We start from the raw sequence: 72,089 nt of genomic DNA, 5'->3' as shown, positions 1-72,089 counted from the left end.
ATTGCAATTTTTTAAAATTACAATCATTTTCGATAAATAATTTATAATCAATCAATTTTTCACCATAAAAATTATTTGTGCGGAATTGTAACAAATTCGTTCATATTAAAAATTTTGGCGATACTTGGATCTCCTTAAACTACTGAATGACTATTTCACGGATTTTCGCGCGAAATGTGACATGCAATTATCAACCAGCCTGAAATACCGTTTTAATGACTGATCACGACTGACACTACAGCCTCCCCTAACATTCGCCCGTTGTTAGTGCGTAAAGGCTGCCCCGACAAGCATTCTCCGGAAACTAACTCCATTTGCCCTCCCCCTTTCCACCATTGTCCGAACCGTTGATACTACAATGCAGCGAATTAGGTCTCTTGTATGTATCAACAATCCCCCATGCTCCCACGTACCTCTCACCGTTAATTTATGATTCGATTCCCGATGCCGAAATTCATGTACATTGGATTTGCACCCTGAAATATTCGAAATTACGAAAATTCTCCTCTCGCAAATATGAATATTTAACTTCGGCCGAAAATTCCCACGAGCTATCATTATTTTCGAGGTGATTTACTGATATTAACTGTCAATGATAACGGCTACCACCGCCGGATGTAAAAAGTGCATCAATAATTTCTGAGAGTTTCAATCTGATTGCGGAATGCACCTTTGTCATATTTATCTGAGCCTCGTATGCATAGAAGAGGAACTGAAATTAAAAAAAAAACTTGCATACGAATCGAACGAGCAGCACTGGCCAATTGGAGGTCAAATGGTAATTGTGCATTTCACCCGGAAAAATAATTCATTTGAGACAAATAAAAATGTGAACAATTTATTCCCAGATAGCAAAATTTTTATTAATACCTTTTTTGGAGCCCTCGATTCGCCCTATAGAAAAGGTTACTACAAAAATTTCGTTATGTTCTTTAGATTCGGAGATATTCCTCAAAAACTCAGCTGAGGCCTAAATCGACTCAAGAATTTATTCTTTTCAAATAAAACGTTTATTAATAATAAAAAACATTGATTCAATATAAACAGAATCTCTAATAGAGATAAAAAACTTTTATATCAAAAACTTTATTTAGAACTATTTGAATAAACTTCTTTATTTGATTCAAATGAATTATTTTTCTGGGTGAGGTAAATAAAATGGGAACAATTAGTCCCAGGATTATTTACGATGTCACCAGCTATGCGTTCTTTTACACTCCCCCATGCGACTAAAAGTGCATACACATCTGCAAGAAACTATTATTACCTCTTGCGTGTCCACCGCATTTCGTGGATTCTCAGGAGATACACTCGCATAAATCATGAGTGTAACTAGCTGTACTTGGTTTTCTGGGCGGTAACTGGAAAACGTGATAATAAGGAGGAGAAGGAGGGGAGTAATGGAGATAATCAAGATGACTAGTGATGTTGCTGTTGAGAATATTTTATTCGGAGTCCTTCGGATGAAATTCATTTTCTAAACATTACGTTATTTTAAATTTTTTTCGTGCAATAAATCATGCTTAAGTGAGTCGACTTCAGCCTTTTTTTTGGTGAAATACATTTTCGGAACTGTAGTGGAGCGTATGCAATGATTTTATACAGTTTGGAAATTTCAAAGGAATTGAAAGTTTGATTTTTGAAAAAAAAATCATGAAGTAGTTTAAAAATTACATTTTCGTCTACATCGCAAAGGTCTATTTATTTTATATAAAATAAAAAAGTTTAAATTGTATTATGACCAAATAATCGATTAGTAATAAATTAAGCGGTTGAATAGAATTGAAAATGTAATAATTGAACTGCAATTGACAGTTTCCATTCATTTTTTATCAAATTTGCACTTTCAGTGCACGAATGTGCACAAAACAAAACTGAATAGATCACAAACACCTAATACTCTATACATATTCCCAAAAGCTTCTAAAATCCCATAAAAATCCCTAAAACCGTAATTATTGTTAACGCATTCGATCCCACACTAAAATCACTTCTGCCAAAAAATTATGTTCCCCTGGAGAGATCTTTTGTCGTGTTGAATTAATTTCCTTGTGGACAAAAAAGAAAGTTTCCACCAAAACATGATCATTTTCGTAGTAGTAATTGCTCTCGTGAGACATTTATATGTCTTGTGTATATCTTTGTCCAATAAACACTTATAATTTCCATGGACCAAATGATAATTTCAAGATGAAACTACAATTTTCTTGCCGATAACTGTGTTATTGGCAAAACTAAATAATTTCGAGGGGACAATTTTTTTTGAGAAAACAATATGATTCCCTCGTCAATGTTTTTTTTCTATGGTATAAACCTGTGGAGTTCTCTCAGATCAAATGATTGTCGTACAATAGATTATATTTTTTCCTACCAACAGTTGGAATTCTTCTAGGGATATTTCTGATGATCACGAAAAAAGTTTAATTTTTGTGAAAGATATGAAATTTCCTTCTGTCAAGTTGGTTAATTTTCCTCAAGTAAGTCTGGTCCACCCCATCAAATATTCTCACGTGGAACATATAACTTTTTCCTCCCCCTCGAGCCCTCGGAAAAAGATTATAATAACCCCGAGATTCGCCATATGAATTCCCGAGAATGGCTATTGAGGTCATGCGTATCTCCCCGAAGAAAGGGGCGACGATACCATCATCAACCCCGAGAAAACTCAAGGGCAAAAGACCATAAACTCTCTTTGTGCGACATCCGACAGTGTGACGCCAGCCGGTATTGGCGAATATTCGGTTGAACGCATGCGCTCGGCCCTGGACCGCGCTGGAATTTTGGAATGTTGTCAACAAAAGTTCCACACCAACAACGCGTGTCCCTCCTCAAGTAGAATCCAAGAAATCCCCGGCATAAGCAGACACGAATAAGATCTCTCCGTGAAGTAGAGTCGAACATCTGTCTGATACAAAGTCACTCAAATATTCAGTACAGTGTCTGACTATTGCACGTTTAAATCACTGGAGCCAAACGGAATGGATAATCAAAGTGCCTGTGACACTGTCACCGGAGAAGGGTAAAGTATTCTCTCCTTTTTTCAACATAAAATGCCACTAATTTTTGTCGTTAATGATGATGGGGGCCTCTTTCAGCATTGGCTTGCAACTGTTCGAAGTAATTTTAGATAAAACTCAGCACGTTTATTACGCCGGTCAAGTTATCTCTGGAAAAGTTCAACTCCAACTGAATTCACCGATTAGCGGAATGGGTATGTGTTCGGTTCGATATATAACTGGGTAGTTGAAGCGATCTTCGTTGCTGAATTAGTATTCCCTATTGAGCAATAGGGGAAATATTTTGTCTATTAAAAAATAGGGGAAATATTTGCAAGCTGGACTTGGGAATTTTTCAAGTGTCTCGAGTTTAATTCTTGAAAAATATTTATTTGAAAAATGAATGGACAATTGCTTTTCTCTTCATACAGCATAAATATTTCTAATGATAAATTATAAATATGCTTCCGAATGGCTTTATAGTTCTTTTTCTGTAAACAAGTGGAAAATTGCTCCTGTATTGCATATAATATCGTTATTGTTGCTAATAAATTAGCAATCCGCTTCCGAATGGAATTTTGCACATCATTTCCTTCTATCATGTATAATTCATTGTTTATTTCATTTTATAAAATTGAATACGATTTCTTTTCAACTAATTTTGTCAGATTTTCAACTTAGTTGAATGTTATCATCATCATTATTCTTATTATCCCTTTCTTCTACACAACCGATTGTCTTTTTTACGGTTCTATCTCTCCCCTCAGCCCTTCGATAAAATGTTAATAGACAAATTTTATTTATACATACGTGAATGAATTTGAAACATCACATTTGAAGAAACCATCAGAAAGCTCACTTTCAGGGAAATTCATGAAAAATTCGAAATTTTCAACAATCACCATAAAAATCAAATCAACCAATATAGCTATCGTAATCATCTTTTATCTTCGACTTAATGGAATTAAAACAAATATTTTGAACTATGATTGAATTCATTTGAAGCATGATATTCAAAGATATCCCCGGAATTCTGATTTTCAAAAAATACAAATATTTTGCAAATTTACAAATAAATCAAAATAACGATTATTGCTATCGTCTTCATCTTCGAACCCGGTCAAAAGAACATCCAAGCAAATTTTTTAACCCATCATTCAATCAATTCAGAACATTTTTTTTAGTTATCGTGGGACAACCGATTTTCGAAAAAATTCGAAAATTAAGAAAACTAATCGATGAATTCAGTAGCGAAGTGGTAAAACAGTTTAAGTCGACTTATCTCTTAGTTGCGTTTTTGAAGAATATCTCCGAATTTAAAGGAGGTAATGAAATTTTCGTAATGATCTTTTTTCTAGAGCAAATTGAGTGCTGCAAAAAAGGTTTAGACAAAAATTTAGCTATCTCCCTGCGATTCCGTGATATTCACTAAAAACTGGTCAATAGTCAAAATCGATTGAAACCGGTTTACCACTTCGCTACTGAATTAAATTTTAACTATTGGCGATCGATAGGGCTCAACAATACCTACATTTGGAAAAAAGATTCAATTCCACCCACTCATTAGCGAACAATTGCACGCGTACGGACGAGGTTTAAAAATTGCATTGGATATAACACCAAAAATCCAAAAATTAAATTTGAATTATTACAAAGCTTCCATTCGGAAGCAAAAATGCATTCATTCCTCATGAATGCATGAGGAATGCATGGAATGCACTCTACATCCCTGTTGTTATGGATAAATTATTAAAATTATCAAAATTCATTAGCCAATTTCAAATTTTAGAAATTGTTGAAATTTCAATTTTTTTCCAACGAAATCATATATTACTTCTTTATATTATTTTGTTCGATTGAATTAAAATTCTTGTTTACTCGATTGCGTCCAATTTCTTCCAAAAATTCTTGTATAAATGGAACGAAAGAATGAAACAAAATAATGAAACTATTGTTATTTAACTCTCAACATGAAATCCTATCGCCAAATTATCATTGATCCGCCGACCCAATGAACACTCTCCCCCCATTCTCTATATTTCCAGGAGTGAAATTGGAATGTAAGGGTGAAGGACAGGTCTATTTCACAAACCGATCAACTGGTTTCCGAAAGAAAGTTTCCGCCCATGAAATCTACCTCCGCGAGGAGATTTATTTAACCAGAAGTAAGTTCCTCCCTGGCATTATAAAACTCTTCAAAAAGATGTTGGTTTTCACGTGATAAAAAACTACTTTGAATCATTTCACAGACGAGTCCGGTGATGCAGAAATCAAGAGTGATGGATTTTCATTCAGCTTCAATCTTCCAGAAAAACTGCCGTCCAGCTTCGAGGGTCGATACGGCCGAGTGAGATACTCTATTAAGTCAACACTGGAAATTACCAAAGACTCACGAATATCGTCTGAGCCACTGGCATTCACTGTTGCTCCTGTTTTTTATTTGAATCAGCATTCACTGGCACCGGTGAGGTTTTTCTTTTGAATTGAGTGATAATTTTCTTGTTCAATGCACCGCACTAATGAGATTTATATCGGAATCATCTTATTTCTGTTTGATTATCGTTTATAACTGAGGGCAGTAGATTTCCTGATAGGAGTATGAACATTTCTCAATCAATTTTCGTTTAATTGTTTGATAATCGAGGACGAACAAACGATTCCTTAGGAGGAACAAATAACACAAGGGGCTTATATCTTTTCTATACACGGAGAGAAATATTCAATAAAAATCACCAGAAAAAAGACGTAAAAATTACGTTTCGAAACGTAATCTGGGAGCGAAGTAAAATTCGATAAAAATTGTCAATCGTCACGTAAACATCCAAGAATTTTCATGTTCTGAGGCATAATAAGTCTTGAAGTTTCTGTTAGATTTTACAACTTCCAGAAAAATTACGTGACCTTTTCGTATTGTTTCGGTGACAGACCCGAAAATTTACTGAACGTTTCAGATTTATTCTCTTATATTCCTATAGAAATTCACTGAAAACGATTCTCGCTTGCGGATTACGTGAAATTTTCCGTAATTTTTCTTGAATATTTCTCTCCGTGTAAGTTGCTGTAAATTCATAAAAAGAATTATGAAGTAATGAGAAATTATTTAAACAAATATCCGTAAACAATAATATGGTTTATTTAAAAGAAGCGCGATTGTGCCTTTAAAATTTGGTAATTCAAGGCTTGCATCAAGCCTTGGCACCAAGCCTTGTTCAAGCCTTATGGACTAAGCCTGAAACGAGGTTATCATTTTGGGGCTGAAGGAGGGCTGAACCCCAGCCCTGATTGAGCATTTCCAAGCCTTGGTCCAGGTCTTGAACCCTGTTTCTATCGTCGATTCCTACCACGGAAATTCTCTCGTTGATCATCACCGCAGAGTCAAAATGAACTGAAAAACCCCAAAACCTAAACTCCTCCCAAAATTTGCAATTACCCACTTGTCAAATTTTCAGTTACCACTGAGCGAGAGCCACACAAAGACCTTCACTGGCCACCTAAAACCCCTGAGCATGTCAGTCTTCATTCCCGTCCGTGGCTTCGTTCCCGGCCAAACGGTCCCCCTAAAAATCAATTTGAAGAACGAATCAAACGTTGACGTGAAAAAACTACGAATCCTGTGCAAAAAGGTATGAACATTACCTTGTCATTTTTATTATCCTACAAAATAGCCCGGGAAATTAAGAGTTATCGAATGAGGGAGACAAATTGATGTACACGACCATTTGCCTGTTTCAAATACAGCGGGGAATCCCCGTATAAACTCGCACGGAAATCCACTGAATTGTCCTTTCCCTTTTGTTTGATTTTTTTTCCGAATTTTTATGTGTTTATTACAGGTGGTGGTGTATCATTCAGCGGATAATATACGCAAACACAAAGAGATTGTTGTCGAGATTGAACAGCCAGTGCAACGCAGTTGTGAGAATTATGATGCTGAATTCGACGTGCCAGCTATTCCCCCGTCGGGAAGAGTTTGCAGTCTCATTGATATTTGTTACACACTCAAAGTTGAGGCGTGCGTGGATATCAATGAGTGGTATGTGACGTTTGGAATTTTTATAGGTCTTTATTTATTTATAACTTGGGGGTTACGCCCGATCTGTCTCGCCAACGCCATTTGATTCTCATAACCCTTAATCTGATCCTTGTGACCCTTAATATGAACCTCGTGACCCTTGTACTGACCCTCATTTAACCCCTCGTGGCCCTTATTTTGACCCTGGTGACGCTTCATCTGATCCTTGCGACCCTTTTTTGACCCTGGTGACCCTTAATCTGATCCTTGCGACCCTCATTTAGACCTTTGTTACCCTTATTTGGACCGTTAATCAAGCCCTTGTGACCCAAATTTTCGTCACGAGAAGTCGATTTGGATTTTTATAACATAGAGAGATATATTGAGACCCTTACTTTGACCCTTAGTTTCTGACCCTCATAACCCTTAATTTGACCTTTGTGATGCTTAATCTGATCCCAGTGACCCTTATTCTGATGCTCATGATCCTTACTCTGAACCTATTGACCCTCATTTTGACCCTTGTAATCCTTATTCTGACCCTCATGACCCTTATTTTTACCGTTGCAAATGACTATGCAGATATTTGATAACAAGTAATTTCAACAGAAATTTTCAATTTTCTCCTGTGGAAACCGTTAAAAAAATCCAAATCATTTCCTATCGAATTCTTAAAATATTTCGACTTCAAAATTTAAGATTTTTCCAATTTTCAGTTGGTCCATAATTAAATGGAGTACGAAATATATGTTCGTTATACATTTCCACATCCATTGCGATCTTTCCGATAGCAGAAAAATATCTTCATAGTTATTATTGGCTATTTTATCAGCCTCCGCGTTTGTGGGTATAATTCTGCCCAGAGTTTGTGGGTAATGCCGCCCAGGGTTTCTATAGGGCTGCTAGACTCTGCAGCTAGAGGGCGGTCGAGTGACAGCTCGATCGTTTGGGGTAGTCGGTGGCCACTGGAACATCGGGTAAATCCAGGATAATTTATTATTATTCACGTGAAATCTTTCTCAAAATGGAGCCAAAGAATGGAAATGAAGGATGAAATAGGAAAAATTATAACAGTTGGTCTGCATTGCTCAAAATAGTCATCAAAACAAGGTGGGCGGTATTGGACTCATGCCGCGCGGTATTACCCTCAAAGTTCGATTCCATCGCTCACTGGCCGATGGCAATTGAATTACATAATTAAATATGTTTAATGTTAATAAAAAATCTGTCCTCTTCACATCTTGGAGTAAACACCTCGAAGAACCCATTCTAACCGTTTATGACTCCTTGTAGAGTGCGAGGCTGGAAAAAAGACTCATTTCCCGTAGGCGGGCGGTACATGCACCCTAATTTTTACACTAATTTTTAGAAAGTTACAAAAATACCAAAACTTCATTAATTTCTTTCTCGACGCCAAGATCCACAAAAATATGAAAAAATTCCCAATGATGCAGCACACTCGGATATTTCTCACATGAACTATTCAACTTTTTTGATTATTCTGACATTCCACACGAAACACCTTCACTCACGTGTACGAAAATGCCTACGCGTCGCAGGTACTACCGAATGTTCCATAAGAACCTGAAGATAAGGATGGGTATTATCATCGGTTCAGTTCCTCTGAGGAACTACGAGGACCCGATGGAGTCCAGCGACGACTCCCAGAGCAGCTCGAGGAGAGAAAAATCTGTGCGATGGGAGGAGACAGCGGGGCAGGATAATACATCCGGCGCATTAAGTAATTGAATTATCTTCTTATTCGCGTTCGGCGGGGCGGTGGGAGGGGGCGACTTTTAATTCCATAAATTGTTTTCAGATGGACTGAAGTACCAGAGTAGCCGCATATATCGATCCTCAAAACCCGACAGAGACGATCCCCCGGGAGAGGATGGAGACGATGCAGAAGTGAAGCCGTATTCACCGATGTACCGTGTATACAAATTTGATAGCGTCAGGGATAAGATGATATCGTAATGATATGGGGGTTGTTGATGGGCTTGGAATTTCGAGAATATTGGATGGGGACAGCTTCTTTCTCGGCGATCAGGGGAGTGGGACGCGGCGAGAATTTTATTCGAGGATATCCAAGTGCTATTTTCAATCATCAAATTTGATGATTGAATTGAATACATTTCGCGATTTTTAAGGGGAGACTACACTAAATAAATTTTATTTGAATCAAATAAATCGTTTACTTGATTCTAATAGAGAATTTCTTTGATTCGAATAAAGTTCATTCAATTCAAATCAATCATTTTTCTGGGGGTACTATTAGTTTTGAAAGTCGCGGGCTATTGGAATGAGATTTCTCAGGCATTGAAAATCGATTATTATGTCTAGAAAAGAAAACAAAATTGTTTATTGTTCGTTTGCTCGCAGACTTTTAAAATGTTGAAAATAGTCCAGGGCCTTCAATTTTTCAGCTACAGAGCCTTTTTTTTCTTCAATATTTTTGAAAAAAAGGTGTGCAACAACAATTACGAATTAGTTTTTTGAAATTCAACTCCTACTCAACAGCTATTTTCGTTATTTTTTAAATAAAAAATTGCAACATTCATGTAAAATAGCCCGATAAATGTTTCTAAACCAATCGAGATTTTTTATAAATATTTTAAGGATAATTTTTCTGCGTATTTTACATTCACGACGTAAATTTTTTTATTAAATAAAACGAAATTAGCTGCGTAGGAGTCGAATTTCAAAAAACTAATCCGTAATTGTTATTGTATACATTATTTCAGACATGAAATCGATTTCTAGTGAAATTCTGAATGCGAATTTTGTTACGATTCCGAACAAATTATTTTCATGGTGAAAATTTCATTTGATTGCTTACAAATTATTCATAGAAAATGCTCATGATTGTCAAAAATTGCAATTTTTAATTATTTCATCAATCTTTCTCAAAATGTAAACTTTCTCATTTTTTCCAGCTTTTTAAAATGTGAAAATGTCTTAGACATTCTCGAAAATTCCAAGTGATTCATACATTTGAAATTGTCTTCTTCAAAAATTTTTCACAACGAAATTCTCAAATTCTCTAATTATAGTGTCATTAGATTAGACAATTATATGACGTGTGAAAATCCTTTACGAATTACCTTACTATTCCCATTGTGAATATTCAAATTGATCCAAATGTAACCTTGAGTACTATGACATTAAATTTTCAGTCAACAGCTTATCAATTGCTACTTTCAATGATCGGTGGATGGATTCACTATTTACTAAATCCCACTCATCCCGAACATTCGCCTAAATAGATATATACGTAGAATAGAATATTACCACTAATGGTGAATTTTCATTCAAGCTCATCGACAGCGCTATCAAACGTTTACAAAAGGCCCGTTAATTCGTCGACGATAAACAGATTCATTAGACCGATAATAGTGCAAATGATTAATATGCTGTGACATGCCACATCGTACCACATTTCCCGTCATTTTCGTGCTTCATTATCGCAAAGCTCTGCTTGTTATAATATGCATTACCCAGTGTTCAAACGATTAATTGAATTCTACTCGGTAAGTACGTTGATATCACTGAGATCCATTGATCCATCCATTAATATCGTTTTCATTGCTCAAGCCCAAAAAAGGCTCTTTTACCGACGGTAGTTAAGCATGAGAAGTAGGTCTTTTTACCGTTGAGCAGTATAAAAGTGAGAAATGCACTACTTAGGAGTGAAAAAGTGAGAATTGCACTCCTTAGGACTGAAAAACGTGTGGCGCCACCCCAGCGTTAATGTACCAAAATATAAAACTACATATAAAAACTGATAAATTCAGCCAGTGAATCCCCTTCATTATCTTCAAAATTGTTAAATTTTAAATTTGAAAATACACCTGAAAATTAAAATGAAAAATAAATTATTAAAAAATCTTAATTTTGATAATAATAATATTAGAAATATCATTTCATAGAAAATTTTTTATTGAAACTCTGAAATAAACTACAACGTAAACGCAAGAATAATACTCATAGTTTAAATAATAAAATCTAACAAAACAATCAGTTATGCCCATCTATCTCAACTAAGATCTCGAGATTCACTTATTTTCCTTATTTTCTTTATCAAATACTTTAAAATTTGAGCAATTGTAAAAATTGAGATTGATATTTGGATGGGAACGTAGAAGTTGATTCAACTGTAGATTTGGAGCAGGATCTGGTGAGACATCATGAAGTGGAATTGGTGAGATGTCGTTGATCACAGGTTGGGGAATACGATTACAGAGAGATGATGGTGATTTGTTGGCTTCTCTTGGAGTTGTTGTTCCCCGGCTGTGGCGGGGAAATTTAAATGCATTTGATTTTTTTTTTCTTTTGCAATTTGTTTTTTCTTCAGTGGGGGGGGCTCTGCCTTCGGCGGCCTCGTCTCCGACTCACGTGCCTCGTGCGCCTGTACTCCACCAGCGTTGAATTCAGCACTTCTCCGCCTTAGCACGTAATATACTATTTCAATATTCGACGAATGGAAAAATATAATGCACTGAGTTACGTTGGAATCTTTTTAGAACAGGATATTCATAATCGAGGCATTCATAATGCAGTCATGAGTGCATGAAATTTATTTAAAGATATCCAAGTAATTCGGGCAATTTTTTCTGGGCAAAATCCTCTTCAGAGTTTATAGAATAGGCCGAGGGTATTTTTGACGTGAAGACGGCTATGGTTTCATTATGGGGGGTCAGTTTGGGAAACGATCCGTATATGTGCAGCGCCAATTTATCGGAATTCTTGAAAATTGTAGATATTTCGAGGGAATTCCAAGAGTTTCTATAACATTCGAGAGAATTCACAGAGTTGCTAAAACATTCGAGGGGATTCAAGTTTTTAGAAAATTCAAGAGAATTCAAAGAGTTTCTAGAAAATTCAAGGAAAGACGTGGAGGTTCTAGAAATTTTGAGGAAATTCATGAAGTTTCCAGAAAATTCAAGGGAATTGAAGACGTTTCTAGAAAATTCAAGGGAATCCAAGGAGTTTTTAGGAATTTTGAGGGAATTCAACAAATTTCTAGGAATTTCGAGGGAGTTCAGGGAAATTCTAGAGAATTCGAGGGAATTCCAGGAGTTTCTCAAACATTTCAGAGAATTCACGGAGTTTCTAGAAAACTCGAGGGAATTCAAGGAGTCGCTAGAAATTTCCAAGGAATTCGAGAAACTTCTAGAAAATTCTAAAGAATTTGAAAAGTTTCTAGAAAATGCAAGGAATTTCTAGAAATTTCGAGGAAATTCATGGAGTTTCTAGAAAATTCGACGGAATGCACGGAGTTTGTAGAAATTTCGAGAGAATTCAAGGAATTTCTAGATATTTCGAGGAAATTCAGGGAATTTTTAAAGACATCTGGGGAATTAAGGAAGTTTTTCGGAATTTCGAAACAATTGAAGGAATTTTTAGACATTTCGAAGAAATTCAGAGAATTTTTAGAGAATTCGAGGGAGTTCCAGGGGTCTCTAGAAATTTCGAAGAAATTCAGGGAGTTCCTAGAAAATTCGAAGGAATGCAAGGAGTTTGTAGAAATTTCGAGAGAATTCAAGGAATTTCTAATTTCGAGGAAATTCAGGGAATTTTTAGAGAAATCTAGGGAATTAAGGGAGTTTCTTCGAATTTCGAAACAATTGAAGGAATTTCTGTAGAATTCGAGGGAATTCCAGGAGTTTCTAGAAATTTCGAAGGAATTCAGGGAGTTTCAAGAAAAATCAAAGAATTTGAGAATTTTTTAGAAATTTCGAGAGGATTCAAGAAGTTTTTAGAAAATTCTTGTAAATGGAAAGCTTTTCATTTCAGAGAGTTCAAGGTGTTTCTGGAAAATTCAAGGGAATGCAAGGAGTTTCTAGGAAATTCGGGAGAGAAGGAGAAGGAAAGACCGCATAAACGCATCCCCGTAAAATCATAGCTGTATCAAAGTTTAGAAAGAAAAGGAAGCTTCCCACAAATAAACGACGTGATAGATCAGCGCGCGCGTCCCGCCAAGTAAATTTCAATTTACGAACCTTCTCTCTCACTTCGAAAAGTTGCCCCGTCGAATAATGCACATTATTCAAAAAAATAACTGAGCAACACAGCGTCAATGTACCCTCCTCTAGTCTCACCGGAAACGAGTCTTCTCCTGTGAAAATATTTATGTTGTTTCATGTATAAAAAACCCCGGTTATACGTGTCTGAAATTCCCTAGCACCCAGGAAAACTTTGCTCTTACCCGGTAGAAAGGAAAAAAATGTCTACACATGTATAAAAATCGACGTATATACCCAGCGATCCAGATGGGACTGGCTTGAATCGCGAAAACTTGCACACTGTTGCCAAGGGGGAGAGGGAATTCAAGTAAAGTTGGGCAAAACTAGGGGAGTAACCCGAGAGCATTTCTGTTTATGGTTATAGAGGAGGTATTCTTTTTGGTGAGGCTCACCTGAGCATTGGCCATACAGTCCCTTTGAATTTCAATACTGGGATAGTCCTTGGAGGATGGCGAGAACCACATGCTATACATGAACACCCCTCGAGACTCGGTGGGAGTGGAAGATTGATACTTCAAAGATAACATGAATGGTAGAGCATGCACCCAGAGAAATAATATATTACACTGGTGCCACCCCGGCCGCGAGCGTGGTTTCATTTGTGAAAACACAGCTTCAATTTTGTGTCATGAATGACAAATTCATTAGTTATTAGTGATTAGTGTGGATTTCATGACATTCTTGTTAGGTTTAAAGTAGCTCTACCCTTACGGTAAATTCAAAGATTATTGAAAACTGCAAAAAAATTGCAGGGAACTCGATTAGATTCGGAATTCTAATTTTTTTCCCAATTTAATTATCGTTTTGGTTTTTCAAAGAAGAAATGTTTAAAAATCAGGATTTAACCCGGTGTCTTATGTGAAAATCAACATTTTCATTGTAATCAAAGATTAAAATCTGAATTTTTTTTCATTAGATGTGAAAAAATCAAGAATTTTTTTGACACCTCATAAAAAATAATCCACCATTTTGCAAACAAGTTTTATTATTTATTTATAAGAGGGAAATGTTTGAAAAAATATCAATATTTTGGGAAATTTAATTTAGATAATACTGACTGGGTATGAATTTTTGAAAATTTTTTCCATGCAATTTAGTTGAAAAATTTAAAAACTGAAAATATCCAAAAGTACAGCGTAGCCCTGGCGAAGGGTAGAGCTACTTCAAGTGTCTCTTATTGGTGAAATTCTGAAAGATCACATCAGTCAATTCAGCTAAATCGTAAAACATTTACATATTTTTGCTAGATTATTATATGAGACTAGGGGGCTACGCCCCCTGCTCGCTTCACTCGCCAACCCTGATACGACTCCCATGATCCATATCCTGACCTTTGCGACCCTTCATCTGACCCTTAATTTTGAAGTCTTAGTTTCGAGCGCCAAATTTTCATCACCAAAAGTCGATTTGGATTTTTACAATATAGAACGATTAATATTGAAGCCCTTATGTTAACCCCTCCGACCCTTCGTTCCTGACCTTCGTGAACCTTATTTGGACTTTTAATCAGACCTTTGTGATCCTTAATGTGACCCTTGTGACCCTCATTTGGATCCTTAATCTGACCCTTATTATAACCCTCGTGGCCCTTATTTTGAGCCTGGTGACCCTCACTTTTTGACCCTCGTGACCCTTTTATAACCCTTGTGACCTTTATTTTGAGCCTGGTGACCCTTGACTTTTAAAACTCTTGTCCCTTATTTGGACCCTTACACTGACCCTTGTGACCCTTATTTGGACTTTTGTGAGTCTTAATCTGACCCACGTGACCCTTATTCTAACCCTCATGAACCTTAATTCGACCCTGGTGAATCTTATTCTGAACCTTGACGCCCTTATGTTGACCCTCATGACCCTTACTTGGACCCTTGTGATTCTTAATCTGACCCTCGTGACCTTTATTTTAACCCTCATGAACCTTAATTCGACCCTCGCGACCCTTATTCTGAACCTTGTGGCCCTTATGTTGACCCTTATTTGGACCCTTGTGACCCTTATTCTGACCTTCACCAACCTTCCTCTAACCCTGATGACCCGTAATTTCGGAATCTTAATTTTGAATAGCAAATTTTTATCAACAGAACTCGATTTCGATTTTTATAATACAGAGAGAAAACTTTTTAATTGTAATGATAGTCTTTTATTTGAAAACGAATCTTTGACAACGGTCTCAACTAACTTCACTCTGAATTAATTGTTGTGTTAACAGTTACATCTAGTCTTTAAAAATTAAAACAAATAATAGTTATAACGTTCTTATAGATTTTCAATATTCCTTGCTACAAGGATTTCAACAATAGAATTTACTTGAAAATAAATCCAGGAAGTTTTTCTAATATTTCATCAAATTATTGTATTTTGAAAAATTATTTTTCAAACTTCATGACATGACATTATGATAACACCACTCAAGATAATAAAGAGAATTTTAGATAATTATGAATTTTCGCTGAATAAACATCCAATACACATCCAAATATTCATAAGTCTCACGTGTGCTTGTGAGCGCTGCATTATGTGGTATTGTGCTCAACCGAGATATAAAAATGTACCATATTATGCCCGCTTATTCTCAGCGACTAGAAAAGCCGGTGCATTAAATCTCCCCGTAATTATGCACCAATGTTTGCATGGAAGGAATTAAACCCATGTAGCTGATTCTCCTGGAAATATGATGATTAATAATTCATCTGAATTTGTTATTCTGAAATTTTTAATAATTACGTGATAATTAATGTTGAAAGCTATCCGTTGAGAGAAGACTACACGCACGACAAAATTAGTAGAATAATCGAGCGCTTTCTGAATTCAGAAACTTTCATTCGATTTTTATTAGTTTTCGACCAGTTCTTTTGAAATATTCAATAGGAAATATTTTATTGAAAAAGTCAATAGAATCCTATTTTTCTATACAATTTATTCTTTTGAGATATTTTCTGTAAAATTTCCTTGGCTCAAATTCCTTTGAAACAATTCTTTTCAAAAACGATATTTTGTGATTATATATATTTTTTTCATAGTAATATCTAATTAAAACTAATGTTTTTTTTTTCAAAAAAAGATTTGTATAATTTAGGATCTTCGGCGAAGATTATCCAATGAACGATCTAATAAAAATGAACTAATGAACGGACTCTGTTCTAGATACTTTGTGGAATAATCTAGGTATCTGTGACATGAAGCCATTATTTAGTGTGAAATAATATAATTCTAGCTAATAAATTAATAGATAATAAATTATTGCAAAAATGTGACGTCAAGCTAATGTTCCTTTGATTGTTTATTGTTACTTTTATTATTTTCAAATAAAAAATGAATGAAAGAAAAAAAATAAAATGAGCCACGAATGCAATCATAGGCGCGCGAAGCGCGCGGTCCTTTTTTACTTTATGAAAAAATCGAATTCTAATGAGGTCCTCATAACGCTCAATTTTTTCTTCCATCTGAAAATTCAATCCCGTAATTTCTTTGGAGTAGCGACGTATCAAAAAGTTTATACTCCCAGCATATTCCCTCCTCTCGAAATGAGATGTCCCCGAAAACTCGAGCTGCCAAAGTTGTATCAGAAAGAAGTCTGAAGAAGTATAAACTAGCTGTCCTCTCGAAGAGACCATTCCGTCAATTTTACTTTTCGAGAGGTCGAGTTTTTTCAATTATGCTAATGCCCAGGTCGAATATTTGATCCTAGCAAGCACTCACAAGACCTCTCATCAATTAGGACAAAAGAGGATTGAATAGGGCTAAACGCATATCTTTATACATTGGATGGAAATTCCATTCAATAAATTATGCGCGTTCCTCTTTCATGTGTCTTTATAAATTCGTTGGGAATATAGCAAAAATAATTTACAGTAGTTAATTAATACCAAACATGTGTTAAAGTTTAATAGATATCGGCGGATAAAGCAATTAGAATTTTTTATAAGATTGCGTTGTACATGATTTTTTATTATTTTGAAAAATCAGGAAAAATCAAAAGATTTTTTTTTGCCAATGACATAAATTTGATTCTCTTCCATTTTTAAAAATTGGATAAAGGTTTCAAATTTTAGAAAACCAAGAAAATTCTCCGATTTTTTAGAAACACGAAAAAATTTCATAGAAAAACCTAGCGAATTCGCTAGACAATTCTATAGGATTTCTACTGAACTTTCTGTTAGTTTTTGGCTAATTCTATTAAAATGTTCATATATTTTGATAGATATTCGATTGAAATTCTATCGAAAAAATGAAAAGAATTGGATTTTCGTATACAACTCATTCTATTGAGACATTTTCAATAGAATTTCCTCGGCTCAAAATTTCCAAGTTCTTCATTTGATTTTCTTGGTGAGAAGAAAAAAAAATAAATGCGCGAAAACTGCCCCTAGAAACGTGCCCCCGCTAAAAATCAAGCCAATTCTTTACTCGGACTTTTGAACTCTAAACAGGATTATCGAATCAGTCACCCGAAAACGGTTTCCGCTAGCCTCCAATGGGCACTGAGTATAACAACCCAATACACTTCACCGGTAATTCTATTATCCGAGCTCACACCGGTCATTCACAGGTTTAGCCGGAGCTTATAGCGAGCCATCGTATTCTATAGTAAGGTTTTATGTCGTAGGCATGACTACAAACGCCACTCAATGCCGTTCGTGGAGGGAGCAGATACCATTATTTTCTGTTATTTGTACATTGATTCAGCTGCACAACAATTTTCGTCGCAAAACGATTCGATCATCCGGCTTTCGCGCGTCCGTTTGCATGTCCCAGGGAGCCAGAAAATGCTTTACATGAGCCCTATTTGAATAAAATCAATTGACTTATTCAAATAGCTCATGATAAAACTTTCATTTGACCTCAATCTAGATTTTATTTTCAAAAAAAATTTTTTTTTATGAAAAAATGGTTTGTTCTCCATAATTAAAAAATTTTCCCCGTGACCCTTATTTAGACCCTTAATCTAAACTTTGTGATCCATCATCTGAGCCTCATTATAACCCTCGTGACCCTTATTTTGATCCTCGGTTTTTGACCCCCAAGTTCTTTATTCGGACCCTTACTCTGACCCTTACGGCCTTTATTTTGACCCTCATAACCCTTATTCTGACTCTCGTTCATATCATATAATCAAAATATTTCCATTGCAACAAATATATTGTGTTTATTTATTAAGGGGGCTACGCCCCCTGCTCGCTCCGTTCGTCAACCCCTATGATCCTTATTCTGACCTTTGTGACCCTTAATCTGATCCTCGTGGCCCTCATTCTGACCTTCATTATACCCCTTGTGACCCTTATTTGAACCCTTAATCTGACCTTTGTGATCCTTAATCTGACCCTTATTTAGATCCTTGATCTGACCCTCGTTAGTCCTCGTGACTCGTTTTGACCCTGATGACCCTTAGTTCTGACCCTTTGTTTTTGAGCCCGAAGTCCTTTATTTGGACCCTTACTCTGACCCTTAATCTGATCCTCGTAACACTTATTTAGATCCTCAATCCGACTCTTGTTACCCTTATTTGAGCCCTTAATCCGATCCTTGTAACCCTTAATTGTACCCTCGTGACCCTTATTTGAACCCTTAATCTGACCTTGTGATCCTTACTCTGACCCTCATTTGAATCCTTAATCTGACCCTTATTATAACCCTCGTGACCCTTGTTTTGACCCTGATGACCCTTGGTTTTTGAGCTCGAAGTCCCTTATTTGGACCCTTACTCTGACCCTTGATCTGATCCTCGCAACACTTATTTAAACCCTCAATTTGACCCTTGTAACCCTTAATTCTACCCTCATGACCCCTATTCTGATCCTTGTGGCCCTTATTTTGATCCGCGTAACCTTTATTTTGACCCTCATAGACCTTATTCTGACCCTCATGACCCTTGTGGCCCTTAATTTCGAGTACCAAATTTTTATCACCAGAAGTCAATTTGGATTGTTCTAATATAGAGAGATTCTCAACAAAAATATTGTTGAAAAGCGTAGAAGAATTTCAAAATAAAAATTTTCATTTCATTCAACTGCATCATGTCTCTGAGTACATGTGTACCTGTTATCAATCAAGTTTATCTCGATATTCGGCATAACAGAGATATTCGCGGGAGGTTAGTGCCGAATGCACTTCGGTATGAAATGGACTTGATGCAGGTGTATTTCCATGATTGGGCCCGGTAATGCCCAACTGTTAACGATTTCAAATTGGTCAGCTATATGCAATAGGCTTTCCATCCACGAATGTGCGTGCAATCCTATCGCCAAGCCGGACGTTACGGATAACTGTCTGCCGGTCCTAAATACGCCCGAGTAGTCGAGTACTACCAGCCTCCGGCTGTAATCTTCATCAGGAAATACTGTTCAACCAGCGGATATACGTGAATAATCATGTTCCGTGGACGGTCCTCTATTATCTCGCACTAGAAACTGGGGAAATTTTCGTTTATTGGAAGGAGTACGGTCACTCTATGGAACATGGGCGTTGAGTAAATGAGGAATGTCGATATTATTGGGGAAAAGCCGGAGTTTATGCTTCGGATTTTTTTTATATTTTGGGGCTTATTGGTATTCAATGTGAGGATTTTTTTTATTTTGTGGAATTTATTCACGGGTGCATATATGCATTCATATCGGCTCACATCGCTTTTCCTGTTATTTATTTATTTATTCATCTATTTAACTATTTATTTGTTCATTTATTTATGTATTTATTTAATTGAAAAGTGTACACAGAAGCAGCGGCCGAAGTTAAAAGACCTCGGGACTAAAAAAACACTACAGAAATGTGAGAAAAACTTTGCGCCACGATTTCTCAGCTCCAAGAGGCTGGAAAAACTTGAATGATAGCTTAAAAAATTTGTTCATTCTGTAGAAACCGGATGAAGAGAGTTGAGAGTAATTTGAAGAGGAAAAATAATTTTAAAAAATGTTTGAAAATGCGAGGTGGGGGCGCCGCCATGTTTAAAACCGCTTTCGGCAGAGGGAGGGGGTATCCAATGAAGATGACGGCGCCAACAGGTCGGCCTTCGATTATAATTTCCCGTCACGTTTTACAGGGTGTCTACAGAGAAATTTTTTGGTTCCCGGATTTTTTTCCCCGTGAAAAATCCTCGGAAAAATGTTCCCTGTGGAAAATTTTTCCCGTAAAAAATCTAACGGAAATCTATAACAAAACAAGATTAGCCACATTCTGTAAAAAATTATTAATTTCATCAACTTTAATACTGACAAATTTTTTAGTCTTCCATCATAATAAAAAAAAATTTCAACAGGGAAAAATTCAAGCGAATCTAGAGGAAATTCTATACGGTGAAAATTAGTGAGGGAAAACTTTCCGAAGGAAAAATTCGCCGAGGAAAAATTTCCAGGAATTTTTCAATGGGGAAAAAAAAATCCGGCCATCATTCTTTTCTTTTAACTATCTATGGTTATATAGAATGGGCAAATAGGGAAATTGGGGAAACCGGGAAAACTGACTAGACTTTTTTTTAATTATTCATAACTCAGAAACAAATTGCTCAATTGAGCTCAGTTTAGGCTCATCGCGAAGGGAAAGAATTGTTTTTTGTACTGAAAAAAAAAATTATTAAATTTTATCAACATTTCAACCCCTCATTAACATTTTAAAAAAAAGTCAAAAGCGTCTGTTTTACCCCAACCTCTCCTATGTAAGGTTCTTATTCAAATCTTCATTTGGTGCAAAATTCACCACTAGATAGCAGCATTGAACGATCCCACTTTACCGACGCGTCACCCCCAGCCAGTGAACCAACGCCAGATGGCGACACCGACAAAATCCCCCCTGTCACCCAGTTGGTGGGATTTAAAATTCGAGGGAAACGGTTAGACCAAAGCCACCCGGTGTGTCCGTGCGATGTCAACGGACAGTTTTCAACGGTGTTCGCAAAGTGATTCAGTGAGCTCCTCGCCATACCCCAACACTCCTTATTTTCGGCAATTTTTCCATTGAAATCATGTTATTGAGTAGTACCTCAATTTCATCGGAATAGAGGAAGGATCCCGCGAGTGATTTTCACCAGTGAAATTGGAAAAAATTCCAGGGAATTGGGAGAATCCTCGACGCTCGGGGAAGCGCACCCAGTGACGCTTCTCAGTGTTTTTGCATATTTGTGAATGGAGTAATTTTTTATTGCATTTTGTTGTTTTTTTCGTCTATTTGTAACCATGACCACGTCACTCTCCATTATGGCAACACACGACGAACTCGTGAGGTGCACCAATGTTCTTGTTAATGGTGCTTGTGAAGAAGGTTAGTAGAGCCATAAATTCTCATCCTCACTTTCTGTAAACGTTTTTTCATTTCTGTGGATATGAATGGACATATTTGTTGCTACTATTTTGCACTTCATAAAAAATCTTTTGGGAATTTTTTCTAATTGCCTTTAATTTTGAGAGAATAAGGAAAACGTGAAACCTTAATTGGATTTTTCCTCTTGTTTTATAATTTGAGGCTCAGTTTTTTCCAAATTTTTGACAATATATTTATTGTAGAGCTCAAATACAGAAATAAGAAGACCACCAAGAATTTATAATTAGGATATTTACGAAAGACTTGTTTGAATAGAATAGTTGTTTATGAAGAAGGTTAGTGAGCCACAATTTCTCATCTTCACTTTCTCTAAATATTTTTTCATTTCTGTGGATATAAATGGATATATTTGTTGCTGCTATTTTGATTTTTATAAAAAATTTTTTGGTCATTTTTTCTAATTGCCTTCAATTTCAAGAAATTCAGGGAAACGTGAAATCCGAATTGGATTTTTTACTATCGTTTTATAATTTGAGGCTCAGTTTTTGCAAAATTTTGACGATATATTTATTGTAGAGCTCAAATACAGGAATAATAAGACCATCAAGAATTTATAAATACGATATTTACGAAAGACTTGTTTGAATAGAATAGTTGTTTATGAAGCAGATTAGTAGAGTCACAAATTCTCATTCTCACTATCTCTAAACGTTTTTTCATTTCTGTGGATATGAATGGACATATTTGTTGCTGCTATTTTGCTCTTCATAAAAAATATTTTGAAAAATTTTTCTAATTGCCTTTAATTTTGAGAGAATAAGGGAAAAGTGAATCCTGAATTGGTTTTTTTCCTCTTGTTTTATAATTTGAGGCTCAGTTTTTGCAAAATATTTATGATATATTTATTGTAGAGCTCAAATACAGGAATAAGAAGACCATCAAGAATTTATAATTAGGATATTTACGAAAGACTTGTTTGAATAGAATAGTTGTTTATGAAGCAGATTAGTAGAGTCACAAATTCTCATTCTCACTATCTGTAAACGTTTTTTCATTTCTGTGAATATGAATGGATATATTTATTGCTGCTATTCTGATTTTTATAAAAAATTTTTTGGTCATTGTTTCTAATTGCCTTCAATTTCACGAAATTCAGGAAAACGTGAAATCTGAATTGGATTTTTTCCTCTTGTTTTATTTGAGGCTCAGTTTTTCCAAAATTCTTGATGAGATATTTGTCGTAGAGCTCGAATGCAGAAATAAAAAGACCATCAAGAATTTATAATTAGGATATTTACGAAAGACTTGTTTGAATAGAATAGTTGTTTATGAATGACTGAATACATTTGTTGCTGCTATTTTGTTCTTTAAAAAAAATCTTTTGAAAAATTTTTGCTATTGCCTTCTATTTCGAGAGATTTAGAGAAACGTGAAACCTGAATTCGATTTTTTCCTTTCGTTTTATGATTTGAGGCTCAATTTTTGGAAAAATTTTTGACGAGGTATTTTTTGTACAGCTCGAATACAGGAATAAAAAGGTCATTATATGTTTTTTTCGTGTGCTTTCAATTTCAAGATATTTACGAAAAGCTCATTGACTGAATGGAATGAATTTATTTATCTTGTTTTTATGATTCTGTAATAATGAGAGAAGTTTTTTAAATAAATATAACATTTATCAGCGTATCTACAGGAGATACGCAGATAAATTTTGATAAATACCTTTTTGGTAGAGCGGAAACAGGAATACAAGAGGTCTCGATAAAATTTTCACTATCTGCTTTCCCTTCTCAGATATTCGATAAAAACTGAAGTATGCATTTAATTTATTCGTCTCATTTTGTGGATTCGTGAAAACTTTGACTCAAAATGCATTGACTCATTCAATTTCACATTCAAAATTTAAAACATTACAATAAAAACCACAAAATACTATTTCTTATCATTTTTTAATTCACGGAATAATGAGTCACACCTCTTTTTTTTTTAAATCCTTAGATATGTTTTTTTTCATTCAGGATATTAATCCAGCATTTAATTCACGACATTTAGAAATATCTCAAGTCTGAATTGAATCAATTAATTTCATTCTATGACTTGGAGGTGAATTTTTTATGAATCTCTTCCGTAAATTTAAGAATATTCATGAAAAATGCTCATTAAAAATGATGTAACTCATTCATCTAATTATGTATAAATGAAATATTCCTACCATTTTACAGGAATTTTCAAAAATTTTTAGAATTTCATTAAGTGGAAAATCTAAAACAATTAGTTGAAAAGAAATTGATTCAATTTAAAATAATAAAGTAGGCTATGAATAATATAAAATAGAAAAAAATAAGCAAAATGACCATTCGGAAGCATATTGCTAATTTATTGGCAGAAATAACTATACTATACGCAATACCCGAGCAATTTTCCACTTGTTTCATCTAGAGTTCCTCCAATTCGCAATAAATCAAGAAGAAATGCGACAAAAATGGTTGGCATCAGTTCAAGAGTGCCAACGTCTCCATTCAGCTCTGGAGAAGGCTCACCACGAGTCTGCAGACCTAGACAGAAAGCTCAGCCATGCACGGAGGCTCCTGGACGAGGAGAAACGGCGTCGACGTTTAGCAGAGGACCAACGGAATTCGCTCGTGAGTTATCACATTCTCGGGTAATTAATAATTAGTGGAAAACGAGGCAATGAACGCTGTTTATTAAATTTCTTCAGGAGAGACAGATTGCTCTGGCTCGTGACCTGCTTTTCAATGACGGTGGAAGGAATTTGAACGATGAGACTCGGGAAAAATTGCAGTTCCTTAATAATACGACGTTGAATGGACGACACAGCCATGTCCATTTGAAGGACCTTCAGAATGACAAGTGAGTGGAATTAAATTGATTGAACGGTCCTGTTATTCAGGGGAGGGGGGAACGGATTGTTTCTCTGCGATTGTTTGAGGTGACAATATAAAGATACATTTTTTGGTGAAGACGTCAGTTGCACAAAATTTCTGCTGAAATTTCCCTCTGAAAGCACCTCAAGTTTAATTTTTTGTTGAGGATTTTCGCAGTTTGGAAGAAAACGTCAATTGCAATTTTCGTCTGAAGGCCCTTGTTTTTGGGGTCAATTTCGAAATGAACAAAATGTCCAATTTGACATTTGATTGCGTTCAATGTCTTGAAAATGACTAGACTGAGGAGAAAATTTAAGAAGAATTTGTGTTCGAAATATCTTTAAATAAAAAAAAGTATTCTGAAGTGAATAACCAGTAGATTTTGTAGATTTTTTCTTCACCTCTCACTGAATTTTATTTTCATGGGAGACAATTTAATGCGAAAATATCAAGTTTAAATTTTTGTGGAGGATTGTTTCCAGGTAAAAAAAATATCTGTTAAAATTTTCCTTTACAGGCCTTAGTTTTTATTATTAATTTCGAAATGAAAATGTCTATATTGGCATTTTGTTCACGTTCAATATTTTGGAAATGACTGGATTGAAAAAAAAAATTTAAAAGATTTTGTATTGAGGATGTCTTCAAATAAAAGAAATGTCTTCTGAAATTAATTGATAAGTGGTAGATTTCGTAGATACTTTCTTTACCTCTCACTGAATTTCATTTTAAGGCCATTTAAGGCGAAAATTTTAAGTTGAAATTTTTGTTGAGGATTTTCTCAATTAAAAAAAAATATCTCTTGAAATTTTTTTCTAAAGGCCCTTGTTTTGACGATTAATTTCGAAATAAAAATTTCCAATGTGACATTTTCATCTCGTTGAATATCTTAGTAATGAGTCGATTCAAATTCTTAAATATCCGTTTTTTTTATTTTTAAAAATGAAAAGTGAAAACCAATGAAGAGAAAAAACTCAGAGAATTCATATCGAAAAATTCCTACAGAAAATACCTCCAATCAAATTCCACTGATGGTCCATATAAAATAGTTTCTGCATCAATGACAACCTTTTCCCCCCAGACTAAACACAATAGCGGAGCTGGACTCCACCGGTTCTCTCCTAAGCGACCTCAGCTGTTTCTCAAAATCCGAGGACGACCTGGACGCCTCCGCTCTCCTCAGCCAGAACCACAAGAAGCGAGAGTGGAAAGAGCACCGACCGAGTGGCGAATACTCCACGAAGAAGCGTCGAAGCACTCTCCAAAAAGTAGCTGACCTGAACAATTCAGACCGAATAATAGCTACCACAACAGTAGTAATGCCAAAGGACGGGGCCATAACGGCTTCCTCAGTGATCGAGGCCCTCCCCGCGGATGAGAACATGGACCCCAAGTCCCCTTTGCAGAACTCCCGCAAGCGTCGCAAGAGTTCAGAACGTCCTCGGGCCAAGAAAGACGCGCCTGAGGTGCCCTATCCCAAACCCTCGGCGCCTCTCGCAGAAAACCTGACGTCAGGTCAGACATAAGCAGATTTAAACTATTATTTTATCATTAATTCTATATCTTCATGACATTAAATTGGACATCATTCACTATTTTAGTTAAGGATAATAATTTTCAAGTCATTTTTCATTATTTTAATAATTATTGAATAATTATTAGATGATTCAATCAACAGTATCCTTCTGATAATTTTCATTGCTTTCATAATGAATAATATTTTTAGAATAGTTTTCATTACTTTCCTGTACTGAGAGAAAAAAAAATTCTTAAATAAGTCTTGTTTGAACCAAAAAAATCCCAAGTTAAAAATTGAAAAAAAAAGAATGAAATCTAGTGCTCACCATTTGAAAATTGTCCTGAATTGAGAAATTTTTGTCGTAAAAATAGATTTAGTTATTGCAAAGAATTCTTATTTTCCATACAAGCAAGAAATGTAATCTCTCGCAATGAATTAGAGTTTAATTCATATATTAATTTTTTGAATTTTCGAATTCTTTCAAAAATCCTACTTTGATAATTATTATAATCACTAATATCTTTCTGATCATTTTCATTGCTTTCATAATGAATAACCCGTTTAGAATAATTTTAATTACTGTCATATCTGAAGAAGAAAAATATTCTCAGACAAGTCTTGTTTAAATAAAAAAAATCGCAAGTTAAAAATTTCAAAGCAATCTCCCTCTTGGTCTCAGGGTAATTTAGAATATCAAATACTTCAACAATTATTAATACCCTCAACATAGCACTCTACCCTGATCATACCTTCACAATTTTTTTATAATAACTTGCCCTACCCCAACCGAAATGACAATTTTCCCAATTCCTGCTTCAGGTTCAGAGTCAGAGGGAATCTTCAAGCCGAGTCCGAACATCGGTGGCTACACCTTCAACACAAAGACCCTCCGTGGCCACAATTTCGCCGGAAAATCGGTCCTGAAGCCAGAGACCTGCTCCCCCTGTGGGAAAAGAATACGATTTGGAAGAATAGCCCTCAAATGCAAGGACTGCAGAGCTGTCACCCATGCTGAATGCAAGGACCTGTTGCCGCTGCCATGTGTCCCAGCAGGAAACACTCCGACCCTTCGAGGTGCCACAGGAACGATCGCCGACTACACCCCAATGACAGCCCCAATGGTGCCATCTCTGGTAGTTCACTGCATCAATGAGATAGAACTGCGAGGGATGAGTGAGCAGGGGTTGTACAGAATATCTGGGGGTTCTTCGGACGTGAAATGCCTGAAGGAGAAGTTCCTGAAGGGAAAGGGGGCCCCATGCCTGTCAGACGTGGACATCTCGACGATTTGCTCAACGCTGAAGGACTTCCTGAGGTCCCTGCGAGAGCCTCTGATCACAGTTGGACTTCTGGGAGACTTCGTCCACGCCACTCAAATAGCAGACAAGCAGGACGCCGATGCTGCTCTCTATCAAGCCATCTCCGAGCTTCCACAGCCGAATCGAGACACTCTAGCTTTTTTGATTCTCCATCTGCAGAGAGTATCGAGTAGTCCAGAGTGCAAAATGCCCATCAGCAATCTTGCGAAGGTGTTCGGGCCGACATTGGTGGGGTACAGCAGTCAGGAGCCCACAGCCACTTGCATGCTCAGTGAGACTGAGAATCAGGCCGCCATTGTCGAGAGCCTCCTCAAGATTCCCTCCGACTACTGGGCGAATTTCGTTAATCCTGAGAATGTTAATGAGGTGGGAACACCGAAGATGGGGGAACTGAGGCACACACCGTCGACAGAGTCACTCCTGAAACGTACGACCTCCAGGGGGTTCTTCAATACCCCTCTGGGGTCCAGTCGATCGTTCTTGAGGAAGAATAAGAAGTATTTTGCCACGCCACCTCTTCGGAGTGGCATCTAGAGGGGATGATTGGGGTTTTAATTTAATATATTTGGAGGTAGATTAACTTGGTGGTAACGATTGTACACATTCGTTGATCAGGCTTTGGTTTTTAAGACATGCACTTTAATCAATTCACTGGATTTTTCGTGGAATTAATGTTTAGGCTTAGCACACTGGAGGGAAGTATTGGGGGTGAATTATAGAGACATGTAAATCGTTTGTAAAATGTATTAATGATTCGAGTGGTTACTTAATAAAAACTCTAATTTTTACACAAAAATCATGAAATTAATGAGAATAATAAAAAAATACATTATTTACTCCATTGACACAAAAATACTTGAAATTCTTAACATTTCTTTTTTTTTAATCAAATTTATTCCAATTCAGTTATAGGAGTCAAAGTCTGGTGGTTTGAGGCCTCGGGAAGACTAATCCATTATATTTCCATCGAATTATAATTACATTATCAAACAGGAGTGAATTACCAGGGATAAATCACAGACAAAAGCGTATAATTTGTAAAATGTATTAATAATCCAAGTGGTTACACAACAAAACTCACTTTTCCCCAAGAACCATTGAATCAACAAAAATAAAAAATCCATTATTTACATTTCAGACCAGCTTACTCACATATCCTGCAAAATGTTAAAATTCATTTAACATAATTATCATCAGTTTTGGTACAAGTTTTTTCCTTCATCTCCCAACAAGACTCCCAGAAGAGGCTCAGCCGATTGTCTCCATTCGAGCAAAAGTGCTTGAAATCCTGAATAATTTTCTTATGAAACAATTCATCCCCCGTTGAAGGCGACAGCGACTTCCACTTCCTGCTGATCATATGATTCCACGACCAGAGGAAGCCGATGGGCCTGTCCATGCTGAAATCATTGCTCTTGCCACTGACATGCCTTGTGATGTAGGCCTCATGAGGACTGGGTTGATCAGGATGAACAGGATATCGTTTCTGATTGTTCCTCCTCACGATGTTCGTCCCAGTCCTCTGTCTCGGTCTTGGGCACATGGTGGAAGGCACCAGGATGAACGAGTTACCAGTGAGATGAACATACTGATGATCATTCTCGTTGCTCTCCACTTGACAGGGAACAAACCCAAATCTCTGGAGAATGGCTTCTTGAAACAGGAAGAGCCTCTGGGCATAAGTGTCCTCCCTGAACTCTTCAAAGAGATATCGTTTGTTCGCCATGAGGCACTCGGTGTTCAAGGGAATGAAGATTGGACCCCTCAGAGGGTCGCTTTTGTGGGTGAAGGGAAGGGCCAGCAGGTCACTGGGAATCGGGACCAGTTGTATCCCACACATCTGGGCCTTTCGCTGCCACAGGAGCACTAGGTCTCCCACGATGCTCCCTGATGACGCCACCCACTGCACCACAAGCTCATAAGCATGATCAGCTTTGAATATCGATTGATATCTCAGGTGTCCCCACTCGATCCTACGTAACAGCAAAATCATTTCTCTTCAACATTAACGACTGGCAAATAATTGTTGGTAAATTACATATATTATTTTTATGCATTAGTAGGGCTACGCTCCCTGCTCGCTCGGCTCGCCAACTCCCGTATGACCCACATGATCCTCTGACCCTTGTGACCCTCATTTAGATCCTTCATCTGACCGTCATTATAACCCTCGTGACCCTTATTTTGACCCTGATGACTCTTAATTAGTTGGGTTAACCCCCATGACCTTATTTGGACCCTTACTCTGACCCGTGACCCTTAATCTGGTCCTTGTTACCTTGATTTCCATCCTTACTCTAACACTTGTTATCCTTACTTATACTTTGACCCTTAATCTGATCTTTATTCTTGGACCCTTAATCTGACCCTTGTGACCCTCATTTAGATCCTTAATCTGACCCTCATTATAACCCTCGTGCCCCTTATTTTGACCCTGGTAACCCTTAGTTTCTGACCTTCGGTTTTTAAACCCCATGTACCTTACTTGGACCCTTGTGACCCTTAATAACCCTTGTTAACCCTTACTAACCCTTGTTACCCTTACTTTGACCCTTTATCGGATCCTTATTTTTGGACTCTTAATCTGACCCTTGTTTGAATCCTTAATCTGACTTGTTACCCTTACGTCGACCCTTAATCTGACCTTTGTGACCCTAAATCTGACCCTTGTAACTCGTATTCTGACCCTCACAACCCTTAAGCCCTCGCGATCCTTAATCTGTCCCTTATGTGGACCCTTAATCTGACCCTCGTGACCCTTATTCTGAACCTCATGATCCTTACCTGGGCCCTCGTGGCCCTTATTCTGACCCTCATGGTACTTATTTAGACCCTTGTGACCCTTAATTTTGGAGTCTTCATTCCAAGTTCGAAATTTTCACCACCAGAAGTCGATTTCGATTTTTATAATATAGACAGAAAACAATTAACAATAACCAATTCATTCTTTACACTAATGATTCGTTTTTAGACCTATCTAATCCAAATAATTCGGGCCCACCTGTCACTCTTGTTGTTCAGATCAATGTCCAGGTGTGTGTGCTTGTAGGGAGGTCCTCTCCAGTCCTTATCGTCCACTCCATTGAACTCCAGTTCATCTCGAAGGAACGTTGGGATGTTGCTCTCGTCGATGGTATCACAAGTGTTGATGGGAATGGGAGAGGAAACAGTAGACAAGGATGTTGAGGAGTTTGATGGATTGCACCAGCCCTTGGGCGCCTTCATCTCAATCTCCACCCACTCGTTCTCAAAACTCTGGAGGTCACCCAATGGGGGAGAGTAATCGGGCGCCTTCTGACTCTCTTTATCCTGGACTATGTGGTAGAGGTAGAAACCCAAGATGAAGGGCTTGGAGAAGTCCCCTGAGGCGTGGCAGATCAGTCTCTCGGAGATCATGCTCTGCATTATTTTCATGGCTTTCTTTATGGTGACACCACCCTCTAGGTGATTGTTCAGCCACTGGACTGCATCGGCGCTCACGAACGTTTGGCTGGGGAGCGATGGGTGCTGGGTGAGAAAGCCTACTCCGGTTTGGGAGGACTTCATGGATTCTAGAATCTCGGAGAGGGAGGCTGTACTCTTCAGTTTTGGTACTTCAGTGTTTGCGCTAGGGGGAAAATGAAAGTTTAGAGCACATTTTGGCGTACGAGAAAATTTAATTGAAAAAAAATTGCGAATTCGATAAAAAATTCGATGGGATTTACTATGGACTTCTATTGGAGATTCTATGGGTTTTTGGGAGATTCTATTGAAGAATTCCACAGCCTTACTGCGCGGGTTTTTTTCAGTTGAATATGTTGAATAGAAATTATTCTATAGAGCAAATTAATTGAATTTCTCGATATGAATTCTCTGCGAGTTTCCGACTCTATTTTTCTTTTATTTTATTTTATTTTTCATTGTATTATATTTTTTCTAATATTTTTTATTGTTTTTGGTTATATTTTTTTGTTATTTTATATATTCCTCTTGTCGAGAAATTTTTATTGAAAAAACGCGTAGATTAACATTCTTTCACTTTCTTCAACAAATTCAATTGAATTTATATTGAAACGCTATTGAAATCCTATTGGATTATGAGAAATTTGTGGAGACGGTAAATCTCAGTTCAATTATTCCAAAGAAATCAATTAATTGAATGTTCAGCGTAATTTTGTTCGAAATATTCATGTTTTGGTTGAAAATTCAAGGAAACGAAGGAATTCTCATTTTCCTGGTGCTCAAAAATTTGGAATTTCATTGAATCTTCAGTTTTTTAAATGAAATTCTATTTTTTCCAGATGCATAGAATTTAATGCCGCTCTCCTGAAAATTACTACTATCTACGAAATTGAAATTATCGAAAGTTTTCTCCGAGCAATTGAATGAAAAATTGGAGCGACACTGATGATTAATAAATCTTAATTTCAATATTACTCATTATGGAAATAATTGAACGTTTATAAACAAGTAGGAAAATTGCTTTCGTCACAACGTAGTCAATATAGTATTGCTAATAAATTAGCATTTTTACGACGCATTTTAAATTGAATTCAATGATTTATTGACATTCAACATTGTTCCAACATTGGCCGCCAACATTGCCCCAATATTGCCTCAACATTGGCAGCCAACGTTGCCCCAACATTGATTAAATTTTTTTTTTTCAACAACAGATAATGCAATCAATCCCGTGACTGAACTCTATCAAAATAGCATTGAGAAGAATATTTTAAATCAATTAAATTAATTTAAACAATTATTTTTTCAGCTATCGTCGAAAAACTATCGATCAAACGATAAAGAATAAATCTGAATTACTTCTCTTCGTTAGTCTCGAAGTGATCCTGCTGCGGCTGTTCCAAGGCAAGAGGCAACACAGCTTCACTCGCTGGAGACACTCTCCCCCGATCCATGACTTTCGATCCAGATCTAATATTCACGTGAGCACAGTAACGAAAATCATCAGTAAATATTCCAATGCGTCAGTTCATGGTAATTAACGAATGACAAATCGAGAGGATGAAAGCGTAAACTTGTGTAGTTACAAACATAATCTATAACATTAGAAATAGGAACAGAAAATAGTGCAGAGGGAGGACCAACCTGTTTGGCACGAAGCGAGGAGTGTCGAGTAAAGTACGGGCAGCTGCAGTACTCACTACATGCTTATCCTACACAGAAAATCCCGTCACTCACTCACTTATCACCAAAACTATGAAATCAACAGTCTAGATTAATCGATGCATTAATAACATGGCAACTCCAACAAATGAGACGACAAGTTTCATCATCTAGAGTTAATAAAACATAATTAGGAGAGTGAAATTAACGTGTGAGAAAATTCAGTGGATTGTCCAGGGACATTCTGATCTCTATTCAGTATTTTGCAGACTTTCCGATCAATTTTTTCGACGGAGAATAGATTTCTTTGCATTCTTCAACTAGAATTCGAATTTTTGCATTCTACGACTTTTTGGGATTCTTTACATTTTCTTCTTTAGAAATTATTCAGCATGAGTTTTATTATTGCAACTATGAAAATATTCAATAATGATAAGACAAATGTAGCACTTTGTTTTGAAAATTCCATTGAATTTGTATTAGAATTCAATGAAAATTCTTTGCTATTCTGTTGAAATCTTGTTGATTAATTCTGTTAGTTTTTTGTGTCAATTCTATTGAAAATTATGTAATTTTGTCGTGTTATTTTTTAAAGAGATATTTGATAGCAAAAAGTTAAGATTTGATTTTTTTGGGGGGAATTTTTGGGCATAAATTTGAATATTCAATGTTTAAATTTTGATATTAAATGAAAAAAAAACAATAGATTCAATTTTTCTGTAGAAATTTTTCAACATATTTTCCAAATTTTTCAGTTTTATTTATTCATTTATTTTTTGTTTCTTATTACAAAATTTTAAAAAAAACTTGCAAAATTCATTACAAAATTCGCAAAAACCATTTCCAAATGTTTTCGTTTTATTTATTTATTCATGTTTGTTTTCTTACTACAAAATCCAAAAAAATCGTGAGAGAATGGGTTATTCCACAAAAATTGAACACTTACAAATTTATTTCTGTCAAATATCTATCAGGAAATCTGACAACAAAAACCAAATACAATTACTAACAGATTTCTAAACAAACAAAAACAAGAAAAATCAATAGCCTTTCCAACTGAATTAATCTCGAAAGCCCAGGCATTCCATTAACCATCTCCACACACGAAAAATCTAAAAAAAAAATCAATTAGACACAAGAATAATTAGCACAGATCCAGGGTCCAGAAGGAGGTGACAAAAGCCCAGTCATTCTATTGAACAAAGCATACAATATTGAATTAACACAGGACCTCAAAACCATTTAGTCAGCTGAAATGGTAGATAAAGGGTCAAATGATAAACAAAATGCAAGAAGCTGTTGATGTTATCAATCAGCCGAGGGTAATTGGGTCAAACCTTGGTCTCGGCTTTTCCGGCAGTCTGTTGCTTCCCAGACGCTCCCTAAACGGCGAACTTCCGACTAGACTTGTCTGCAATGTTGGAATAATAAAAAAAAAGAAAAATATTTGAGGTAAATCATCAATTGTATTGCAGTCTTCGTGAGCTTCTGATTCAAAGAGAAATCGAATTCAGAGACGAAGTGTACAGTTAGGGCTGCGAAATGGGTGAAAGCTCAATTAATATCGAGATAACGACAAAAACAAATATAAATAAAGGTTTACTCGTACACTGAGAGAAATACAAACACGGTGTCAAACAAGTCTTGTTTGGGCCAACAAAATGGCTAGTTGAAAATTGCCAAAAAAGAATTTGTTTGGTTCGAATTTGAAAGTCTCCAACATGAATAATTGTTCTGCTTTCGACAGCAACGAAATATTTGGCTCAAGAGGCGGATAATTCACACTAGACAGTGCTTTTTCAGGATGAAAATATCTCATATAGAGGAAAATTTATCAACAAATATTTTATCCCTAAGTTACAAGATTGCTATCATATCATTATTATTGTTTTATTTAAGGGTTCATTTCTTGTCTGTGATTATCAGACAGCTGAAACGAAAAACTACTATCTCTTGTTTCGCATAAAACTAAGATTTTTCGGGAGCAAAATACGTATGGAAGTATCAAATAATGAAGGAGTAATGCTAGAAATGACATTTCTTGCGTGTACGGAGAATGCAATTTTTTTTGAACTACTAAATCTATTTTTGCGACAAAAATTTCTCATTCCAGCGCACTCTCTGCATGTTTGGCACAACAAAATCCTTGTTTGATAATTTTCAAAAAACTATTTTCTTGGCACAAGTAAGACTTGTTTGATAATCGAAAGCTAATTTCAAATAGACAGATGCAGACATTCACAGTAAATTCAAGCAACAATTAATACCGTATTATATCTGTGTTCAAGCGTATTTGCTGGTACTATGGGTTTAATAAGCGATCTACGATTATTCTGGGTGTTGAGACACATTTGAAAGTTGAGAAAATTGCGCATTTGTTATCTTGTGTCGTTTCCGAGATATTCTGATCGTCTGGGGATGAGATTCGATCGAGAGAAGCTTGAAATGAAGACGCATTTTGCATGAAAAAATGTCGATAGAATTTTCTGTGGAGAACACGTGTAAAAAAATTTAATAGAAATCAATGGGGAAATTGCATGAATTATTTTCAATTTTCTAATCTCAAGTTTGGGACCTGAATAATTTATTTTTCGTTAACTAACGTTTGAAATATTGCTCATTAATTAATAATTAATTCTTAAAAGTTGAAGATTTCAAACGCTTTGAAATCGCTAGTGACGTCACACAATTGTTTTGTTTTCTTGATGAAGAGGCAGGAAAAATAGAATGAAAAAAACTTGGAAAATTTAAACCGAAGAAATTCTATAGAAAATATCTCAATAGAGTAAGCTGAATAGAAAAATCGAATTCTGTTGACTTTTTCTGTAAAATATTTTCTATTGGATATTCTATTGGATATTCTGTAGAAAGTTCAATATAAATCCAATAGAAGTTTTGTCTATCAAATTTTTTCGTGCATGAATTCACGTATTTCTTACAGAAAACGTGAATTCATTATGGTGGGGAAGTTTATAATGAAGAAAATGGGATATTTTTCTTGAACCGAATTGAAATTTTTTAGAATAGTCTGATGTGAGGAATTCTTTCAAGAGACTCGTTTATTTCTTTCTACTCTCACAGGATAATTCCACAGACATTTTTCATACACGTTCAACACTGATTGAGAACTTCCGCCTGAATTTTTCGATGAGAGATTTTATGAATTCCAGTGAAGTCTTGAATTCTCAGGTTTTTTATGAAAATTAGCAACAAACAAAGGCATATTTTTTAAAATATAAACCACTGGCTTCTTTTGATAAGTACTGATTCAAATACTGATTCTTTCACTTCAATTTATTAATGTAGAAATGATTGAAAATATGAATTGTAAACCACTAAATATTCATGTCAAGTTGTTAAGAGAACATGAAATATTTCTGTAATTTCATGAAATTGTCATGATGTTTAGCATGCAATACTCATTTTTTCATGTGAATTAACAGAATTCCACTGTAATATTATACGACTGGCAGGGAACTTCATTTTTTCGTTCCTTATATGTGGAAAATTCGACTTTGCTCTCGTCTCAATGGGAACAAAGTGGCCGTTTATTCCCTAGAAATCATTATTCTCATCTGTCAATCGTTTTTCATGTCACCCGTTGCTCTGTATCATTTTTTCAAGATGATAATGAATCCAAACTTCTATTTTCGCAGAGTAAAAATCAAAACCTTTGGATGGAGCTGTCCGGATCGTTTAAAATTTAAGAAATTTCCACAAATGGGAGAAAATAATGAAAAATACAGAAAAAAATTGCAGATTTCAATTTTATGGAACGAATCAACGATTTTTCGTTATTCAAGGATCTGATTTTTTATTGAACAGAAATCACACAAATGGAAATAATCCAAGAATTAACCTAGTGAAATCGCTAAAACTTTTTTCAAAATTCTATTGGAAATCCTATTTGTATTTTACAGATTTCTTGGAGAATCCAGAAGATTTTCTGGGAGTTTTTTTCTACAAATAAATCGGAAATATGTAGTTAAAAGTGATCAATCGATTTTCATTTTTCTATTCAATCTATTTGATTAAACAGAAAAATCAAAATCAGCGATTGAGCTTTTTTCTATAGAAATGTTTTGATTTTTTAAATCAAATATTTCTAAAACTAAGTAATTCCCCATTAGATTTCCAATAAAATTCCGACGAAATTTGAACAAAATTTTTACCGAGTGCTCTTGGATTTTCTACTGAATGTTTTTAATAAATGAATAATCACTTCTGCCCCATAAAATAAATATTGAATATTAAATAAATACCAAAAAATATTAAATAAAATGAAAAATGAATAAATATTGAATAAATAAATTAATATTAAATAAATATTCAATATCTCAAACAAGGATTTAACATGAATATAAACCCTAAAACCGGAAATTCCCAGACGTTCAAAATTCCAAGAGCCTTCATCGAAAATTCATTTGACAATTCTCACCAGCGAGAGATAAAAAATCATAGTAAATAATTTTTATCATTTTTCGAAGTCGGGAGGGCAATTATACCTGGTTAGTGAGGAATATCAGGCTCGTGCTGTGCCTTCGCCTGGTCAGGTGTGAGGCAGGATCTCTCGGAGGTAATCCGACCAGAGCCGTGGGGCTCTGAAACATACCATGCTCGACACCTATCCCAACTAATGTACGGTTCACCTTAATTAATCGAGAGAATACTGTTCTAAAAATTAATTCTCTTTTCCCTGTTTCACTGTTAATCTATGTCTGCTCATTCTGTTGCCAATGTGCTATGAAAATTAAGTAATTGTGATTATTATTGTAGTTAACAGCCACTAGCCAATATAATTACTTACATTAATGTTTATACATCAATAAAAACTATCAAGAGTCTTGAAATTACTGAGAAAGGTGCTGTACAAAACTGAATACGTTGAATAATTGAACATGGAACGAATAAAAAAACCATTGCACACAGCTAAAATTAAATTGACAGCATTTTCTTCATGCAGAGTAAATTCTTTGGGATGCATAACTAAAAATGTAAATAATAATCAACGAAGTTACGGGTTATTGAATTAGTGGCATACGATATCGTACATCGTGCGGAAAAATAACTAAAAAACTTTGATTATGGCATTAATAGTTTGGAATCAATTCGTTGATTCAGAGAATCATAGGTGAGGGGAGATTTTTTAGGTGAGGGAGAATTTTTGAGAGATTTTTACCCAATTTTTGTTGGGATTCGGTCGACGAATTTTGTTGAGCCAGCCTTCGATGAAACGCAGAAAACCGTCGGTCAGTTGGCTCTGCTCGGTGGCACTGAGGGAGTTGTAGATATCACATCTTAGGGATCCTTCAAGGATCTTTTTGGTTGCGGTGTTGTGGAGGGGTAGCATAAACATCCTAAATCTCCAGTATTTGAGGGCCTAAAAATCGTTGAACAACAATTTTAGGTTTTATTTTATAATTTGAGTATAATTTTTTGCCTCGAGTCGTCATTTTTTGGTGCTCTATCAACTCATTATGGTCTAAAAAATTAAAAAATTCAATTCGCAAAAAACAAAAAATAGAATTTTAATAAAATTTAAAAGAAACGCTAGATTTTTCTAGTAAATGTTTCCATTTAATTGAAGGCATTGTAATTATTCATATTTAAATCGTCATTTTTTGGTGTTCTATCAACTCATTATTAGACATTAAAAAATGCAATTCGCAAAGACAAATAGACTTTTGATGAAACTTCAACAAAACGTTGGATGTTTCTATTAAATGTTTCCATTCGTATTATTTTAAAAATGTTCTATTGAAATTCCATTAAAAAAAATATTTTTACGTGATGATAGAGTATTACCTCGACTAGAGAAAAATCAAAATGAAAAATTCAATTCGCAAAAACAAATAGACTTTTGATGAAACTTCAACAAAACGTTAGATTTTTCTATTAAATGTTTCCATTCGCATTGTTTTAAGCATATTCTATTGAAATTCCATCTCAAAAATTATTTTTACGTAATGATAAAGTATTACCTCGACTAGAGCAAAATCGGTATCTCCTCTAGTGCAAATGTAGTGGTCCAGATAATTCCAGTTGTAATTCTCGAGTTTTTCTGTTGTGAACGATACCCACGACACCTCGTACGTCTCATGATGTGGCGCGTGAAACCGATATCGGTAGTGAATGTTGAAGGGTGGATATGGATGTCTGAGAACATCAACAAATTTATCGATAATGAAACACCGAATCATTTAGAATGAAAACATGAAAAAATTTACTAGAAAACTGTAGCATTTTCTCTAAAAAAAATTCAATTGAATTTCTATAGAAAATTTATAACATTTACATTGGAGTGTTATTTAAAAATTTAGTGGAATATTAATCAAAATTCCAATTCGTTTTTTACGTCAGTTCTATTGAAAATTATATATTTTTGTCGCACATTTTTTAATCGATATTCTTTTTATGAAGAAAAGTTCCTAGATATTGATTTTTGTAATTTATTCTGTTGGGATTTTTTTTTCAGTAGAAATTTTGATGAACTTTATGAGAAATTAATGAAAAATAAATTGAAGTACAGCAGAAAACATGAAATGAAGCGTCACTAATTTTCTGTAGAAAAATAAAAATCTATTCAGTTTTTAACAGAATTAATAGAAAATACCAATAGAATTATTTTATAGAAGTCAAATAGAACTTCAATAGAATTCTTAGAAATTAAATAGAATTTCTTAGAGAAAGCGCGAGGTTTATCTATCAGATTTTTTCATTCCACGTGGTTTCTCACCTTGGTCGGTATCTCGTGACAGTGATGCAATTACCGTACAACGATATTTTGTGAAATATTCTTCCGATACTAAGCAGGTACTCCTCCTTCGGTTCTGACTCAGGCTGTCTTCCTCGAATTACAGAACTCACTCCATTCCCAGATGTAGTTGATTTATTCTTGTCGTTTGTTGATAATAAAATCAATTGAAAACCCTAATGACGAACAAGAATTTTATTAGAAGTTGATAAATATATATTTATCAACACATGACAATAAGAAGTTGATAAATATATACTTATCAACTTCTTATTGTCATGTGTCGATCGTAAAATTTTATTATGAATTTATAAATGTATATTCATCAACTTCTCAAGGTTCAAATTTTCCAAGTTTTTTTCATTTTATTTGTTTGTTCCTCTCATCAATAAAACCAAACAAAAACACTTGGAAATTTTAAGCCGCGGAAATTCTACAGAAAATGTCTTAACAGAATAAGTTGTACAGAAGAATCGAATTCTATTGACTTTTTCGAGAGAATATTTTCTATTGAACATTTCAACAGAAATCCAATAGAATAGTCTAGCGAATTCGCTAGGTTTTACTATGAAATTTTTTCGTACAGATTAACTTCGGAAAAAAGCAGTACCCGAAATTTTTCGTAATTTCGTGGAATTTATTTGCGAATAGACTTGAAAAACTGATTTAAAAATAGAGGAGCTTTGTTAAAATCCTTATGAAAATAAATAAAATTAGAAATTCCAGATCATCGTAACGGCCATAATTGATCCATCAATTACCTGAGCCAATCTCTGCGAAACTAACTCTCGAAAAACCTCAGCAGTAGTCAAAGGTTTCTTATAAATAGCTCGTTGCTGTGCAAAATCCGCATTAACATCATCAGGCAGCAGATTGTAATCCGAAACGACGTAATCGTTCTGCAGACTCCTCTTATCGGGGAAGTAATCAGTGGTGATGGGTAAACACGCTGGAATGGTCAGCGATTTCCAGTCGACCCCTGAAATACCCCAGCCCCTCGATATTAGCCCCACTTCGATTTCACGAGGTATCGATGAAGAAATCAAGTTCTACTCAAGCGATAGAATCCCTCTGTGCTGGTGAGTGACTACTCTACACTGAGAGAATAACAAAATATGTTCTCAAACAAGTCTAGCTTAAACCGAAGAAATCGTGTGTTAAAAGAGACCAAAAAATAAATTGTTTCATTTAGTTTTTTTACGAGTCGATTTCGACTATTGGCCAGTTTTCAATGAATATTTCGGAATCTAAGGGAGATAGCAAAATTTTTATTAGAACCTTTTTTGCAGCCCGCAATCCGCTCTACAAAAAAGGTTATTAGGGAAATTTTGTTATCTCTCTTAGATTCGGAGATATTTCTTAAAAACTCAGCTGAAACCTAAATCGACTTAAACCATTTCACCGTTTTAGGACTGGTAGAATGGTATTGAATAGCGAATGGGTGCTAGAAATAAGATTTCATGATTCGATAGAAAATAACAATTTTATTAAACAACTAAACCTATTTTTGCGACAAAAATTATTACCCTTGGCAATTTTTTATTTTTTAACTTCAACAATTTCTTTGTTTACTTGTCCTTTTGCGATTTTTTGGTTCAAACAAGACCCGTTTAATGACATGTGCTTCTTTTCTCTCAGTGTACTAAACTAGAGAACGTAATATCCCAGAGATCGTGGACAGGTAGTTAAATAAATTTATTGAAACATGAGGATGAATAAAATTGACATAGTGAGCAGATACGAATGCACAGACTGAGGATGATTTCTAAGCGGAGTAAGGGACATGTACAGCATGAGGAGAAATGTGCCAACGAGACATGCATGGATGAATCGAGGCAGTATGGTCATAATCACGTTGTGAAGTTTGAGTGAAAAATATTTTGTTCCAATGAAAAATATCGTCAAGAGGCCTTGAAAGTAAAACAAGAACGTGCAACAATTACTATACTCATTTAATAAAAAATGCAATTGTCCACTTGTTTTTTACGTAAAGAAGAAATTGAAAGAAAATTTCCCATATTATAAATACAGTCAAGGCTTTATGTAAGACACCTTAGGGACTGTAGGAGAGTGGAATTCCGGGAATCCGCATAGTCCCACTACGCGCGCTTATAGAGAGGAGAAAAATAGGGATCAGCGGTTTGAAATAAGATACCTCGCTCGTTGCGCCCGAATTCTGTGGAATATTCATTTTTACTGAATGAATATTGATAACTAATCAATTTATACGAGTTTAATGTTTTGAATGCGTATAGCCCGCGTTCCCTTTTCTCTCTAAACATAACTCCGCGTGATAGAATGGCAGTTGATGTTGGGGGATTGTTGGGGGACTTGAGAATAATCATTTCTGGACAGCTGAAGTACAAATTATTGAAAGTACGTAAATTAATTGAATTTTAATTAGGCTTTATTCTATTAAGATAATTCTGCGTCATCATTTTGATAATTATAGCGTCGAAGAAAAGAGGTGACCCTTGGGATCGTTTAACCCTTCTGATTACTTCACTTGACTCTCGCGTTTGAACTCTTGACCCTTAAGGTCATTTGACCCTTATGATCACTTCGTTCGCCCCTCACGTTTGACCCTCAACTCTGTTTGATCCTTATAATCACTCTTTTCCCGTTGAAAAATTATCGAGGCCATAGGCATCTTATAAGAGGCCCACGGAACTAAACATTCGGGAGGCGATAAAAGTGCCGAGAGTGGGGGTTGGTCTCGAGCGCTCGGAGCTCGAGGTATCTTATAGAGAGGTATCTTGTATGAAGCCTCGACTGTGCTAGAATTTTTTCTCATTCGCGAGACGTATTTCATCGACTGTCTCGTGACCATACTTCCAACATCGAACAGATACACAGGGACTACGACAGAATCTCTACAACTACTGAATTCTACTCTGGTGTTCCTCTACACCATAACCGAATAACCAGCCCCGAATAATGCATACCGCTAACCTATGATCGCTGTGTAAATTTGTCATCATAGGCGCACATCAACACATCATGATGTCCAGTGTTGCGTTCCGACGGAACGTATGATTGCATGGAAATAAATTTGATCACGATTATTCAACGGACTTCTGGAAAATTTGTCGAATTAATGATGAAGAGATTTGGAAGGCTGTCGAGGGTATGTGGTGCAGCAATCGGTGCCTCATTTCGATTGTTCCTTTTCGTTCGGTTCAGGTTTATTTGGGATACGCTGGAATGCCTGATAAATGATATCTATTCAATGATTCTCTGTTTTTTGTCGATTTTGGGGAGTCAAACCTTGAATACTGATGGAAAATGTGGAGGCATTTTTAGATTTTTTTAATTAAATACGGTTTGGAAACTTCTGCCTGAAATTTTCATTTAACATGAGTTTTCAACGAGGAATTGGTAATTCTTAGCGATTTCGAATTCTATGAGCAATTATGGAAAATTAGTTTATTTTATGTTTCTGTCCTTTTCATCAAGAAAATCAAATTTTAAAAACCTGGAAAATTTGAGCCGAGAAAATTCTATAGAAAATATCTTAATAGATTAAGTTGTATAGAAAAATCAAATTTCATTAATTCTTTCTATATTTTTATTTTCTATAAAAAAATGCGCGGAAAAGCTGTAGAATTTTGAGAGAATAGGAAAAACTAATAACATTTTCTAGATCTGACTGTAAAATTTTTTCGTGCCTTCAACTTTTCCAATGATTCTAATAAACTTAATTCACTCACGAAAGAATTTAATAAAAAAACCTTGGGATTTTGCTAGACAATTTTATTGGATTTTTATTGAACTTTCTATTAGTTTCTGGCCGATTCTACTGAAATGTTCAATAGAAAATATTCTATAAAAATATTTTTCATTCTATTTTCCTTTCTTTTTCATAAAAAAAATCAAACAAAAAACCTGGAAAATTTGAGCCGAGGAAATTCTACAGAAAATATCTGAATAGAATAATTTGTATAGAAAAATCTAATTCTATTGAGTTTATCTATAGAATGTTCCACGAAAATCGGCCAAAAACTAATAAAAAGGTCAATAGAAATCCAGCAGAATTATCCAACGAATTCGCTAAATTTTTCTCTTCAATTTGTTCGTGTTCATTAAAAACAGCCCCTAATTTCCAACAATCAAAAAATGCGCAAGAATTCAGATTCCTCTTTCCATAACAACTTCCTCCCCAAAAAATCCACAAAAAACAAGAGACCATTCCATCGAATATCTCAATCCATGATAATTATCGTAAAGTGGCATGATTGATCCATGCACATGTAAACGCAACATCTGCTCAGGATGACAACGATATGATGGCTTTCTCTCTCTCTCTCTCATACCCTGCAGCAGACTCACCGATCACGACAAGTAATCATGAATAATCTCACTTCGGCTGAATGACACAACGCATGATCTTGCATTCGATGATTTGCAAAAACATAAAGACGATTGTTATCATTTCGAACCTGTGGTGAGCGCTGGAGTCCACTCTTGTTCACCAGTGGCACCCCACAATAGTGTCAAACTCTTATTAACGGCTGGCAAACCGCTCTGGCCATTTTTATCGGCTGCCCGTTGATTTTTTCCTTTAGCATCTGTTAATTAACTTTATAACCGCTGCATTTGTCTCCCGATAGCGGGACGGGGGGTGGGTGTGGGGAGTATTTAGAGATACTTACGGTCTTGGAATCCTATTTGAGAGGCTGAACGCGAAATGCTACCGTGGATGGCGAGGGATGAGGAGGTGAGAGCGTACTCCACGGGGGATGAACTCACGGCTGAACTCGTGTCGGTTGGCTTGTCTGAGCGAGCTTGCGCCGGGATCGCCTGGTAGTGGTGCTGTTGAATGAGAACACCTGTTGGTCCTGGAAAACACGAGGACGAAATTGTTTAGAGATTGAGATTCAGAATGAGTTGAGAAAAGTGGAAATTACAAATATCTGATTCGCTGTGGCAAATTATCTATTAGCTGTCATTTTCCATGGTGAATAACAAAAAAACACGAACTCCTCATGGGAAGTGACAGCTAGGTATCTCAATTTTCAAAACAGTGGTATGTAGTCATCTACCATTTTTATGTGATAAAAGTGTGATTAAAAAATTCTCCAAAATATTACAACTTTTTTCAAAGAGCCTTTTCCGTAATAAATGTCTCTGTGCAGTGTGGGAAAAGATTTACGAAATCAGTCTTCCCCTGCATGATATTGGGTGACAGGCCGCCATTTGTCACCGTAAATAAGATAAATTTTTCAATTTCTTGTCATTCAACTTAGTCTGAATATAAATTAAAAATGCTCTTTGAAAAAATTAAGAATTTCTTCTACTTTTTTTTGATTATTCATTCATAATTTTTCAAAACTTCTGCATGATGCAGAACTCAATTGACAATTTCAGATGACGAAAGATGAAAAAAAAAACATCGAAATAACGTTCAAAAGATAGTACACCCGAGCCTTAATAGAAATTTAAAAAATCAGTTATATCTGCGAACAAATATCTAAATAGAAAACCCCCATTCAGAATCAAAAATAAAAATTTATCAATTTGTTCCATTCAATCCCAAAAATAAATGTCCCCCAAAAACCAAAGACAATTGTGTCCTCACCCTTAGGAAAAATATGAGTCCACCTCCTCCTATTGCTCGTCAACTTGATAGTAACATGTGAAGGATCGAAGGGGTTGATGAGGGCCCTTCCAGGCCTGTGCAAGCTCGTCGGAGGTATAACCGAGTTATTGGGGCTGCCAGCACTCCCCACGACAGGCCTGAAAGGTGGCGAGATCTCCGAGTCCCCGAACTCACTCTTCATGGAGCTCTTGACCCCCGTGGCCTCCCCATTCGCCTCCCTGGGCTCGTCACTCCTGTAAGGAATGGAGATGGCAGCACTCCTTGTGGTCGCTGGCAGATGCACTTCACTCGTTGGATGATGAATGTCAGGATCAGACATCTTCCTCTTCAGCAGCTTGAGCAGATGACCATTATTATGGGTCTCGATGCAGGTGACACTCGTCTTCTTCATCCTCGTGGAGACCTTGGAGGTGTGAATCGTGGGTAATTGAAACACTTGTGCGTCGTAGGCGTCATAATCGAAGAGAGTATTGTGCAGGCACTCCCTGGGGTCTTCCTGGATGAGCTTTCCCTTGCAGATCATCTTGCCATTCTCCACAGGCTGTTTGAAAACCTTCTGCGGTAGTTTAATTCTCGGAATGAATGTTGAATACGGAATCTTTTTGTTGGTGGAGTAAAAACTGAGATTGATCCAGTGGGGCATGCTGTAGTCGTCAGGAACCTTGACGGAAGTGTCCTTGTTGTGGAATTTTAGGAGAGGCACTGCGTGGAGGGGCTGCTCGCCCACGCACACCAGGTCACTGCCCACTCCATTATCGATGATCCTTTGCTTGGTGACGTTCGTCAGCTCGCGATCGACCTTAGGGTGGAAGGAATTTGGAATTGATAAAAGAGTGGTTGAAAAAGAGAATCCGATAGATAATTACATTAGATTACATTAGATTTTGGTTCAAAATTTCTGAGAGAAGCTATTTTAATGAAGAAATGAGGAGAATTTCATGTTTTTGTACATTTTTTTTTATTGAGACATTCTCTGTGGAAATTTCTCAAAGTGAATTCTCCAAGTTTTTTCGACTATATTTCTTTCCTCTTTTCAATTTCGTTGAATAACCTAGCGAATTGGACAAAACATTAAAAAATCCATGAAATTCTATTGGATTTTTATTGAAGTTTTATTTTCTATCGAATTTACTAAATTTTTCTACGATACTGGTTTCGTACGTGAGGATATAATAAATCGCCTCAATCAATGAATTAATGAATTAATAAATTAATGAATCAATGAATTATTAAATTAATAAATTAATGAATCAATGAATTAACGAATTAATGAATCAATGAATTGATGACTCAATGAATGAATGAATGAATAAATTAATCAATCAATCAAACCTCGAAAACCCCCACCCCAGGGGTGATGACCACTGAGAGCTGCCCAGTTCTATCGAAACTCCTGTCCAAGTAGTGCTTCTCAAAAACATTAAGCGACATATTAAGGACCTCTAGGAAGTTCCCCTGAGCTGCCGTAGAGTTCGTGGCCTCTGGGACCAGGACTCCCTCCTTCTGATGGTACTCAAGAACAATTTTTTGATAGTCAGTGAACAACTTGCGCAGCTGCACCAGAACGTTGCTCCAGTCCTCGTACCTCTCATTCTGCACAGCAACTCTGTAGAAGTCCTCGTAGAAACGACCCCTGTAGTCCTGCTGGAGGCACTTCCTCATGTCATTCGGGAACTCCTCTAAGGTGTTGGCGTTGTAGAAGGTCCTCGAGAAGAGGACTATTGTCACCTGCAATAATATTTCATTTTAATCCTCTCACCCTTCAAATTTTCTTCAAATAAACGAGATAAATGCGAAGAAAAAATTCATTTAAAAAACCTAGTAATTAGCTAGGATATTCTGTTGAATATCTGTTGATTTTTCTATACAACTTATTATTTTATTTTATTTTTATTTCATTTTCATTTTTTTAAAATTATTTTATTTTTAATTTTTGAAGTCTTTTTGTTTGATTTTTTGATAAAAAAAAAGAATAGTGGACAACAACTTGGAAAGTACATGTCGAGGAATTTCTACGGAAAAAGTATAGAAAAATCAAGTTTAACTGATTTTTACTGTAAAAATAATTTCTATTGGATATTTTCTATTAAAAAATGGTGTGAAGCTGTGGAATTTTTGAATAGAAATTCATCAGAATCTTTCCGTGCATGTATTGTTGAAATAAAAGACAACTGATTTTTACTTGCGAATGCAAATTTTGTAATCGGACAATTTTTCGATTCTCCAATTTTGCTTCTGTATTTATTTATTGCCAATCTCCTCCCATTAAATTCTCATTAAATCTGTGGAGTTTTTGAATATCATTATTTCTCACAATTTACATCAAATTTTCGTAAAGAGTTTGACAGAAACTAAATATAATTGTCATCTTAATTTTATGTAATTTAATTTCCTCTCATGAAATATCACCATTAAAGTAGAGCAAGTAGCAAAAAATTGTAGAAAACTAGATTCGGAATTGTAATTTTTTTCTCAATTGAATTATCGTTTCGATTTTTCAAAGAAGAAATGTTCAAAAATCAAAATTTAACCCAGTGTCTTATGTGAAAATCGACTTTTCCATTATAATCAACGATTAAAATCTGAATTTTTTTTCATTAGATGTGAAAAACTCAAGAATTTTTTTTGACACCTCATAAAAAATAATCCACCGTTTTGCAAACAAATTTTATTATTTACTTATAACAGGGGAATGTTTAAAAAAATATCAATATTTTGCGAAATTTAATTTAGATAATACTGACTGGGTATGAATTATTTCAAATTTTTTCCATGCAATTTATTTGGAAAATTAAAAAACTGAAACTATCCAAAGGTACAGCGTAGCCCGGCCGAAGGGTAAAGCTACTTTAAATCTACTGCTCATACACACCTCAGGATTGCTGCCGTTTTTCTTCCACTTTTGAAAGAGATCAGCCAGAAATCCGTTGACAGCTTTTTCGAAGTAGAGATCTCCATGAATGTCAAAGTCCCACATCTCACAGCTCATCTGAATGAAGAGGTAGACCATGCTTGTGGAAGACCTGAAGACGACTTTGGTGTCATCAGTGATGACTCCACAGGCCACTCTGTCCCCCTGGGACCACATCTCGTAGACTTGACATCTGATGCTGGACTGACAGAACTCGATCTTCTTGTTCATGTAGACGCAGGTGTTGACGAGGGAGTTTTTGAGACGCCACATCTCACTTCTACCCATGTACTGGTCCTTGAAGGTGAGCTCTATCGAGTCCAGGGCGACGTCGTCCGGGTTCACTATGTTCATGTAGACGTCCGCGAAGGTGCGGAGTTGGAACATTGTCGCCACGTTGTTCTCAACACTGATCGTCTCTCTACCTGGATTTATTTATTAAACTAGATGAGTCCATGCATGGGGCTCAATGTATGTCAATTGTACTGAATAGTGTTAAATTAGATTTTTGAAGTTAATATCAAGTTTCAGGAATGTATTGTATTTTTTTATATATAATACATCCAGTGTTACGTTTTTTGAAGCCAATCTATTCGGCGTATTGTGTCATTAGATTTTTTATGAATGATGATAGCATACATTAACGATATTACGATAATGCTATGTTATATTATATTCTATATTATACTATATTATATTATATAAACTATGTGTAATATACAGTATATAATATAGTACTATTTGTATTATGAAATATAATGTAGATAATAAAAAAAATTAAATAATGAACTGATAACAATAATAACATACATTGAGTATACGATATTGTGTTTATTGCATATACCATTATACATGCCTAATGCATTATAATATAGTGTAATATAAAATACAAGATAATATAGTATTATCGAAATATCTTTAATGTATGTTATCATCATTTATAAAAAACCTAATGACACAATACGCCGACTAGATTGGCTTCAAAAAACGTTACACAGGATTTTTTATTAAATGATTCACGATGATTCTTTGAGATTTTTAAATTTTTCAAATTGAGACTTTTAACAGTCTCAACTTGAGATTTTCCGCATTTCCACAATCGAAATTAATCCAGCGTTTTGACTCCCAGGCAAAACCTCATCAAGGGATCTCTATATTCTTCTAAATCAATTTAAAACAAGTAGGAAATTACTTTTGCATTGAATTTAGTAGTTATTTTTGCTAATAAATTGGCAATATACTTCCGAATTGTTATTTTGCACATCATTTCCTTCTATAATTCACTGTTTATTTCATTTTATCAAATTGAATAAGATTTCTTTTTAACTAATTTTGTCAGAATTTCAACTTAGTTGAATGTTATCATCATCATTATTCTTATTTTTCCTTTCTTCTATACAACCGATTGTCCTTTTTGCGGTTCTATCTCTCCCCTCAGCCCTTCGATAAAATGTTAATAGAAAAATTTTATTTGTGCATAATTGAATGAATTTAAATCTGAGCAGATGAAATGTCATAGTTGAAATGTCGCCTAATTGAAAAGACATGGATTCCCCCACTAGCCCCTTAACGTTTCACCCCATTTCATTTTTCATAATCTCAAGAAACCGATAAATTGCTTGACATCTAGCCCACCTACCTTGCAAGTCCTCTTTGATGACGGTGACTTGAAGCAGGAGACGACTGAACTCATCTTCGGGATGATAGATCTCCACGACATCCCCGGGTTTGATCCCCGGGCAGTCCTTGGGGTTTATTATGAGGTCTGCATCACTGAAGTTCTTCTGGTGGACAATCAACTTGAACAGCTTCATGACGATTTGGTGAAGGAGGCTAGTTATTTGGAGATGTTTTTCAGTGTTTTTGGGGGTCCATTGTGTGATCCCTTCTGTTTTTAGCAGTTGGGGAATTGTTTTAGGTTATAATCGGGTTTTCACAAGGGGACGGCGACAGAACTGATGCCATCGTGAGAGGATAGCGTGAGGATGATTGTTCAATCACAAGTTTTTAGGGGGTGATGAGTCGTGGGGGGATCGCTTGATTTGGGAGTGATTAATGGGCATGACAAAATTTGACAGTTGGTGACTTTGATGGGTTGAAGGGGTAATGAAGAGGTGGATAAAGCCGGGATCATTATTACCGACGATACGAGTAGATAAAGAAAAGGGAAAAAAAACATTGCGCATTATTTTGAATCAATTTTTCTATTGAGACGTTCTCTGCGGGAATTTTTAATTAATTTTAATCAAAAATCAATTTAATTAACTTGATTTTTTAATGCAATTTTTCTTATCTTTTCATTGACACCCTTAATCTGACCCTTGTGACCTTTGATCTGACCCTCATTATACCCCTCGTGACCCTTAATCAGATCTATATGACCCTTCACCAGCCCTTGTAAGCCTTAACCTTAACCTGGTAACCCTTAATCTGATCCTCGTGACCCTTAATCTGACCTATGACTCTTAACCAGCCCTTGTAACCCTTAACCTTACCCTTCTATCCCTTAATCTGACCCTCACGACCCTCATTATACCCCTCGTGACCCTTAATCTGACCTATATGACCCTTAATCAGCCCTTGTAAGCCTTAACCTTACCCTGGTAACCCTTAATCTGACCCTCATGACCCTCATTATACCCCTCGTGACCCTTAATCTGACCTACATGACCCTTAACCAGCCCTTGTAACCCTTAACCTACCCTTCTAACCCTTAATCTGACCCTCACTATACCGCTTGTGACCCTTAATCTGCTCAATATGACTCTTAACCTTACCCTTGTAACCCTTAATCTGCCCCATATGACCCTTAATCGGACTCTTCTAACCCTTAATCTGACCCTTACGGCCATTAATCTGACCCTTGTGACCCTTATTCTGACCCTTGTAGCCCTTAATCTGACCGTCAGGACCCTCATTATACCCCTTGTGACCCTTAATCTAACCCATCTGACCCTTGTAAACCTTAATTTGATTCTTACGACCCCTAATCTGTGTTAATAAAGGGTCACGGGGGACCCTTATTCTGACCCTTGTAGTCCTTAATCTGACCCTCAGGACGCTTATCATGCTCCTTGTGACCCTTGTAACCCTTAATCTGATTCTTACGACAGTTAATCTGAGCCTTAATCTGACCCTTGCCACCCTTACTCTAAACCCTTAATCTTATTCTTGTGACCCTTATTCTGACCCTCGTGACCCTTATTTTCACCTTTGTCTTCCTTAATTGTGGAGTTTTAATTTCGAATACCAAATGTTTGTCACCAGAAGTCAATTTGAATTTTTATAATATAGAGAGAAATATGATTATAGGCCGGATTCTAGATTGTTCGGAATTATCTGGTTATCTATGTTCAGATGTTTACGAGATCTTGGCCTACCCCGACGGACGAATCAACACGCAGTATGAGTCATTGTTGAACGCCTCTGTTCATCTGCTCTGTTGTCTGTTGTTCTTTATCCTTCACTTCGCATCACAGTATTGAGTCAAGACTGGTCAAGACTGAAGAAAAAAAAAAGATCCCGTGAGGGTTTCCTTCGTCAAATAGAAACTCTAGTGGCCTTGAAAGTGTTTTCGCCGAGGAACTGCAGGGATCTCTGCAATCTGTAGATTTTTTTTTCCTGTTGGAACAGGATTGTCTTGTTGATAAAGTGGAGATAATTCTCTCTGAAACAGCAACACTGCCAATAATTGCGTCGAGTTCTTGCAGTGTTTTGGTTTTTATTGGGCCTGGTTTTTGGAAATGAGTGTTTCCTCGATGGACAACGGACAGACGGAGGAGAATAATAGGAATAGGGACGAGGACGTGGGGGATGCCTTTGGTTATGGCAGGTAAGGATTTTTGCTTGAGAATGGAAGCTTTGTATCCCTCAAATTCACGTTTTGAATTTTTTTGGGCATATCTATCTATTACGATTTGTGACCAAGTGGGTAGTGAATCAACTGAATTCAAGTGATTGAGTCCTACCCATCAACATTAATTAAAATTTAATTCATATATAAACTTTGAGAGTTGTCGAATTTTTTCAAAAATCGGTTGTCCCACGATGACTCAAAAAAATGGTCTGAATTAATTGGATGATGGCTTTAAAAAATTGTTCTGATGTCCCTTCGACCGAGTTCCAGGCACTTGTTACAAAGTTCCCTCCAAGGAAAAATAGTTTAGAGTATTTATCTCTACCACTAATTTATCTCTACCACTTTTCTTTACTGTGAAACATTTGAAAGATAAACACCCCATTTGAAATCCTTGTATACTAAATTGTAAATACCTGGCTGAAGGCTCTCGGGCAATGGCCAGTTGCAAGTTCTCGAACTTGCAACAAATTTCGTTGAAAATAAATAAAATAGTTTAGAGTATTTTTTTTAATAGGGTAAATAGGCCAATTTCTGGTCAATTTCAACTTTCATTGAATATTCCATAAATAATAGAGTGAAAATTGTACAGATTATTTCACCTTTTAATAATATTACTCGAGTATAATCATGTGATCAATTATTTTTTCTATTGATCGATATTTAATTTAATGAAAACAATGAGTATGGCCCAGTCGTTCAGAAACTAGGGCTGCATTCAACTACACTGAGAAAAAAACGACAAAGTTCTCAACCAAGTCTTACTTATGCCAAGAAAATAGTTTTTTTTAAATTATCAAAAAAGGATTTTTTGTGCCAAACATGCAGAGAGTGCGCCGGAATGAAAAATTTTTGTCGCAAAAATAGATTTAGTCGTTAAAAAAAAATTGCATTCTCTGTACACGCAAGAAATGTCATTTCTAGCACTACTTCGTTATTCGATACTCCCATACGTATTTTGCTCCCGCAAAATCTTAGTTTTATGCGAAACAAGAGATAGTAGTTTTTCGTTTCGGCTGTCTAATAATCACAGACAACAAATGAACCCCTAAATGAAACAATAATAATGCTATGATAGCAATCTTGTAACTTAGGGATAAAATATTTGTTGATAAATTTTCCTCTATGAGATATTTTCATCCTGAAAAGGCACCGTCTGGTGTGAATTATCCGCCTCTTGAGCCAAATATTTCGTTGCTGTCGAAAGCAGAGCAATTATTCATGTTTGAGACTTTCAAATTCGACCCAAACAAATTCTTTTTTGGCAATTTTCAACTAGCGATTTTGTGGGCCCAAACAAGACTTGTTTGACAACGTGTTTGTTTTTCTCTCGGTGTATTTCTTGATTTAACTATTTTTCGTTCGGTTATTTTGACTTTAAATAATTTTTTCTGCTGACTAAAACACTCTTGAAGGTATGGAAGCCGTCATATCCCCATTTAGGTGGTTCTTTCATTTTAAATCCCACCACGAAATTGGAATTTCTCTCAACCGTTCAGCAATTGGCCGGTTCACCCCAATTTATTTCATTTGTGAGATTGAGAGGGTTCTTTGGATGGATAAAAATAGTTTGTTATGGGAAACGAAAGAAAATGGGCAGAAACGAATGGTCTCGTTTTTCAGGAACACTGTCAGCCCTCAGGCTGCACCCCTGCAGACAGCTCCTACTGAACGATATGCGAGTCATTACAACATGAGCCATGCCAAGAGGGGACTCGCTATTATATTCAATCATGAGTTCTTTACAGTGAGCCACTTGAAGCCGAGGTCGGGGACCAATGTCGATTGCGAGCAATTGGTCAATACACTGAAGGATCTAGGGTTCGAGGTGAAGGATTTCCATAATGCCACGCACAGGGACATTGTGAAGAACTTGGAGGCTGGTGAGTCCCATATTGACATGAAATATTTTAAATAAATTACCTATTTCAACCCCAAAAAATATTTGTTTGATGTAAAACGAACCAAATAGCTATATTGTCCGTCGAGAAATTTAAATGAATGATTCAACGAGATATTTATTTAAATAAAATGATAATAAAATAAAATGATAAATAATAATTGTTTTTATTTATTGTTTATCGTTTCGTTTTGATTTCGCTCCATTAATTTTTCCAATAAATAACATGATCTCCGTTGCACTAAAATAATATGAAAATAAACTCTGTCGTCCGAAACCTTCACAAACACAATCTCACCATCTCAGTGAACGTCACTTCAGTTCATAAATTTTTCTATTCCAACGACACTCGTAAATTCACTCATAAATTCACTCCCTAATTCGTCTTTTGTAGTTGCCGAGAAGGATCATTCGAATCACGACTGTCTGATAGTCGCCGTTCTCAGCCACGGTGAATTGGGTCTCCTCTATGCCCATGACACACCGTACAAGGCCGATACAATCTGGTCGTACTTCACGGCTGACAAGTGCCCAACACTCGCTGGGAAGCCAAAGATTTTCTTCATCCAGGCTTGTCAAGGAGACAAACTCGATGGTGGTGTCAGTATGAAAGAAAGAACTGAGACTGATGGGCATCCTACTGCCACCTTCAGGATACCCTCTCATGCTGACTTTCTCATCGCTTATTCTACCATTCCTGGTGAGGATTTTATTTGATGAAATTCATTTCAATTAATGCACATATTTTTATTATTGATAAATCCATAATTGAGAATTAAGGATTTACTTAGCTAGTTATCTATTTATTTCTAGTTATCTATCTATTTTATTTATTTATTTATTTATTTACTAGCATTGAATGAAGAGAAATTCCCCATAAATCACGTGAGAATAGAAATCGACAAACAATTTTCGATAATCATACCTCAAATTTTTCATTTCTTCCTTTTTCTTTAAATTAATTAGTACCAATGATCTGAAAATGTGAATGAATATGAACGAATATGAACAAATGTGAACGCAATCCGTTCACAGAGACAGGAAATACGGAAAATGTAAGGAAGGAAAATCAGAAATAAAGTTCAAAAGGCGATTTTTCAGTCTTGAATATTTCAAAACGTTTTTTTTTAATAACGAAAAAGAACCAATGTATTTTCTTTCTGTCATCTAATTCTGATGGAAGAAAGTGAAAAGAGAAGGAGAAACGAGATCAACACGAAAACAGAATTTTTAATTTTTCAGTGTCTACGGAAAATTTTGAAATTGATATATTTTTTCGAATAATGAACCAATACCCATAAATTCAATTCCTATCCTTCCATTTTCATAGAATCGACGAGGAAAAATTTTATCGGATTATTATTATGTAATTCTTTCGTTTATGCATTCATTCATAATTATTTATTTAGTAATAATTAATTATTTTAGTTAGTAATAATTAGTTAGCAAAAGGGAATTTCAGGGAAATTATAATTATTGAATATCAGCAAGTAAAAATATGTAATTTATAAGCATAAAATTTATTGTTTTCCATCTGTCATCATGGAATTTTTTCCTTTATAAAGCTTGTGAAGTCAATGAACCCAGGTGAGCAACCTGAACGGTGTATAGACTATGACTTCATAACCTATGATTCATAGATCTGTGAATCATGTGACATACTGCGGGTATTTCCATTGATTATTCCAAAATAGTGAAGCAGTCATGGCATTTTTTTTCAATTAATTGTTTAATAATATTAATGTATTGTGATGCTATTGGTTATAATCTCTTCCATTGTTAATATTAGCTGAATAGTTCGTCATCTATTTAACTTTTTGAATTTGTTGTGAAGAAACAATACTTAATAGCTTTTAGAATTCTTTAAAATTCAAGATTTTGGATTGAATATTGACAGTTAGTGATATTGTTATTCATAATATCGGTATAATTTCTCATGAATACTAATCTCAATTGACCAATTCGCTTCTTTTTCCATTAATTTAATTTATTACAGAAATCAAGCCTGAAAATTTGTTTTAATTCCTTAAAACTCGTTATTTTGAATTGAATATTAACAGCTATTCCCGTTATTATTCACAATCTCAAAACCATTCACTCATGAATATTAATTTAATTTCAATAGATGATTTTCTATTCCATTTATTCAATTCATAATGAAAAATTATCTCATTTTCAGAATTCATTGTAAAAAACGGAATGCAATAGCTTCAAAAATTCCTCAAAATTCATTATTTTTAATTAAATATTGACAGTTACTAATAATATTAGGCATAATGAAAAATTATCCCATTTTCAGAATTTATTATAAAAAACAAAATGCAATAGCTTTAAAAATTCCTAAAAATTCCCTATTTTCAATTAAATATTGACAGATATTAACATTATCATTCACAATATCAATACCGCTAACTCATGAATATTAATATTAATCCAATAATTGATTATCTCATTTTTTCAGCTAATAATGGAATAAAAAACCCTCAATAGCTCTAGAACTTCTCAAAATTTTGTTGTCAATATTTTTTTATTATAATCTCTTTGTTTTCATCATTAGGCTTCTACTCCTGGCGCAATACAACTCGTGGCTCCTGGTTCATGCAGGCCCTGTGCATCGAACTCCGTGAGAATGGCACTCGCTACGACCTGCTGACCCTCCTCACCTTCGTGTCCCAGCGTGTCGCCCTGGACTTCGAGTCCAACACCCCTGACAACATGACCATGCACCAGCAGAAGCAGATTCCCTGCATAACGTCTATGCTCACACGTCTCATCAAGTTCACACCCAAGAATGGATTAATCAACGATCCAAAATCCACCTAGACTACATGATCACATGTCACGAATGGTTCCCCCAAAAAAAAAACAATAATTTTAGTAGTGAATTGGTAAAACTATCTGGGCCTGTTTCAACATCAGTTTTTGGAAGAAATCTTTGAATCTCGAGGAGACAGCGGAATTTTCGTTTAAAGCTTTTTTTAAGGGAATGATGAGAGCTACAAAAAAGTTCTGGGGGTAATTTTGATGTCTCGAGTAGATTCAGAGATTTTCATTAATAACTGAGGTAAAGATCTTCTGTTAAACAGTTTTATTTAATTCTATTAGTGTCTACGATTATCTCTGAGTAAAAATTTAGATAATTTTAGTAAATTTACAACTGAATTGAGTTGTAGTGAATGATTCGAGTCAATTCAATTCTTATTCTCAGATATTTATGGAAAACTAAATGCTTTAGTTCTGAAGTTCTCAAACGATTTGAGTTAATTTTTTTCCGGGAAATCTCGGGATCGAATGGAGATTGTTCTCTAATAAAAAAATTTCAGATCTAATGGAAAATTTCTTCAAACTTTTTTTGCAGAGAAAAATTACAGCAACAAAAAATATCTGAATGGAAATTTCACCATGTTCCTTACAATTGAAGATATTTAACAAAAACTCACCTAAAAACTAACTCATTTCACAATTTTTACAGTTGAACAGACTCAACAGATTTTTCTACCAATTCTCTATTAATCACCGCGATGAAAACGTGCTTGAATCACTTTCCACAACACGATTGACAGATTCACGAATACGTTTGCATTGAAAGGCAACTACTTATGTCCAATCGATCAATTAAAATCAATTAAAATGATTCATTATAATCAGTAATTCAGAATCAAGTTCAAAAAGATTGTAGATCACGCTGGATTTGATCTACTCGACGCATTTAGCGATGAAATAAGAGGTAAAAAGCCAAATCATCAAAAAAAATGATGAGACAATTGGTACTAAAATGTAGATAAACCCAATTGGGTATTTTTATCCACAAAAAAATGAATTTCCTTTCGTAATTCGATACTTCGACGAGTGATTGACTGAATTTTGTAATTTTTACCGAGAATTCGTGATATCTATTCACTCTCGAGGTATTTTTTAAAATTGTATCGAAGTCCTTATTTCATTCGATCTCTGAAGTAATTGCAATTGTAGTTTAAGCCCACGTAATTTGCCGATAAATATGCTCAGACGTCGAGCAATTAAATTAGTAATTAAACATATTATAAACTCGGTGTGATAACGATTTCAATCGATCAATAGTGCTGGTCAGCACGAGAAAGTCCTACCATCGGTTGTTGAATTTTTTTTTATTTCTTTGAGGTGAATTTAAGTCAAAACAATCCCTAAACGTTTGATTTCTCTTTACATTCTTTCTCGCCATTTTCAAAGCTCAAAGTATTGCTGAAGGACCAGTTCTGCATTTATTTACGTTTTATTATTGCTCAAAACAACGATGGTGGTCATTAAGCCTTAAAAATGTCTTTCACAGCGTTGAAATGTAAAAATTGTGATAATTGTACCATGACTGCCAACTGCATTATCAATATTGTATCTTTCGGGCGGTATGTCATCATTGGATTGAAAATGAATTGAAGATATCATTGAGAGGATCGTTGGAGAATTTATTCGACATTATGATGATCCTTTTATTCATGTGCGGGGCCTTCCAAATTGAAAATCACATGGGAATATTTCACGAAAGATTATTTCGATTGCAAAGTATTCAGAAGTCTTTTGTGACGAACGCAAAAGCAGTTTTTTATTAGGTGAAGAATATAGTGAACTGCAACAATAGAAATTGAGAATGGAAACTGAGTAAAAAAGAAAATTGATGACAAATTGAATTTGTTGTTTTGTTGATGGAAATTTCACTCCAACAATTTTTTTTAATGATGAAGTGTTTTTTTCGGGATATTTTTCAATGTGAATTTCAACTTGGGATTCAACTTTGTATGACGTAGGTTTTTATACGTATTTTCCATATGGCTGATTGTACCGAGCTTTTTTTCGAAAAATAAAAAATTGTATCACTTTGCAAGTGAAGGTAATTAAATAAATGAGCATATTTGAAAGAATACAGTTGTTTGTTTTTTTTACTTTTTAAATTTTTTATAGGATTTTCAGGGTCTGGAAGAAGAAATTGATTTGTTAATTGGAGATGGTTTATATAACCGCATTTTTCATTTTTTTCATAACAAAAAAGAAGGCACAGATTAATGACAGCTTGAATTTTCAGCCTCATTGTAGAAATTAAACATGACATTCAATAAGTTTTTATAGATTGAGAATTCAGATGAATAATTGCCTGAATTTCCACAATTGTTGATCATTTTCATTGCTACATGAATTTGAAAAAACGATATAAAATTAATATAAATTTGCCGTGGTTCAAAATTTCTTTTTTACATATTCAGGGCTTTGAAAATTGAAAATCACATCAAAGTATTTTTACGAAGATCATATTGATGTGTGAAACTCTAGAGAATTTCCTTAATTTCAGAAGAAGTATAAAAGGCGAGAAAAATGCAAAAAACTTCAGAATGAACTTTTGGGGATTCCCAAGGGTCTAGAAAGATCGTAAATTTCCTCGGGAATCGAATGCAAGTGGATTCAGAACGCTAGCCCCTTTCGTTTCATAAGAAATCCTAAAAAAACAAAGTGATAAAAAATTGCAAGTTTCTACGTATTTCATCAATCTTCCTCCAAAAGTAAACTGCTATTATTCTATTTTTTTTCAGATTTTTAAAATGTTTTCGAACGGTTCAATATCGGGATTCAAATTCAGACTTGCAAAGATAGTTTAAATGATAAAATCCACTTTAAAAATTTTGTGAAATTATTCATTTTTCCTGCATAATTATTGAGATAAAAATTAGTAGAAGTGAGAAACGGTAAGGTATGGGTGCTATTCTAACATCCATGGCAAACAATCCGCGCGCGACCTGTACTAGTCATTGTAAAATCTCCGGAAATTAGGGTCCAGTGGGGCTCAAATGAAAGCTCTGATGTTTGACTACAATAATAGAAAAGCATTTCATCAGAGAAAAAATAGCCAAAGTACATGGATGTCTTTAAAAATATTCAAGGATATTTTTCAATTAAATTTATATTTTGCACATAATTTTCCTTTAGTATTCTTTGTTTGGAAATAAATAATGCAAATTGCTTAAACTTGCGGAAACCTAATTTTTTTAAACATGAAATCAATTTCCGCAAAAATTCTAAATATGAATAAATTTGTTCCCATTCCTAACAATGATTTTTTCGGTGGAAAATTGATTGTTTATAAATGGATTATCCAAAATGCTCATAATTTTCCAAAAATGTAATTTTTAAAGTATTGCATCAGTCTTCCTACAAAATTAAAATTTCTGTTTTATTGTTCAGATTTTTAAAATATGTTTTTTACGGTCCAATATCACAAATCACATTCAGACCCGCAATGTTTGAATAATTAATCATTATAAAATCTCCAGAAATTTAGGGTCAACAGGGGCTCAAATGAAAGCCCTGATATTCGACTACAAAACCCGAAAACCATTTCATTGTCGAAAAAATAGCCAAAGCCCTCGAAAATCCTCAAAAGGAGCTGCACGTCGCGCTGACTGCAAATTCCCCCAAATCATTCCCCGAGTCATCGGTTTTTTCACCCGCCCCATGCAGATTCCCCGGAGTCCTCTCCCCCTTAAAAAAAATCTCAAATCCATTAAAATAAAAATGATAGATGCAGCCTGGTGTTTTCTCTCCCGAAGGCTCTCAACAGTGGTGCGGCTCGCTGACACGAGCGTTTATGTCTGCATAAATTCTCATTTGAAGCTTGATAATAAAGTAAGCAAGCCGAAGACGAGGGGTGGAGAGAGACGGACACGGTTGGCCGGTGGTTCAGACGTGCTCAACCAGATACATAGATCACCCGGGGGACGAGGAGCGTTTGGTCCACTCGGTGAATAAATTTTTCTTTTTTCGCGTATTCAGATATATCGGATAGATTTAATACACGGATGGATACGTGTGTGGGTATTTACCGACGTTGAAACAGTGTCGATACCCTGGAGCTGGCATTGGAGCGTCACCGGGGCCAGTATATGCGGTATGCTTAATTATATGCATTCTCAGAATCTTTGCGGAATCTCCACCTAATGCCCGTGTATTCTACCAATACCATTGGTTGGGCATGTGTAAACACCCCGTGAGCTGGAGATACTGAAATGCCAGGGAAGGGGGACTATTTCTAGGCAAATGGAGGAGGGTATGATTTATTTATTTAGTTATTCATTCATTTGTGCAGCGAGAACCAACAGCTGAAAGCCAATTACTGCTTCAAATCATCATATAATGTGTGATCGAATGCAAATTAATGGTTTACGGGTCGTTAGAGAGATTGCAGCGGCAGAATAATAGATGAAACTATTTTTTTTAGCTGAAGAATTAATTATAAAGTTCACAAGTTTCTGTGGAAATTGCTATTTCTTTAGCTGGTTCAATTATTCATTTATCTATTCGTTCTTGAAATTAGTTCCGGATGAAAATAGTTGAGGTTTTAAGGAATTTTGTCGTTGAAAATTCACAAATTGATTAAAAAAATCAATGGGAAATGTGAATTTCAATTCAATTATTTTAAGAGAGTTGATATAAATCAGTGAAATTCAGGTGAATCATACAATTCACAAAAATTGAAATGCAAAAAATAATCATGATTGATTTATTGTTTTTATCCGTTTATTGACTTATTTAATTATTCTTTATTTGTAAAGCCAATTAGTCTCAAATCATCATATTAAATATGATGATAAGTACAAATAAATAATTTACTGTTATTTACAAATTATGACATTATATTAATTGGCCTGGCGGTCATCAGTAAAAACCAAAAAGATCAAATTTTGTTTTTACTGATGACCGACAGGCCAATTAGGGGAGGATGGGGCAAAACGGTCCCCCTTCAATCGTCAATATTTTCCGATTCAATAATCCGATTGGGATGAGTTAGAGCTCGTTTTGAAGAATGAAAAATTATCTTCAAAATGAAGTTGAAACTGGGAATTTTCACAATGTCATTCACAAGTTATTGACAATTGAAGGGGGGCCGTTTTGCCCCACCCTCCCCTAATATAATGTCATAATTATTATCATACGGTCGAAGAAGATAATCATTTGAGTTATTTACAAAGCTCAAAACAAACAAAACAAAACAAAATTTGACGCATTTCTTTAAAATTTTTCAAAGTTCTTTAGAATTTTGAGAAAATCGTAGGGATTTTAGAAATTTTCAAGTTATTAAATTGAGATTTTAATGAATTTCATCATTAAAAATTCACAATTTGATGAAAAAAAAAATGGAAAATGTGAATTTCATTTTAATTATTTCACGAGAATTAATATAAATCTGTGAAATTCAGGTGAATGAATTCATCATGTGATGTTGAATAATACAATTCCACGTACAAAAATTGAGATACAAAAAATAATCATCGTCATTTCATCACGTCAAGAATTTTTTTTTACGAATGACTGCTCCACTCGGATATCCCCAAGAGAAAAGACCTCGCATTATGAGAAATACCATATACCTCCGAATTATTAATTCTGTCGACGGATTGATATATTCTCACCGCACACACTCATACCCCGAGTAAGTTTTTCGTTTCATTGGAATGAGACGAGAGAAATACGAACGTGAAAAAATGAAGAAATAAAGGGGCGGTAGGTGGGGAGATATAAAGAATGAGAAACGCGATTGGACACGGAGTTTATTTATGATACACGAAGAAGATGTCCTCGTATACACTTGACTACTCGCTACGTGGTGTCCACAGGAGCGAACCCCCCGCCCTTCCACTAATTTCCTTTTTATTCATTTTCCCGAATGTGTTTCTCGGTTTTTGTTCGAGCATGGCATTGAATATATCACCTCTTGGGCACACATAATTCGTGATTGTTTATAATTGATCATGAGGCACAATATCCTACGAGCTTGTGTGCGCGTGTGGTACAGAGACATGAGCGGTGTCTTTTGTATTCATTTCGCTTACGATTTTCATCGTGCTGGGTCAATTATTGCGGGTCAAATCTCATGGGTCTAATCAATTTGAACCACAAAATTTATTGTAATGAGTTAAATTGATTTGAACTACTGAATTTTCGTCGCGACGGGTCAATTCCTGAAGGTCAAATCAGATTGACGCACAATATTCATTGTGGTGAGTCAAATGGATTGACCCTACGATTTTTATCGTGCTGGGTCAATTATTGTGGGTCAAATCTCACGGGCCAAATCGGTTTGAACCACAAAATTGATTGTAATGGGTAAAATTCTGAATCAAATGGATTGACACTACGATTTTCATTGTACTGGGTAAATTAATGTGGGTCAAATCTCATGGGTGAAATTAATTTGAACCGTAAAATTTATTGTAATGGGTCAAATCGATTTGAACTACTGAATTTTCATCGCGATGGGTCAATTCCTGAAGGTCAAATCAGATTGGCGCACAATATTCATTGTGATGAGTCAAACAGATTGACCCTACGATTTTTATCGTGGTAGGTCAATTATTGTGCATCAAATCTCATGGGCCCAATCAGTTTGAACCACAAAATTGATTGTAATGGGTAAAATTATGGATTGACACTACGATTTTCATCGTGCTGGGTAAATTATTGTGGGTCAAATCTCATGGGTCAAATCAATTTAAACGGCAAAATTTATTGAAATGGGTCAAATCGATTTGAAGTATAGAATTTTCATCGCGATGGGTCAATTCCTGAAGGTCAAATCAGATTGACGCACGATATTCATTGTGGCGAGTCAAATGGATTGACCCTACGATTTTTATTCTGTTGAGTCAATTTTTGTGGGTCAAATCTGATGGGTTAAATCAGTTTGAAGTATAAAATTCATTGTAATGGGTCAAATCCTGAAGGTCAAATTAGATCGGTGCACAATATTCATTGTGGTGAGTCAAATGGATTGATCCTATGATTTTTATTGTATCGAGTCAATTATTGTCGGGCAGATCTCGTGGGTCACACCATTGTAAATCATAAAATTTATTATAATGTGTCAAATCAAATTGAACTACAATTGTCATCGCAATGCGTCAAATTTTCTTGATCAAATCTTGAGACTAAAAGGCGTTTGACCTCTGAAATTGATGGCGACAGGTCAAATCTTAAGGGTTAAATGAATTTGAACCATAATTCACGCGATCGGTTAAATTTACGACTCAAATCGAACTGACCCACAATTTTCATCGCCATAGGTTGATGATTGTGGGTCAGTTCTCATGGGTCAAATCATTTTGACCCACAATATTCGTCGAAATGAGTCAAATCAATTTTACCTTGAAGATTTGACCTATAATAACTATTGTGATGAGTCAAATCTTGAGCGTGAAAGGGATTTGACCCATAATATTAATCGCGATGGGTCAAATTGAATTAACTCTCAAGATTTGACCCATGATATCAGATGAGGGGTCAAAACCTGAAGGTCAAATCGGTTTAATCCACTACATTTATTCTGATGGGTAAAATCGACTTGACCTACAATTTTCATCGCCATGGGTCAATTATCGTGGGTCAATTCTCTCTAATTTGATCCTTCATGTTTCTCGATTTTTCTTTGCTGTGCATGGCATTGAATATATCACCTCTCGAGCACACATAAGTCGTGATTATTTACAATTGATCATGCGGCACAATATCCTACGAGGCTTGTGTGCACGTGTAGGTCTGAGACACCTGCGGTGCGTCAATGTTGTCACTGTGTGTTCAAGTATCAATGGGTTATATAGAAGTCAAGGGGAGACAGCTGCTATCTGACTGGATTATTGGTGGTCCTCAAATGGATATCGAAATAAGGTATACCTTCCTGCGGAGGAGGCATAATGCTGCATTTTTTCCCGTGTTTCAGGTTTGTGGAGTAACCGAGGGCCTTGATAAGACTGTCTTCATATATTTAAACTGATTTCAACATTTTCATTTTATCCATTTTGAGGTGAACTCTTCGCGAAGACCTTTTCCTTGCGATTGAGAAAATCAAGGATGCATTACAATTCAATAATTTATTCATATGTCATGACTAATTCTTTATCTTAAGTGACAAAATCGTTCGGTTGAGTCTTATAGAGAACTTGTTTGGCTGAGTAAATGATTCATTTTATATAATTAAGACATTTTCATGGAAGTAAATAATTAGTTTATTAATTAATAACAAAAAGATTGTTAAAATGAATAGAAAAATTTCCGTATATTCTTGAGTTTCTAATTGATTGGATTTTTCAATAAATGCACTGGAAATTCCTCTAAAAAAATGTCAACAGAGTAAACGATTTTATTTATTTATTCTAACAATTAAAAATGTGAGGGTTGTATGCGTAGCAATTAAGAATATATTTGTATGGATTCTCTTGATTTATATTAATTCACTGAATAATTGAACTGAAATGTACAGTTTTCATTGATTTCTTCATTAAATCGTGAATTTTGAATTATGAAATTCCTTGAAATTTCGTAGACATTTCAACAGTAATTTTCAAGAGATAAAAATAAGAAAACTTCATATTTCCTAGGAAATTCAATGGAATTTCAAATTTTTGAGCAGCAGAAAGACGAGAATTCTCCAAATTATTTCAACTTTCAATCAAAACGGAAATTCAAGACTTGTTGGCATCAATTTTCCTAACTTTTTAATCCCCAAGGAATGAATAGACTGAAATTTACACAATGAGAAAAAATCATTTCTCCCGAAACATTATGTTTTCTTGAAGAAATCATTTGTCGTGTTGAATCAATTTACTTGTGGACAAAAAAGAAAGCTTCCACCAAAACATGATAATTTTCGTAGCAGTAATTGTTCTCGTGAGACATTTAAATATCTTTCGGGTAAATACATTCGTTCTACAGAGAATTATATGAGGCTCCCGTATCATCAGGTGAATGTTATTGAGTAGTGTATATCTTTGACCAATAAACACTTATAATTTCCACGGAACAAATGATAATTTCAAGAGGAAACTACAATTTTCTTGTCGACAACTGTTATTGGCAGAATTAAATAATTTCGACGGGACAATTTGTTCTGGGAAAAAAATATTCTTTCCTCGTCAATGTATTCTTTCTATGGTATAAACCTGTGGAGTTCTCTCAGATCAACTGATTGTCGCACAATAGATTATATTTTTTCCTGCCAACAGTTCGAATTCTTCTAGGGATCTTTCTGATGGTCACGACAAAAATTCAATTTTTGTGAAAGATATTAAATTTTTTTCTATCAAATTGAAATTCCTTGGAATTACTATGAAATTTCAACAGCAGTTTTCCGGAGCATGGCATTGAATTCGATGTAAAGAAAAAAAGCTTCAGATTCCGCAAAAATACAATGACTTATTTATTTCTTCTAAGCCAAAAAAAATGTTGGAAAGTTGTCGTATGTGTAGCAATCCGAATAGGGTTGTCCACCGCAACATCTCGCCGATACCACCGAACCACTGATGAGCCAACCCACACCGGGGCGCGAAGAGAGGACGTATAAACGCTCAAGTCAGGAGAAGACAGGGACAAACAGGGAGGACAGGGTTGAGCGTCTACCTCGGTATCAGGACTGTAAATCCGGCATTTTATTCGCCCGGTATCGAGGTTTATAGTGTCCTCAACGGAACGCCCAAGTGCTGCGCGATCCCGCGCGCTCGTACGTGCCCGTTGAGTTATGTACAACTGTCGGATGCCAGAACGTTTGCATATCTTCGTTGCATCGTTTTTATTTCACTCGATTTACCTCTTTTTTTTTCCTTTTCATTCTTCATTTTGTCGTCGTCTTTATTCTCATTTCGTCTCGGCAATCGCTGTCCTCCTCTTTCCCGTGAAGATGGGAAGATCGAGGGAGGGCATGTCCACTTCAACATTATTGGACAGACAGGGCAATTCATGAATGTGTCTGTCATTCTGGTTTTTAGGTTCTCGAAAAGGAAAAAAAAAACGAAAAAAACCTCGGGATTCTTCGGGTAATGCTACACGCTTGTAAATTATGGCACATCATATGGTGAACATGTCCCATCTACTCCATACCGTATGAAAAAATACGTTATCTCGCGAGAGGTTCTGCAGTTTCAACTCCGGGTTATGAAACCGGCTGTCTTGCCAATTAAATTTATCGAATGGTGAGACCAACGTTTATCGGGGATATTCTTGGGTTTCGAGTGATGGCTCGTCGTATATAACATTGGGATTATTTTATACCTTTTTTCAGGGAAGTTATCACTGGTTGTGGGGAGGGTGATGAAAACATACGGGAGTTCAATCGTAAACATTCGTGATAAGGGGAGCTGTGAGTTTTGCAGATGCCACTGGATTCCGGGTGGAGCAACTCGGAAAGAAAAGTTGAATGAAAATTATCTGGAAAATCGTATATTTTATACTCAATTGGGGGATGGGTATTTCAATTCGAAGATGATTGTTTTGTATCAGGCCATGTTGTAGCAAGCCCTCTTAAGTGTAATATAAGGGTCAGGGACTAAGTGTGAGAATATAAGGGTAAAAAAGTGGAGGTTAAAAAATGAGGGTCTGAATATTAGGGTGAAAACATTAGGGTCAAAATATAAAAGTAAAAAAAGTGCATGTCAGGCAATGAGGGTCTAAATATAAGTCATATATTATGCTTGATCACCGTTTTTAGCCCTTATATGACCCTCATTGTCTGACACCCATTTTTTTACTTTTATATTCTGACCCTAATTTTTTTATCCTAATATTCTGACCCTCTTTTTTTAACCCTAAGATTCTGACTCTCATTCCTTCACCTTTACATTCAGGCCCTCAGTTTTTGACTCTAATATTCCGACCCTCATTTTTTAACCTCCACTTTTTGACCCTTATATTCTCACACTCAGTGGCTGACCCTTATAGTTACACTTGAGAGCGCTTGGTATAACCCGGGCTGATACGAAATAATCATTCTCGAATTGAAACACAGATCCCCCATTCGGGTACATTATATTCGCATCACAATATAGAATTGTTTTTAAATTCAAACATTCTCTCATGAAGACGTATAAATATATCATTCGTTAGATCTTAAAATGACACGGTTTGAGAAATATATTTTCACCTCGTGATATCCAATTTTGCTCGGATTGAAGCGAGTTGATGCTCTGTATTAAGAGAAGTGTGGAAGAAATATTTTTACACACACAATATTAAACGCCAGAAGCGCGTCCCTCATGAAGAGTCATTCTGTCTTTGACTTTGCCTCGTGGCAATGCTGTGTTATAGGTGAATCAAGTATATTTTATTCTTGAATTAGTTTTATGCATATATTTGATTCTAGTATAAAATATACTCAATTCAATTTTTTTTCCGTGAATGTTAAAACAAATAATAATTATGATTTTTTAAAAATTTTGCTCACGGAATTTAATTGACAAAATTGATGATTGGTATGAAAATGGTTGTATCTATAGTATGAATATCCGTAACTCCGTAACTGAAATCATGTTAGATTTGAGTAAAATTCATTGTGAATTCCATTTTTTCTGTCACTTTAAAAAAAAAAAATTTCTGAAACGAAATGAAAATTTTCTTCATTGCCAACCCCTTTTTAGTATTATTCTTGCATTTGAAAGAACATGATCAGCAAAAAATCCAGCCCTTTGATCGTGCGTCCCAAGTAATCGGATAGCCCCCGCCCCCTCTCCCCCCACCAAATGCCGGAAACCGCAAGAACAAAAAAACCACCAGTAAGTCCCCTCAAGTACCCTACATTATCACCGGATGATCCTGAAAATCCAAAACATTTATTCGCATTGTCTTTAAGTACGCAATTTTATCACTCCCCTAGATCTCCATAAAACCACTCACCACATTGGAGAATCCCCATAAAACCCTAAACACATGTTGCGCTTTGAATTAACTAAACCCACCAGAAACTAGAAATTCCCATGATAATTGATGTGCATGAGAATAATTATTGAGTTTCCATCCAGTGGCAATAAACAAAGATATGTTGGAGTGCATATTGATATTCCGATGGGTCACCAATTACCATCATAAATGTGAGGCATTCAATTCAATTTTCATAAATAAGAGCTATTCAAATGATAAGTATGCACAAATGGTTGGGAGGGGATAGAAAAAGGCGAATAGACGGATAAATAAATGAATAACAAGGAGTGGGGAGGGGAATGGATAAAAAAAGATGAAGCGACAATCTTGGCGTCTCCCAGTGGCCGTAGAGTGAGTAAAGAGGAAGAATGGGGGAGAGGAGAAGGGGGCGGGTGGTGACGCTGGCGAGTTTTTGGTGTTGGCGCGCGCGGAGGGAAGTGATCTAAGCGATGCGACAGCGGGGAGTAAGCTGGATATATTGCCGGCTGAGGAGAGCGCTGTTTTCAACCAATTATTTCTACTTGTGGTTGCATGACGTGGAGCAGGGGCCCATAGTGTAGTTGTGTGGCAGTTTTGCCGAGGATTTCTTCGGGGGCGGCACGACTGTGTACGAGAGGAGAAGGCGAGTTAATGCCATAAATACATCAGCGTTATGGATGCCAGCAATTATATCGCGGACGAGCAGAGGTGGAGCGCGTCTCGATGGCTACATTATATATGTGTGATGGGGGTTGGGCATATCATGTGATTCGAGGAGGGCTTCAAGGTTGCGGGAGATCGCGAGGCATGTGACGTCGGTACAATTTGACCCACACGGATTGACCTGAGTAATGGGATTTTTCCATTGCGGCTGAATCATATTAGGCCATCTTTTTGGGTAAATTTTGAGGAGAAAGTGGGTCTGTGATGGGTTAAATGCGATTGAAAAACAAAATTTATTGTGGGGTCAAAGCGATTTGAACGACAATTTTCGCCGCGATGGGTCAAATCGCGAGGGTGAAATAGGTTTGACCTCGCATATTTATCGCGGTGGGTCAAATGTCAAGGGTCAGGGCGGTTTGACCCATAATGTTCATCCCGATGAGTTAAATCCTGAAGGTCAAATCAGGTTAAATCGCGTTATTTATTGAGATAGGTGTAATTGATTCTACGATTTTCATGGCGTCGGGTCAATTATGGTAGGTTAACTCTCATGGGTTAAACTGATTTGAAGTACAATTTTGATCGTGATGGTTCAAATTTTAAGGGTGAAGTGGGTTTGATCCATAATGTTTGTCGCGATGTGTAAAATCTCAAGAGTTGGGTCAGTTTGACCGATAATGTTTATCGCGATGAGTCAAATCCAGTCAAATCAACTCAGTTTGACTCACATTATTTATTGAGATGGGTCTGATGAATTTACGATTTTTACGGTGACGGATCAATTATTGTAGATCCAATCTTAAGGATCAAATCGATTTGAATGCAATATTTATCGCAATCGGTCAAATGTTGGGGGTCAAACCCATTTAACCTATAATATTCATCGCGATAGGTCAATTTTTAAGAGTTTAATGGGTTTGACCCATAACATTCGTCGCAATGCGTCAAATCTTGAAGGTCAAATCGAATTAATTCGTGACATTTTTCGTGATTGGTAAAATCGATTTGACCCATAATTATCATCGCGATGGGTGAATTATTGTGGGTCAAGTTTGATGCGCCACATCACTTAGACTCTTCATATTCATCGCGATGGGTCAAATCGTATGAATAAAATTAGTTTCACCCATAATATTTATCGCGATGGGTCAAATACTGGAAATCAAATCGCTTCAACACACAACATTTACCGCAATGGGTCAATTATTGTGGGTCAATTCTCATAAATCACCTCAGTTTAAATCCATGAACCAAACCATGATATTCAAATATTATGGGCCAAATCTCTTCAACTTCCTCGCGGATAATTATTATGACAGACACCAGTGGCCATAAGCAAGCCCGTGTACTTCAGCCTGCAGTACACTCGTTATGTTCATCTACTCATTCACCCTGGGGTATGCTAAATGACGTCGCTTGGTGAGCGCTTAGTCCGGCTAAGGACGACATAAAGTTGTGTGTACGAAAATTAATGTTTGCCGGAATTTATTATTGCCGGTCCCGGGCCGTAATTCAAACGGTTCGCCTGGCGTTATCTTCATCAGCGGCCACTCAGTGAGCCCTTCACGGGGCTCATCCCGATCCACTGGGGCTCCATCGCACTTTATTTCTGTTACTGTATCAGTCTACAACAACGAAAATTTTCACTTATTTTCCGTCGATTGGAACCGCGGACGTTTGAATTAGAGGATCAACCCGGGGCTAAACCAGCAGTGGGCATTTGTCATGTTACCCGGAGCATTGATATGGAAAAAATGGTCCAGCTGAGGGAAAGTACTTGGATATGCCTCAGTGCAGAGGTTATGAGGGTCTCACCAGAGATGTCGCTGTGAGTCTCATTCAAAAGCCGCTATTCTCCATTCTTTCGCAATTTGTTAAATTTATTTTTCATTTATTTATTCAGGAGTTTTTTATTCGTTCATTGTATTTGAAAATCAGTAAATTTCTTGCGAAAAATCAGTCTAAAATTACTGATGAAAGCAAGTAACCGTGGAGCGCACTCGATTTTTAGTTTTTTTTTCATTGAATTACATTTCGCTTTCGTGTAGTAATATTTGTCACGATATTCTAATCATTTTTATTCAGCTTGTCGTGTGGGATAACGATCATTATATTGATTCATTTATACGGAATAAAATTATGAAATGAGTTTTTATTAACGAGGGACTTTCAGAAGATCGACATTGAAGTGGTTTTAGGGGGACAAATGATGTAATTTTGAGTTTGATTGGAAATTCTAACAAATTTTAGATTTTTGAGCAGCAGGAAAGCGAGAATTTTTCAGCTTAGTTGAATTGTCAGTCAAAAAGTGAATATTTAGTACCGAATTCCACAGAACTTTCAATCGATTGGAAATTCGAGAATATATTTATCTTAAATTTTGTTATTCCTGTTAATTTTCATGGAATAATTCAACTAAAATGTACAATTTTTAGTGGAGAATGTATGAAATTGCAGTGGAATCACGATATGGTTCATATTTTGAACAATAAATCTGACTTTCCGAAAAAAAATTATTTTCAATTGCGAAAGTTTCTAAAAATTTCAGTGGAATTATACACGGAGAGAAACTTGAATAAAATCCCCGAGGAAATCGTGGCAAATTTTGCTGTATGAAAGGTGATCGTGTAGCGGATTGTAATGCATAAAAAAATTTAAAAGATAAACCTAACGAATTTGCTAAACAATTCTAATGGATTTCTATTGAAATTTTCCATAGAAAAACCAATAGCATTCGATGTTTATATACAATTCATTCTATTGAGATATTTTCTATAGAATATTTTTTACGCAACATCTCAGTAGAATCGGCCGAAATTAATAGAAAGTACAATAGAATTGATTAACGAATGCGCTAGGTTTTCCTATGAAATTTTTTCATACGTGGTAATTCAATGGAACAATACCTGTTTGCGCAGAATATTTTACGATTGGTTCGGTAAAAAAAACACATCTATGAATACGAAAATTATCGTCCTGCACAGTAAAATATTCCACACCGGTAGTGTATTTTTTGGCTTTAAGTTTTTAACAACGCCAAAGTTACATGAAATTTTTGTATATATATTTTCATTGACGAATTGGTTAATATCCTAAAAATTCAAGTAATTCTCGATTTTCAGGTTCATACGGCACTGAACACCTTTGAAAATTTTGAAAATTTAGGCGACAATCACTCTCATTCTACTGAAAATTGAATTGTATTTGTTATTAAATTTTCACGACGAGTACTGAAATTCAAGTTTTCATTGAAAAATCAATGATTGTTGAACATGAACACCACTATTTTCTTGAATTTTGAGGATGAATGAGAAATTTAGTGAGGGCTTTCATTTGAAATTTAATTCACTCTCACAACATCGAAAATTCAGATGACGCTGAGACCGAAATTTCAAAATATTTCTAACAGTGTGTGAAAAAGTGCTCAAAACGGAGTTCGGTCTCCCATTACTTGACTTCATGAGTAAAAACTCTCCAACTTTACTCTCCGCGTACAAAAAAATTCCCACTAAAGCCAGAAAAATTAAACAGCCGAATTTTTCCTCTTTGAACACCCGTCCCCACCCCCGAAATCACTCCGCCTCCCCCGCTCCCAAAAATCAAGCCCCCTCACCGAAGAT

The 72,089-nt window shown here is 35.7% G+C and overlaps 4 protein-coding genes across 9 annotated transcripts; 3 read left to right on the top strand and 1 right to left on the bottom strand.

The window, feature by feature from the left end:
* The first annotated feature begins 2,937 nt into the window (after positions 1–2,937).
* LOC107044427 (arrestin domain-containing protein 17) lies at positions 2,938–9,143 on the top strand. The gene is made up of 8 exons (XM_015266298.1): positions 2,938–3,019; positions 3,096–3,211; positions 5,042–5,161; positions 5,246–5,460; positions 6,446–6,619; positions 6,830–7,029; positions 8,568–8,740; positions 8,828–9,143. Exons 1-8 carry the CDS (start codon positions 2,979–2,981, stop codon positions 8,983–8,985), a joined length of 1,197 nt encoding a protein of 398 aa, XP_015121784.1. The 5' UTR covers positions 2,938–2,978; the 3' UTR covers positions 8,986–9,143.
* An 11,733-nt stretch (positions 9,144–20,876) lies between these two features.
* Positions 20,877–27,769, top strand: LOC107045095 (rac GTPase-activating protein 1). Its single transcript, XM_015267232.1, has 5 exons — positions 20,877–21,284; positions 23,724–23,926; positions 24,004–24,155; positions 25,248–25,681; positions 26,505–27,769. Exons 1-5 carry the CDS (start codon positions 21,200–21,202, stop codon positions 27,536–27,538), a joined length of 1,908 nt encoding a protein of 635 aa, XP_015122718.1. The 5' UTR covers positions 20,877–21,199; the 3' UTR covers positions 27,539–27,769.
* A 264-nt stretch (positions 27,770–28,033) lies between these two features.
* Positions 28,034–49,466, bottom strand: LOC107045060 (GATOR complex protein DEPDC5). Of its 6 annotated transcripts, none has more exons than XM_015267190.1 (16): positions 49,011–49,466; positions 47,333–47,796; positions 45,793–46,188; positions 44,440–45,259; positions 43,514–43,699; positions 43,301–43,429; positions 41,814–41,822; positions 39,623–39,840; positions 38,844–39,037; positions 38,089–38,263; positions 37,287–37,487; positions 36,613–36,708; positions 33,445–33,518; positions 31,805–31,915; positions 30,006–30,611; positions 28,034–28,977 (listed from the first exon to the last, which is right to left on the bottom strand). In XM_015267190.1, exons 1-16 carry the CDS (start codon positions 49,183–49,185, stop codon positions 28,179–28,181), a joined length of 4,653 nt encoding a protein of 1,550 aa, XP_015122676.1. In that variant the 5' UTR covers positions 49,186–49,466; the 3' UTR covers positions 28,034–28,178. The 6 variants fall into 6 exon arrangements, with proteins under 6 accessions (XP_015122676.1, XP_015122688.1, XP_015122695.1 ...); XM_015267202.1 differs by having other exon boundaries at positions 43,301–43,420; XM_015267209.1 differs by lacking the exon at positions 36,613–36,708.
* Positions 49,467–50,801: 1,335 nt separating this feature from the next.
* LOC107043794 (caspase-1) lies at positions 50,802–58,022 on the top strand. Its single transcript, XM_015265444.1, has 4 exons — positions 50,802–51,203; positions 52,851–53,110; positions 53,522–53,827; positions 55,685–58,022. Exons 1-4 carry the CDS (start codon positions 51,115–51,117, stop codon positions 55,948–55,950), a joined length of 921 nt encoding a protein of 306 aa, XP_015120930.1. The 5' UTR covers positions 50,802–51,114; the 3' UTR covers positions 55,951–58,022.
* Positions 58,023–72,089: the final 14,067 nt, after the last annotated feature.

This window comes from Diachasma alloeum, unplaced genomic scaffold (genome assembly GCF_001412515.2).
Source record: "Diachasma alloeum isolate Michigan unplaced genomic scaffold, Dall2.0 Dall_scaffold_00180, whole genome shotgun sequence".
NCBI lineage: Eukaryota > Metazoa > Arthropoda > Insecta > Hymenoptera > Braconidae > Diachasma > Diachasma alloeum.
This window is presented reverse-complemented; position numbering and strand designations above follow the sequence as displayed.

Excerpts from the sequence above, each read along its gene's own strand:
- LOC107044427 (XM_015266298.1), top strand. The coding sequence starts at position 2,979 with ATGGATAATCAAAGTGCCTGTGACACTGTCACCGGAGAAGG. Across the intron at positions 5,162-5,245 it reads GGAGATTTATTTAACCAGAA|ACGAGTCCGGTGATGCAGAA; the intron begins GTAAGTTCCTCC and ends ATCATTTCACAG. Across the intron at positions 7,030-8,567 it reads TGCGTGGATATCAATGAGTG|GTACTACCGAATGTTCCATA; the intron begins GTATGTGACGTT and ends TACGCGTCGCAG.
- LOC107043794 (XM_015265444.1), top strand. The coding sequence starts at position 51,115 with ATGAGTGTTTCCTCGATGGACAACGGACAGACGGAGGAGAATAATAGG. Across the intron at positions 51,204-52,850 it reads GATGCCTTTGGTTATGGCAG|GAACACTGTCAGCCCTCAGG; the intron begins GTAAGGATTTTT and ends CTCGTTTTTCAG. Across the intron at positions 53,828-55,684 it reads CGCTTATTCTACCATTCCTG|GCTTCTACTCCTGGCGCAAT; the intron begins GTGAGGATTTTA and ends TTTCATCATTAG.
- LOC107045095 (XM_015267232.1), top strand. The coding sequence starts at position 21,200 with ATGACCACGTCACTCTCCATTATGGCAACACACGACGAACTCGTGAGG. Across the intron at positions 21,285-23,723 it reads TAATGGTGCTTGTGAAGAAG|AGTTCCTCCAATTCGCAATA; the intron begins GTTAGTAGAGCC and ends TGTTTCATCTAG. Across the intron at positions 25,682-26,504 it reads CGCAGAAAACCTGACGTCAG|GTTCAGAGTCAGAGGGAATC; the intron begins GTCAGACATAAG and ends TTCCTGCTTCAG.
- LOC107045060 (XM_015267190.1), bottom strand. The coding sequence starts at position 49,185 with ATGAAGCTGTTCAAGTTGATTGTCCACCAGAAGAACTTCAGTGATGCA. Across the intron at positions 38,264-38,843 it reads GTCACGAGATACCGACCAAG|ACATCCATATCCACCCTTCA; the intron begins GTGAGAAACCAC and ends TGATGTTCTCAG. Across the intron at positions 31,916-33,444 it reads CCGGAAAAGCCGAGACCAAG|ATCTGGATCGAAAGTCATGG; the intron begins GTTTGACCCAAT and ends CGTGAATATTAG.